This window comes from Helicoverpa zea, chromosome 11 (assembly GCF_022581195.2).
Source record: "Helicoverpa zea isolate HzStark_Cry1AcR chromosome 11, ilHelZeax1.1, whole genome shotgun sequence".
In the NCBI taxonomy this organism is placed as follows: Eukaryota; Metazoa; Arthropoda; class Insecta; order Lepidoptera; family Noctuidae; genus Helicoverpa; species Helicoverpa zea.
The window spans coordinates 6,481,855-6,553,943 of NC_061462.1; the positions used below are offsets into that span (position 1 = coordinate 6,481,855).

Below are 72,089 nucleotides of genomic sequence, written 5' to 3' on the forward strand. Positions count from 1 at the left end.
GGACCAGTAGATCCTGAGATTAGCGCGTTCAAGCAAACAAACAAACAAACTCTTCAGCTTTATAATATTAGTATAGATTTAATTTCTGCATTTACGATCAATGATCCACAAAATCTGTAAATTTTGTTATAATATTTATTTTGATTTAAGGCCAATATCTAAGTGAGTCCTGTGATTAAGTAGGTAGTCATGTTGTAGCACATTCATTTTCTATGTGCATTGCATTATCATTTTCATTTGTGATTGTCAGGTTCCCCGATTCGATTGCATGCAATAATGTGGTAATAGCATTGCTCGCTCAAAAATTACTTTTCTACGTTGAAACGTGTGTCAATATGAGTCTATTTTCTAGATTGGAAAATCCACTGAATCACGAACTTGATGGAAATCGAACTAATAGTTTCAACGATTTGAATTTCAAATGAAATGTCGACCGTGAGAAAAATACTTGTGAGAAATCCAAGGTATTGTTATGGAAATAAAACCAATGAAGTAAACAACAACATTTTATTGAAAAGGGAAATAAAGTGTTAACGTTACGATAGTACAATAATTTTGGTAAAACTGAAACACAAAATGGATTTTCTATGTATACCTACATTAACGTAGACGTAATACAGTATTGTCTCTGATACATGAAATAATGTAAAAATTATACCCGTAAGAATCCTGTTCACGCACACAAGGCGTGATTCATAGCTGGCGCACCAGGGCCCGACAGAGGGCGTCGCGTCACCGAGGCGGGGGGGACGGCTGCCAGCAGCAGCGGCCCGCACCGCGCCGCCGCACTCCATCACCGGACACAGCCGACGACGCGCGCGCATACTTAACTTATCTTAGTTTTCCAACATTTTGTACTGTCCAGTGAACCATTATACATATTAAGTGTTACAGTCCACTTTTCATTTAGTACCTTTAGTTAGGTCCCCTACATTTTGGTCACTTCGGCCTTCTACAATTTAAATCCGCGTAACGTATTTCTACGAACAAAGAAATCGTTCGCGCGGTGACAGTACGAGGCGACGTTGGTGGACTTTGATACGAGCGACGAGTCTTCAAAAGCGCCGTGTCACTACAAGCGGCATTCGAGAGAAGAGAAGTTTGGAGTTGGAGTCGTCTAAATACGTAGAACGAGGAGAGGACGTCTACAAGTTCCCGAAGTCTTCACGTCGACGGTGGTCAAGTCTCGACTTAGTTGGTCGAACACGCCGGGTCATCTACGTGCTTCGTGGGAATCAACACAGTTCGCCTTGTGGATAAAGATAAGCATATTTGTGTATCGTTCCAAATTCCTTTCTTTATAATTTCCGTTAAAAATTCAAATTCAAAAATTTCCGTTGCAACCGTTTTCAGTTCAGTTTCAAATTTGAGCAAACAAGTGATTATTTAGAAGTCTATTGGCATTAACGTGCTGTATGGAATACATTTCTTATCGGTTTACCGTTGAAGTTTTTTGCTAATGAGCTAACGGTCACGAGTCACGCGCCTATTCATATTGAAACATCTGGTTGCTACATTAGTCATCACTTGTGCATTTGCTTATCGCCTTATCTGTTATTCTATCGCATTATTTCATAACATCTTTTGTACTTTTTATTTCAAACCACCTTCTTATAATGGCTAATGAAGATTTGTTAATAAGAAAACGCAGTGCTATTAAAGCTAAGCTTACGAATTTTTGCAATCATGTTAATGTGCTTATGAGTTGCGATTCATTATCCAGTTTGCAGCGTATTGAGCTAGAGGGTCGCCTTCGTAAATTTGATGCTTTATACGATGACTTTGATAATTTGCAGTTGGAGATCGAGGTGCTCTCGGATAAGCCAGACGAGGCGTACGGGGAACGTGCCAAGTTTGAGGAGCGGTACCACGCGGTGGCAGCTCAGGCGCGCAGCCTGCTTATCAGCGCTGATGCCGGCGTTGACGGCGGGTCTGTAGCGGGCTCAGCGGATAAAAACACAGGTGCATCGTTCCGTCATAATTTTGTACGCTTACCTAAAATTAATTTGCCTACTTTCGATGGTAGTTATCAATGTTGGCTCGAGTATAGAGATACATATCTGTCACTTATTCACAGTAGTAGTGCTATCGATGATATTAGCAAATTTCATTATTTGCGCGCTTCGCTTACGGGAGATGCTCAGCAAGTGATAAAAAATATAGATTTTAAGAGCGAGCATTATCAATTAGCGTGGAATCTATTATGTGAGCGATATGATAATAGCAGGCTTCTAGTTAAAAACCATGTGCAAACTTTGTTTAATACTCCGGCAATTCTTAAAGAATCTTGTGTAGCCTTACGTCAATTTGTTGATAATATCAATAAGCAAATTAGAGCTTTAAAATCACTGAACGAGCCCACTGACCAGTGGAGTACACTGGTGGTGATTATGATGAGTAGCAGACTGGATAAGGTCACTAACAGAGACTGGGAAGAGTATAGCAATACCTTACCCAAAGGACATTGTTCCGGCTCCATACATGTTCTGCCTAAGAACCGTTCGAATGGAAAGTGACTTCTATAAACTCTTAAAATTATATGGAATCCTATGAAATAAGTTTTCACGAACGGACACTTCAGGAAACTAAAATAATTACGAAAAAAGTTAATATTTTGAGGTTATAAATAAAAAATAACCAAGCTTGCGTGAAATATCAGAGTAGTATTATCAAACTACACTATACAAAAAATCAACAATACTATGTACAGCTCTATATGTTCTCTTCTAGATCTAGGAAAAGACTACTCTACTAGATACTAGGAAAAGAGATAGTAAATAGTCAAGTTTAAGATAATTCTTTGACAATGATCATTTTATAAAGTTGCATTTTCTGTCTGTCCCTTTGAATGCTTTAGATCTTTAAAACTACGCAATGGATTTGGGTGCGATTTTTTTTAATAGATAGAGTAGGTCAAGAGGAAGGTTTACACCAAGGTTTTACATTGCCACCGTGCGAAGACGGGGCGTGTGACTAGTTTTCATAAATGCTTAGAATTTTTATGAAAAACAACTACCTACCTAAACGCTTTTGCTTTCAACGTTACGTTTCTTAATATATAGTGAATCCACTTTGGATTTGTGATAAAACGCATAAGTTTCCAAAATGGAAGAGTTCCATTCACCACAATTCATAAAATATCGATATTATTACGATGGAGAATTATTTATTTAAATGATTGTTACTACTTTTATATTAGACAGTTACCTAGCTATCTACATGCCATAAGGCGGGAATCGAACCCGCGGTCTATTACCAAGAAGGCACAGACCATACTAAAAATGTCATTACCACACAAAATAATTTAACAGTTAAAGTAAGGTTTACCAATAACAGTGAAAGAGGTTTTCGAGGATGTGCAATAAAAACAATATTTATATTCAATTAAAGGTTTTTAATCATCAATATTTCTCAATAATATATCTAAGAACTGAGCTTTGGTATCTCGCCCAGCTTAAATACCAGATAATAGTCATTATGTGGGCACAACAGCCCACTGTTCTACGCCCAACGATACAATTGCAACAGTATGCCTGATGGTAGGAGCTTCTTACAAAGTACACAATTGCGTCCAACAGTGCATTGCATCTTATTATGCTCGACTGCTTCAGACCAACACGTCGTACATATAAGGTCATGAGCTTCAACCTGTAATAATAAATACAAAAAATCATTAGTAAATATCAAGTAACTTGCAATTGTGGCAATTGATTTGAAAACCGAGAAATTGTGTGCTTATGAAAACATAAGTAGGTAGTAACATTCTTATCAAAATTAGAAAAACACTTTCGTAGACCACTTACCATACGGGGAACAGTCCATTGTTGTATGCAACGAAGTATATCTTCGTTTTCTAATACCAAAGAACCTCCAGCAGATCCACAATTTATACAATATACTATATTCTGCATCCATTGTTGTAATTATAATATAATTAAATTCGATCACAGACAGAGCAATATCCGAAAATGCTAGTAAAATCCAGTTCTTTACACAAAGCCGAGTCTACCAAGTACGCAATCTAATCGGAGTCCGTAATCAAGCCAAAGTTGTTAGAATAAAACCATGAAACGCATAGAAAATCACAAAAGAAACGATAGTCGCAAAGCAATCAAACCAATCAAACTGACTTCTAGCAAACTGACTGAAGTACACCAGTGTTGCCAATTACGAAAACTATAATCCTACTCGAATGCCAAGCTAGAAATTCGCGATTCGCTCAAAACCATCTTAAAACATTATACAGAATACTAGCTTTTTTCTAGCTAGTCAGTTTAGGTATTTAAATGAATAAAGTGTTACCAACTAATTTTAATAACCGACTTCGGAAAGTAGGTTCTCAATTCGATCCGTATTTACCGAAATCCCGAAAACTTCCGAAACTGGCAGCACTGGCTGACGGAAACATTTTATAAGGCATCAATAATTGTGACCCTACTTTTTATTTGGAATTTATTTATTTGAAGTGTCCGTGGAATACTAAAATATGTTTCAAACAATATAAAAATAAATAAAAATTATAGTATAATTTATATTCACATCGGTTCTTAGGCCAAAATTGAACAATGTCCTTTCCAACATTGTCAGAATTTTGTTCGTTTGTTAGTAAAAGGGCTGATTTATTAGAGACAGTAGAACATAGCAAATCAACAAATAAGGAAGATGGTAGTACAAACAGTTACACAGTAAATACTAATAATTCTAAAAAAAACTATAATATAACAAAACCTAAACCTAATACTAATAAGGAATTTAATAATTGTCCGTTGTGCAAAAATAATCATTTCATGTTTGTGTGTGATGATTTTCGTAAGTTGTCAGTAGAAAACCGTTTAGCAAAGGTGAAGGAGCTTAATGTGTGCTTTAATTGTTTACGTCCAGGGCATTCAAGTAAACGTTGATTCATAGCTGGCGCACCAGGGCCCGACAGAGGGCGTCGCGTCACCGAGGCGGGGGGGACGGCTGCCAGCAGCAGCGGCCCGCACCGCGCCGCCGCACTCCATCACCGGACACAGCCGACGACGCGCGCGCATACTTAACTTATCTTAGTTTTCCAACATTTTGTACTGTCCAGTGAACCATTATACATATTAAGTGTTACAGTCCACTTTTCATTTAGTACCTTTAGTTAGGTCCCCTACAAATCCTATAAAAAAATGATCGGGTTTTTCATTAAAATCAGAAGTAATTCACCATAAAGGAATATTCCTTAACTGCTCATGTAACATTGCTTTAAAATTTGTAATTGTTTCATAACATTTTATATTTATCAAGTAGGTTAAAGTTATTCTATTATAAAATGACCTTATCAGAAATGAGGTTTCATGAATGACCCTGACTGTTTCTAAGTTTATTTGAAGATTCATAATCTGCTGCTTTAATTTTGAAAAAACAATTCTGAGTAGTTAGTAGTTCTTACTAAAAAAATACATACATATATGGAAAAATACATTTTTTGCAACAATCAACTGATGAATAAAATGCAACTCATTAATTCAACCAAAAATAGATACAATTTAAATTCTCTTATATGAATAAAGCACTAATGTATAAAAACAAAGATCTATCAAAAAGATGAACAATTAAACACGTTTTTAATCAACATGATCTACAAATTAAACAAAAAGAAACCGTTTTGCTCAAAGGTTAATGAGTTTCCAGACAACGTGATTAATTTCGACGTATTGATTACAGCCCTAATCAGAAGATCCAATATTAAAATTTTGAAAAACTTTATAATCATTATTTTTAATTAAAGTTTATTATAAAAACTAGCATTCACTCGTAAAACTTTTTACGAGATCATTTTGTTTCAATTCACATTACAATTAAAGCCACGTATTCACTGGGAAACAATGTTTCAGATACACAGTTTCTGAAACATCATGTAGATGTTTACAGCAACAATGTTTCGGAAATTCTGCCGTGCACATCATCCACAGAAACAAAATTATATGTTTCTGAAACAAAATTATTTGTTTCAGAAACACGTATATATTGTTTCAGAAACAGTGTTTATAAACAATTGTTTCTCAGTGAATACGTGGCTTTAGAATCAATTGATTTCGTGTAGAAAAACTTAGGCTACTATTTACACTTATCACTTGTCCTATTATAACTTATCATCACACATATGAAAGTGTCTCTCATCGGGTTCACCTCTCGGATTCATTCGCACTGCATTGCCATTCGTTATCAGTTCTGTAGCATTCGAGTGATCTGTCGACAAAAGAAAATCGATTAACACACATCGTAGTTCACGAATTCACGAACAATCAAATCGGACAATCGAATCGGTTTGTGTCACCAATCGTTTGTTTGGAAATCGAATCGCTCGGGAGCCACTTTACGATTTGAACTTATCGATTATTTGCTAAATAGAAAAAGAAATCTAGAGTCAAAATTCGAAAGGCAATAATTTTCTAAAGTTCTATCTTCGTATTTGTTAAGACTAATTAAATTATGAAAGCTCTCACCAAAGAGCTTTCGAAAACTTTCTTTGGTAGTTTGTGATTATTATAATTTATGGCCGACGCGATAAGTTAAATAAAATATATTTAAAATTAATTAATAGCTTTTCATTTGAAAGCCCTAGAGAAGTAGAATTTATTACAATACATCGAAAATTTAAATTCAAAACCTAGCCCTAGTAGTCTTTAGCCTACTTTTTTGCTTTTGTCAACGACTCATAATAAAAAACGTGCTACCATTAATGTTTTTAGAGATTTAATTGAAAATGGTTTGATTGAAAAAAACCTGTCTACAGCATGATTTAATAATGATTGAGGCTACACTCCGACCATAATAATTGAATGCTAAGGCTAAACATACTTACTGTGCGCAAACAAATTATAGGCATAAACACTAAACAAGCAACACCCGGCTTGTTTGGTACCAAATAGACTTGCAAATTAGGATTACCGGTTATGTGAGTGTACATTTCTATGAGTACAAACAAGGGTTAGGATTAAGCTCAACCCTTTAACGGTAAATGTCTAGTCTAGCCTTAAGTTAGGTATCCAACCTCTATACTAAACATTATGGTAAAACATTTAAAAAGGCATGTTGCAGGAACGATGTACAAAGGTTTTATTCTTTTCTTATTCAAATTTGGAATAGGTACCTACATAAAAACCAATTTGTTAGGCATAATGAAGGTGAGGCTTGAGTATCCGAAATATTTCTAACAATATAGGATTACAGGGCACTTTCCGTTCAGAGGTTTAGATTAATAAGTACTAGGAATCGATACCTCTTTGGGCTATAGGATTAGATTTGAGCCCTGGTTTTGGAGGAGAATAAGTGCTTACTTTCTATTTTTTTTTTTTTCAATGTAACATGATTCAGAGGCATCTTGGTTTAATTTGTGGAAGCTTATTTGAAAGAAATCTTTTATTTTCAAAGCTGTAGTTATATGTAATAGGTAATCTGTGAAACATACTTTGATGTAAGTAAACTGATAATTATATTTTTAATTTACACTAATTCAACTAATTTCATTAGTAAAAAAAAAACCTTAAAAAAAAAGACATTTTAATTTTGATTTCTAGTGCTGCACATCTGGCACTCGAATATTATAAAAGTTTCAGAAAAAATATAGCTACCTTTACTAAGTTTCGTTGTCACTGAAATCATAAGTTATGTCCAACCTTGACCCTCACATTTGTAACGTTATTCCCAACTAACAACATAGTTACTCCAAGTTGTTAATAAACCGTGTCACAACTTAGGTATATATATTTACGTGACCCTGCCTCTACCTGTTTTTATGCGTCAACAAGGAATGTCCATTATTTCTTTACTTAATACTTCGACTGTTTACATGTATGCTTGCAAGTAATGATGGTTCAATGTTAGTGTTGTTATAAGGTTATATCATGTGGGTAAGCCTGTGACCCCCGGAAGGGCATGTAAATAAAATCATATATTTGCTTATAGTATAGAAGGTAACATAGGTGTTCATGTTCATGTTGCATGTGAGACTAACAAAATATAAAAGCACAAAATATATGAAGCTGTAAGTAAAACATAATTTTGATCTAGAACAAAGTGTTTCGTTCATAACATCTCAAAGCATTTGAGAAATTACTTCCAGCTGGCGTCTTGGAAAACTATTTTATTACAAGCAAAAAGTACATATAACTAAAGAGAAATACGCTCCAACTGTATACTTATATTGGTTTGTGTGACAACTGTCAATGTGTTTGGCAAATTGCCCTTTGAACAATTAGAAAATGGGGTCGAATTATGACCACAATATCTGTTTGCAAACTTTAAGTCGGCCGATAGTGTGTTTGGGTACATACATCATTTTGGAGATGGATATCTAGATGATTTGGTTGGGCACAATTATCGGTTATACAGCCAGTATCACACAGACTAAAAAGCTTGATTGTGAAACTTCACAATACATTATTGGGCCTGCCATAGGCTGAAAGTTTAATATGCAGTGGCGTTATTCTGTGTTATACTTGAATGCTGCATTGACTTACAAAAAATACACAGTTTTTTCTCTTTTTTTGCCAAGGTTCCTTTACAAAAACAAAACATAAGACCATTGCACACCAAACGGCCTGTTGCTGATGAAATTTTGTAGTAAATTTTGAGAGCGTAATCTAAATGGAACATCTTTTTTCGCCTTATTGCACTGGGTATTTTTTACAGCCGTGCATTTGTGAGTGAAAGCGCTTGTTTCGGGTACTTAGTATAAAATATTTACGGCTTACCATGCTGCGGCGTAGAGCGCGAAGTGTTGCTCCGTCTTTTTGAATGTCATGCTCGGCTAAAAGACGATATGTCTCGATAGTTTCTTTGGCTTACTGCAACAAATACGTAGTTTAAAATATTTACCTTTGAGTATAAGATCTAACTGATCGGTTTTAAGTAAAACCATCTATGCAACAACGAACATCGTAACTCATCAAAATGAATAGTAAATTGTTCCATCATATTTTGAATACGTGGTCAAAACACAATTCTAATTCTGATTAGAATTGTGTTGTGCTTGATCTGTCAAGCCAATATCAATTTCATCGTAGCATAAATTATTCTATTGAGGGCTTGACAAAAGACGACAGAGGGACAGAATATGTTCGTTCATCAATAATATCATTCTTCGATTAAAACTCAATAAGTTTCTACAGGACAGACCTTTGCCAAGAAACCATTGTACCTACATTCAGCGAACATCGCATTTAATGAATTTCATCATCTAACCCGATCCCTATATTGAACGGACATCGTCAAATCTAGTTTTAGGCCGTCAATCATCATGCTGTAGATCGTTGAAAATATATTAGGGCCAGTCCATCAGGCCAGTTTGACGATTGATCGTCACATGTTTATGACTTCACTTTTCAGTTCAAGGGAAGCTCATGGAGAACAAAATGACTAGCGGAGGTGCCATAACGGAAAATCGCCTAAGTAGCGCGTCAAAATGCGGGTGAGCGGGGGACGAGAAACATTACTAGGTATTGTCGGTCTTATACGTCTTCTTTGGACCCGACCATTTTCCGTAATACCAAAATTCGCTGACAGATGTCACAAAGATACCGAACGCCTCGTTAGTTCACTCGTAACTGATCGTATTGGTCATGCCCTCTCATGCCTCGCTCATCTTTCCTTACTCCATGGGAAAGCCTCATGGTTTTCCGTTACAATTTTACATCCGGAGTAATAAAGTAAATGGAACACATAACACCCACCTGCAGGGGTGAAAATATATTCACTGAAATTATATGTCTGTGAACGAACATCGCTCGATAAAAGTTAGCAGCCAATTGTAACATGTTTCAAATAATAATTATTAACATTTCCATCGTGAATTTAGCTCGAATATATTAAGGATATACTAATTCTTTCACAATCGTTGCCAAATGGTTAATACATACCTAATTGAATTTTGTACAAAACACAAAAGGAATGTCAAAATAAATACTCGAATTTGCTTCTAAAAACTTTGGTTGTCATAATTTCATGGAAGATGGATGATATCTCTTGGTTACGCAACATCATTATTTTTACAAGCTATTGTAGCTATATTGTAGGCTTTGTAATAACATTATACGACGTTCGTTATAAGCGTAGTTTATGATACAAAGTTACTAACGTTAATAATAAAAAAGTTTGTGTTTTTATTAGCTTCTTTAAAAATGACATTATTAACGTATCTTGGTGATGATGTCATCAGTGAAATAAACAACGTCTTATCCCAATTCAATTAAAGATTTCACGGAATCTCAGAAGGTTACTGCATGAAATACCTTCTCACTTTTTCACTGATCAGCTGACAAGTGGCCTACGTACCCATAGCTTTTCTATGAGAATATACTAATTGTTTATGCATTCATATTTTTTAATTTAATATAGGTACCCATTTAAAAACATGCATATTTTGCATAATTATTAAAAACAAACAGTGTGTTTAAATTAGCACTGACATTTATTTAACGCTACCAAAAACCCACGCCATTTTTTGTTTTTGAATAACAAAGAGAAAAATTCTTTGAAATTAAAGAATCACGTTAACAACAAAACATTCTGATAGCACACAGAGGTGTCCTAGCGTAATTTATAAAACCTAGCTAGCCTTAAGTGTTACATATTACTAAGCTTTGCTTAAGGATTAGCTTAACAGCGTTGGCTAAATGGAACAAAACATGAGCCCTAGATCGTGCTTATGTTTCCCTTATGTATATTAGAGATACATTTTACATGACATTAATCTAAATATTATTAAGCATTCTGAGAAGATGGTTGTTCAATACGTGATAATTTTGACATACATATACAGGGTTATTTTTCATTCACCATCCAAATTTAAAAATCGAGGACTTTTAATTAATTTATTTTCATATGTGAAACATTATAATCAAATAATAACAAAAACAAAAAAAAACATCCAAAAGAAAATATCCGAAAATAAACAGAATGTAGAGACACGCAGCAAGGTTATTGACCTCGCTCGCTCGCTGCGATTGATGTAGGTACCTACGCGGTCTTACTTAAAAGGGTTGATTCCAATTTTCCCTTCATACTTTACGGGCTTAGGACCGACATAATAAAATAATGAATGTGAAATCACTGGTTTTTATTATGGCGTATTTAAAAAATTGGAATCAACTAGCTATTTACAATAATTCAACTTACCAAATAAACTCGATTAACCTACAAATTACGTGTACTTCAGTAATTGTTCAAAATGGAGTCCGTTTCTCTCAATACACAAACGTGCACGTTTTTCTAAACTATTTTTTAATAAGTTTAAAGTATCTGTTTGATTTTTAATTTCATTAAATGCATTTATTATTTTACTACGGAGGTCCTCAACACTTTGTGCTTCTTCAACGTAAACACGTCTTTTAACTTCACCCCATAAAAAAAAATCAAGTGGCGTTAAATCTGGTGACCTGGCAGGCCATAGGACAGGCCCTCCGCGACCAATCCATCTATCGCCATACTTATTATTTAAAAACTCACGCACTGCACTTGTGTAATGAGGTGGTGCACCGTCATGCTGATAATAATGATTGTTGTAGTATGAAAGTGGCACCTCGTCTATTAAGTCTTCAATAACACCACGTAACATGTTTAAATAATTAGTACCCGTCAAGCGTCCTTCAATAAAAATCGGTCCCACGATAACATTACCGATAATACCTGCCCAAACATTCGCACTAAAACGCACTTGATGGTAGTTATTTCTAATAACGTGGGGGTTGCTTAACGCCCAATAATGTTCGTTTCGGCTGTTATAAATTCCGATTCGCGTAAATAATGCTTCATCAGTCCACAAAATGTTACAATTAATGTTTCTTAACAGCCATTCACAAAACACGATTCTAGCGGGTCCATCGTTATCGTGAAGAGATTGCACTGGTTGGTAATGGTATGGGTGATAACCAGATGAATTCAGCAGCTTCCACACGTAATACTGACTGACACCGAAGCGCCGAGCAGCGTCGTTAGTGCTAGCGCAGGGGTCACGTTCGAAAAACTCGAGTACAGAATTTTCGACTGCTGGTGTTATTTCGTTGTGACCGCCACGACTTGTTGCATGGGCTGGTGTGATAAACTGCCCATAATCTAACAACCTTTGGTTTGCGGCTAAAATTGTTTGTCTATTAGGCACTCGCGAATTAATACCTCGTCTTTGTAAACGCGGTAAACTTTCTGCACTGTACATTCTTTGCGCACCATTTAAACTTTCGCCACTTAAAATGTAGCACCTGACCATTTCAAAATACTCTGCATTAGAATAAAAAGTCGCCATGTCGTGCGATGATAACCGACCGGAATTCGGAATCGAAAATGCAGCGAGAGCGACAAAAATATGGCACACGTTCGCACGTAACTAGGTCACGGTCAACTAAACAAAAAGTCACCGGCGCTTGGCCGACCGGGGGCTGTGCGGGGTGCGGGGTATGAGGGAGGGGGGCGTAGTGCCGGTAGTACGATGTCGGGCGTAGTGCATGCTGTTTTTTGTGTGCGTTTCCCGAATCTTGAGGCAAGCGCGCCATGTTCAACAACCGAACTGTGTGTATTCCACACGTTGTGATTTTAGTAGCGGACAATGATGAAAATCATCTAATATTTTTTATATTTTTTTATTTGATTAATTGATTAGGTTACCGATTCTAAATCATTTCTGAAAATTTGGATGGTGGTTGAAAATTAACCCTGTATGTATATAAGCTTGATATTGTCTATAATGCATTGTAAGTGTAAGGGAATGGTTTAAAATACTAATAAAAAAATACAATTATCTAAAAATTTACGTTAGCATATTTGCACTGACATAAGGGTATATTGGGTCCCACGTTTATTTTTTTAGCAATTTATTGTTAAATAAATACCTGACTATGTTTGCTTTACTAAAAAACCCACTGCTATTGGCAACTAAATGCGATTTTTAATAGAACCTTTACTTTGTTGACGGCAAATAAAAATAGTATTACAAATAGCATAATTGTTACTGAATGGATTTTTCATCAGCATTCCAAAATTCCACCCATGAAAAATCCATTTGCAACAGGGTAACAACATCAGAATTAACTTTTAATCTGTCGAGCTCGGAGGATTTGTGAAATCCCTAAAGCGATAGAATTGCTCAAGCTCTCAATTCATCAGAAACATGTGAATTTGAGTGTTATACCTACCTAATCTTTATTAACGTAGGTGTATATTCACGTATTCCTGTACCTAATCGTTATAAAGTATTTTGGCTTCAACACGGCTTAAAAATATAAAAGTAAGATATCACCATATTTATTCCCAATGAGCTTCTTATTATGCGATACTTATCTTTTCATCCATTGTACTAAAAATAAACTGAATTTAACATTGGAAAAAAACATGGTGTCTTTAATAACATCTTTTTAAAAAGCAATCCTTTGTGTTTACAAAAGTTATCCCGAACGCAACCGCTGTCATTTGCAGCGAGGAAAAAAACAAAGCACTGTCAACTAGAAAACAAAGCAAATCCCACGCAAACAACATGCATATGAAAAGTGATATTAAAGTTATAAGGAGATTTGTTCAATTTCAAGTTCAAGATTATTATGACAACTCAATGCTTTCTTTGAAATGAGAAGCTTCAAATCCACTCGTGCGTTTAAATCCATTTTGATGGCAAGAAACTAATTATGCCGTTTGGCATAACTACCTCTATACATTAAGAGCACCGTGGTCTTATGTCCTTGACGTAACCGGGAAAGCGTTGCGAAAATTAATTCCCCTCTCTGATTGTTTTCCACGAGATATTATCTCGATGGAAATGGCTGGATTATTTTAATTACAGGAAATATGCTTACCAGAGAAAGATTTGTTCATTTCTAATTTCTTCAAGTCGGTTGATGTTGCTGTTTTTGGGGTCCAACACCAACATAACACCATTCGAAAGTATATCCGAAACCTGCAAAAAGTAGGTTTTAAGTGATTGTCCATGTTAGCGTTTTAAAGGAAAGTGTAAGGGAAATCTATATGAATAGTTTTATATTGCGATAAATTAAGACAGTATTATGATTTAATAAAGTAGGTAAGCAGAAGATAAATAAATAACATTAAGTAGGTTGGTACTCCACTTAAAAGATGACAAGATTTGAAGCCTAAATAAAAAATGTATTAAGTTCATAATTTTGTTAGCATAATAAATGGTTTCATTTGTAATGAACTGTTTATATTAGATCTAATTGTGTTCACTAAATTCAAATAAAAGTCCTAAGAAGGTGACTCTGCCCGCTTATAAAACCCAGACTAATAAAATACATATTTGATTAGAAACTTGTTGGTTAGATCGTTGAACTTTGGAAAACATTAAAACCGTTTTTAGTATACCTTCATAGGTACCCATTCTTTATTAGGTAAACCCACTTCAAACAGTCTTGATCTTTAAGTTACCTATGACTTCTAAAATATGAAAATAATAGGAACGCTAGCCTTGTGCCTTCTAATTTATTTCTATACTAGCTTTTGCCCGCGACTTCGTTCGCGTGGAATAGTGACTTGCGGCAGATTTATGGTTTGACCAATAGATGGCGGTATATGTCCGGAATAAATTTTATTTTTATTTTTGTATTTCTTTGTAATAAAAACTATCCTATGCCCTTTCTCAAGTTCCAGACTATGTCTGTACCAAATTTCACATAAATCAGTCCATTAGTTTAGGCGTGAAGAAAAGACAGACAGACAGAAAGACAGAAAGACAGACAGACAGAAAGACAGACAGACAGAGTTACTTTCACATTTATAATATTAGTTAGGATGAATTCTCATTTTCACAAAGATTTTCTTCAAACATTGCGATATTGCGACAGAGATGTTTGGAGGCATTCCAAAGACCATGTTTATAGAACAGAAGCACGATTTCAACACATTTATCAACATCTCATAACACAGTTTATGCGAACTTTTGTGGTTTATGGCGCAAAGAATGCCTTTATTGTTCAAGTTATTTTCGTTTGAGTATAAGGTAAACAAAAGACAATCGTAAGGGAGTTTAATGTTGTCTCTCAAGTGTTGGCGTTTAGTTTTACACCACTCAAGGGTGCTCTTCACGTCTTATATAACTCTTCCGTACTTCCGTCCTTTTTTTTTGTTTTCCATACATGTTTACGTGTTTTTATAAATAAATAAGCATAGAACCGCATGCCAATATAAATTTCAGCATAATTGCAGATGATAAAAATTCCTCGAACTGCCAATTTAATCCATATCGTGTGAACGCGTAACCTATTCAATTAATATTGTCCACGTTTTGGTAGGCAACGAATACATTCAACACTATGTCAATGTATTGGGTACCGAAAAAAAGTAGTGTAAATAAAAAGTGAATTATTCCAACAAGTTATACTCGTAATTGAAAATACAATACGTAAATAATTAAGAGTAGTAAATACAACAAAACTTGTGTAAAAAGTAAAAACATAATATAAATATCAGCTTTCATTTATTGGTCTACATCATTTATTAATTTATTCTAATACATAAATAAAAAAAAGAAAAATGCAGAAAGATTTTATATTTATTTAAAATCTGCAAGCTTATCACTGGCTTTTTAGTCAGTTTTTATTTTGCCAAAAATCGACGTATAAAAACAATATTAGTACAGAAAAAAGGTCAAACGTCAAACATTAATCATCTAACAGCCAGTTTCTTCATCCAAAGTAAAAGCCAAAGTAAAAGTCAAAGTAATGTCTAAAGTAAAAGTAACAGTCAAAATCATTTTTTCTATTAGTTTTGCTGTCACTTTAGCCTTGAAAAAACGAATTTGACCGTTACTTTTACTTTAGACATTACTTTGACTTTTACTTTTGATGAAGAAACTGACCGTAAGTGAGATAATTTATTTGTAGACATTCCAACAAAGACTTTGCGAACTAGGTCGTATAGTTTTGGATCCAACTTTGCTAACTTGCCAAAACTTACATGTTCTGAACTATGACAAATAACTTGTAGGTTTCATCTTAATTAATTGCTAACAAATATTGTACGCGAAATATGAGATAAAGTTGGTTTAGTAACTATTTACGCTCACACTATAAACTTTTGATCGGCCTATAAGTAGTTGGTTTGCGCACATTAATCTGTATGAAGATGAATTGAAGTACATACGTACCAACTAAAAACTTTGATCGAATACATGATTTTCTAAAAATTCTTTTTTTTTTACCACCGGCCAACAGTTGGCCGACTGTTTAGTCTAGAGTTTGCGCATAGGTTTTATAATCAGTCTGTATGTGGCACGGCTTTGTGAGTATGCATTTATAATGGAATCTGCACTCTAATATAAGTTTCGAGGAATCCATTATGTAGGTACTGACCAAATACATATATATATATATGTATTTGGTCAGCTAATTTAGCTCATTTGATTTTCTACCCGTGGACACTATTTACTGGTCATAACATTTTTGTCTGACCAACCGTCCATCGTTAGGTATACTTAAGGACATGAATCTTTATTATCATTGAAACAAAACGAGTAAACAAAGTTTTCCTTTATTGGCTATAATAAAGTTCCGCAAGATTAACTTGATAGGGTGCGTCCACATCTGGCGAATGTGCAGCTCGCGAGCCGTTTGCGACCTGCCCGCGAGCTGCGCGCGTGCATTTTGTTCGTGCGCCGCTTCTGCGCCGCCCGCGCGCAGTTCGCGCGCGACCTAAACGCCGTACACGATCAGCGCGCAGGCGGCGCGCGACGCGCTCTTTATTAAATAATAAACGGAACTGTAAGGGCGAGAACTGAGTGCGCGCAGATCGCGCGCCGCTCGCGCGCTCTATACGAGCCTTGCATGAGTTGCGCTAAAGAGGCGCACCAAGCTATTGCAGTGACTGCACGCGCGCAGCTCGCGGGCAGGTCGCAAACGACTCGCGAGCTGCGCATTCGCGGCACATTCGCCAGATGTGGACGCACCCTTACAATCGACGTTAACAAATTGGCTGATACTTACATAAAAGTATCTAAGAATACTAAACATTGTTGTATGGAATACTAAAGTTATGTAAGGACCTAGGAATAATATATGGAGTTTTATCAAGGATAGGTACCTACTTTAAGAGTTATTATATACCGACAATGAGAATGTGAACTGGACAATGTACTATTAATAGACATTCTTTCAAAATAAAACATGAATAAATGATAGCCTACATTTCTTTTCCCCAAATGCGAAATATGGTCCCTTCTATTAAGAACATAAAGACACGGCAAAAATAGCTACTTTACAGTTTTCAGGAGATAAAATGTCCGCACCTTTATAAACGAGCGTCATATTAAACCCTCTTTTATCTAATAGTGGGAAAACCACTCACATGCCCGAGTTTTATTGTTATTGCGATAAAAGTGGAAACCTCTGATAAAAATAGCCATTACAGATTTCAGAGGGTATTTTAACAGAGTAAAATAGAATGATATTCTAAAGGGTGATATTTTCAACACCACATCGATGACAGTATTTCATAATGAAACATTTGTACGGCACTACATATATAACGGAAGAGATATGAGATACAGAATAAATACAAGAAGAAAAAGCTTAAATAAATGGGGTCAGCGAAACCTTCATTAGATCATAAAAATTCTACGCAAAGACCCAGTTTTTGTTGCTCACTTAGAGACATAAAGAGAAAACCTAACAAAATTGCTACATTCGTACAACAAAATGGTCCAAAAGCGCCATTTTAGTCGACCGTACAAAGCCATTCATGCATAGAAAAATAACCTGTGCGTATTTCAGCCATTTCTTAGTACATAATGCCCGTATCTTTGCACAACCTTCTTTAATAGTGTTTGAATTGCAAATTGTAGGTATACAATTTTCATCACAGTTTTCACGTTATTTTCGAAACCGAAACTAAGATAGTTTTTGAAACTGAAAGTACCATAGCACCAAGTTCAATAAATAAGTATGTAAATAACAAAATAAACCCAAGACTAAAATTGAAATTGAAACTACATAATAAATGGTCACAATAGCTACCAAGTTTTACGACTATTCGAATGTCTGCATTCAAAAGAAGATCAATCAGTCCGTCATTCATTAGAGGGACCCTACAGCGCACAGATAAATCCGCCTAATTGCACGTAACAGGAATTAGTTCCTAAAGCTACATGAAACGTTTCTACGAAGTATTCAAGTTTCTTTTGGTAGTGTTTTGCTAGTTCAGGATACATTTTTAGATAGGAGTTTCAAAGGTATTTGCATCGTTCGTTATCGCCAAGGCTCGTTCGTTTAGTAAACCGTAGGTACTGCTCAGCTGAAGAACCTATATACATATATTACCTCTATAATGTATATATTTCAATATTCTTGTCAGATTATTTATATCACTTCAGACGTTAGTATGATAAAGCTCTGTATACAGATTATTGCAGTTTTCGTGTGTTTACACCAAAAATAACAAATATTTCTCCAAACAAATCTCTCAACTTGTTTTGTTGATCTATATAATGATGTGAGGTTTTTGATTTATGAGATGTCATGGGAGTTATAAGATATTGAACAAGTTAGGTGGCAAATAAACAATACTCAATAATTTAAGTGTATACCAACAAACACGTCATCCTTAAATTAAATAAGAAATTGCAGTTAAACCGCGTCAAACCGCCAGTTCCAAATAAGTATTACTATACGCATGACCCATCCTAGAATTGGTATGTTATCAAACGCTTGTAGTTATTTCCCCATGGACTATTGCCAAATGTTCCCCAAGAGAATTCGGACGTAACACGCGGTTACCCAATGACGGTATCAAATTCCATGTTAGAACAGAGCTTACCTACGTTATTTATTGAAAAAAATCCTCAACCGAAGGTCGGGAACGTTCTAGAAATTCTTTAACCGGAAAAACCAATAACCCTTTTACTTACGCACGAGGGGCAAACACGTGGTGACAGATTTCAAAAAGAATCGAATAAAAGAACAGATAAATTTTAAATTAAGAAGAAATACTTACTTATTACTCATCCAGTAATATATTAAAGGGTTGAACATGGAGTTGGCCATGGCCAGCCAATAGAAGAAGAGGTAGATATGTTGGGCGAATGGCGCGGACGCTAAAGACTGGTAGTGGTATGTTAATACGAAGTACGCGTGGTATGGCAGCCAGCAGAGCGCGAATACCATCACCACTAGGACGAACATCCTCACCACCTGTGGACAAAGATAATTTTTAAAATTCAATTGATTTTGCGATGACGCAAAATCAATAAGTATAAGTAGGTAATCGTTGCTTAAACTTAAAGGTACTAAATATTTGTGAATAAATGTACAACAATCTTCTTGTCACTCATTATATTTTCTACTCTTTATGATTACAGATAGCTCAAGGCCAGTTCCAACTTTGTAGGAAAGTAATAAGAAGATAGAAAATCCATTTCACACACCAGTTCACAAGACTCTTAATCCAGACTCATAGGAATCGTATAATAAAAGCAAGGGATCAGTATTTTTATTATGGACTTGGATCCCTGATGCACAGTGCTGATATCTTGCTACACACGAAAGTTTTTGGGTTCCTCATAGACTACGGAACAGGATTATTGTAATATAATATCAGTAAATGATTCGATGACCGGTTACTGTCCTAAATGTTAACTGAGCTGTTAACTGGGTAGCCGATTATGAATGTTTAATCGTCCCTTGTTATCTCAGATTCTAATGCTCGTTAAAGTTTTGAAATCTGTCCTAAAGAACGAGGAAAAAGTGCGAATTCCCAGCAAGATTTACAAAGCCCTAGTACAAATGGTAGACTTGACTCTTAACATATCGACTTTAAACTCAGCTATAAATCACAGACTTTCTTCGAATCGACGTAGGAAGTATCTGCGGTCGGACTGAAGTACTTTAAAATAACGATCTATATTTAGTATGCCTTAGACTTTAAGAGCCACTAGGATTCCAAGAACGGCTTTTGTCCGCAGACTCTAGAGGATTACAATAGAGCTTGGAGTAAAACGGAACTTCGTGTTAGGTACTTTCCTGACGTGTCTGCAAGTTCTAAGTTATATGTTGTGGTGAGAAGAAGTACGGAATAAAAATCTCGACTGTCAAGACCACTGCGTAGAACATAGTGTTTGCGAAGTTTCGGGAATAAAAGGTGAAGGGCAAATGGAAAACTCGGTAAATATTTTTGTGATTATTGAATCTCGCATGGAAAGATCGAGGGATCTTTGAGGTAAAATTCTATACGTTCTGAAGTGGAAAGATTGAACTGATGCCTGTTTACACTGACCCTGAAAGGTTATGTAAATATTTGGTCCTATGTGACTTCTATTAATTCAAAAGCTATTCGATAATTTTGCTTGCTCTTCGTAACTGGATGAATACGTAAGAGCGACGTCATTCGAATCTAAATAGTACAGAGATAGACAAGCCAATCTTGCTAACAATGTTTAATCTAAATTGAATTTCATCGCTCGCATTGTATAACACAAAAGGACATTGTTCAGAACTAAATGCTTTGTTAATACCGCATGATAAAATACATGATTTTTTGGACAAATATAATGTGCTGTCAGAACAAAAATTGAAGGGCATAATATATTCTGCAGATACCTACCATCAGCTGAAACTACTTTCAATGAAGCAAATTGCCAACAGAATTGAACTGTAGAAAACAAAAGTGGTCAATTTTTAAACCTGATCCAAAATATTTGTGGATTCTTGAATCTTAGTAAGAAGAGTCCAGTTCACACGTAATGTTACAATGCACCTCAATCAATCAAGGTACGTGAAGGTACCGTCTCCTCACAAGCTAAGTGCTGTGTCCCTAATATCCGGACTGACCTTACTCGCCCAAAGGACCCAGCATGACTGGTACGTAACATGGTCGATATTAGGAACTGGCTAAAACTTAGATGGGTGCGGATACTCCTGTCTGCGCAGTTGATTAATTGAGTATGGAACTTTGTAACTACATATACTGGCTAGACATCAATGTAGGAAATACCTGGTAGTTTTTAACTTTATGAAGGAACTAGGTATATTTTTTTTGTTGAAGCAACTTTGATGCTTTAAGAATGATCAACTCTAATTTTGAGCGAGTTTCTTCATTTTAATTCGTGTGCTTAACGAAAACAGTATTATATTTTTTTGGATAAAAAGTAATTCCTCGATAAATGAGATAAGAAGACTAGCTGTACTATAATGTGGTATTGTAAATACGTTTAGGAAACTTTTTTTCAATAATGTAAGTCAAATCGCCGATATATTTGTATAGGAGGATTTGTATTATTTCTGCCTCTTATTTAGCTTATGAATGGTGAGGGAAACGGGGACGTCAAGGGTTATTTGTCGTTGAGGTCGATACAGGAAATTAGGGGATATATTCTTGTTAGGAAGGGTATTCAACAAGCCAAATTTTTGGCACGAATATATTACGTCATCCTACGTATTCGGGTCAAGTATTTTACCCAAATTGATACAGTAAACAATAAACACAATAAAGGTATCAATGTTTATACATCTTCGAGAACATTTTTCTTGAACCTTTATTTTTATTAGGGCTTTCTTCACGGTATAATGTAAATCCGGGAAAAGTACTTTTCTATTTGCATAAAAAAGGAATGAGCGATATTTTTACAAAAGAGTTCCCTCAATATTATCCACCTATCTTAGAAATCTTGTTTATTACTCGTATCTACAGAAAGATTTATTCAGGCCTACAATATAACATTATTGCGTAAACAAGTACTTATTAATATTAATCAAATTAATAAGAGATCAGTACCATTACAAATGTTCTGTTACTCGTGGATACTAAAAATAGATTTCTAACTCTCAGAAACAGCCAGCTGTGTTTCTGCGTATCAATCAAGTCGAAGTTTACAATAAATAATGGCTACCTTCATTTGTTATGTAGGAGTTCTTATTCACTAAATACGGCTAGTTTACGCTACTAACAGTTGTTTGTAAGGGATCAAGCATTCAAACATACACGTGAATGGTTTTACATAGAGAAGTGATGGGTATACACAAATTGTTGCTGTTTATTTACGATTTACAAATAAAGACTATAGTAGTAGAGTAGAGGTTTTTTGTACCATATTTAGAAGTATTTCCGTCAAGAATAAAAACTTTTTGCGCCGATCCGAAAGAAAATCAGGAAAATGGCAAGAATATGACTCTTTTTTCTGTAACTTTTCTTCTAGATGCGAGTATTTAAGATAAGATCTTGTAACTGAATTAATTAGGTGTCACACAGTTTGAGACATCATTTTGAAACTAAAATCAAAATATATATTTGGCTTAAATCCATCGAGCTTGCGGCAGATTTTTCCAACTGAACTCACAAATGTGACAAACATGTTTGCCTGTGAAGATAAATATTGGTGTTTATATGAAAGTTCGTTTTGTAAAAGTAAATTGTTTTATGGTCGGTAGTCAACGTACAGGTATACAAATACAAACAGAATAAAAATCACATAAAGAGTGCATTTCTTTATATAATACTCGTTTCATTAGAAATGGACTCTTTTTAAATCTCGCATTTGTAATGATTGTGGCTCATAACATTAAAATACAAAAATACGTTTTTTTTTATGGAGTAGGTAGATAGATGCTGACTTTGTATTTTGTCTCAGATATTAGGTTATTTTGAAGGGTCACTAATCCGAACCTAATCCAAACACATTTATCTGCCGTTTAACCCTTTAAATTAAATGCTATAAGGGTTTTTAGGGATACACAAAATACGCCTACTAGATAAAGGTGACTTACTGCTCTAATTCGCTATGAAGGGCACATGAAGGCATAGGGAAATAAATATTTGAACAGGCCTTTTCAAATCCTCAAGTAAATTCACTCATTAGTTTATAACGTCATATATTCACAAAACTAACATTTCACCTTTATAATTTTACTTGCTAAAAGATCACATTGCGGTACTGAAAAGGTTCTACAACTCTTCTTTAATTATGTAAATATGTATAAGAAATTAAGTGAAAACAGGCTTTGGGTTGGCTGTTTTATTCCAAAAGGCTGAATCTCTAATTTAACTAAAATCTCTGATTTCACCAAAATGAAGCCAACTTTAGTGAACCTAGGTAAGTATCGTCTACTCTACAGAAAGATATATGAATAATACAGTAGAATGATTTTGTAGGTTTAACGTATGTATGGTAAACCCACAAAGTTTGATGTAAAAAGTCAACCCCTATTTAAAGGGTATTTAAATTATATGGGTCAGATTAAGATGAGCTACACGGCAGTAACAATAAAAATGTCATTGAACACGTTCTCAATAAAAATTACAGCAATATAACACCTGTGATAATAACACTTTCGTAAATCGATGGCTTAGCTCACTCCCAAAAGATTGAACATTAATATTATACCTATGTACAGCCGGAAGGTATTTTCGCTGATAGGTACTTAGTTACCTTCTCAACATGAGAGGAGGCCTGTGCCCAGCAATGGGACGATAAAAAATCTGATGATGATGATGAGGTACTTAGTTAATGACTAAATTATTTACTTTTGTAATACAATTATTATGATGGTGCAATTATTTGCACGAGCTTCATATAATAGTAGCTCGCTAAGGCTAAAAACAAATAAAATTTCAGCCATCGGAAAAACTGCGAAAATGTTTGTGAATTTCGAATATATAGAAAATAATAAAATAATTTTAAGGCACAACGTTTATTTAGTAAGCTTCTTCGAATATTTACGTCCCAGGTGTGCTGTGCGTGAGAAGAATAGAGATCATAAAAGTAATATTGATTTCACAATTTTTAGGACCACCGATAATCTAGACGCAGACGGTCTACGTGGACCCAGACGACCATATTTTTTCCACCAAGTCTATACTATTCAAGTTTATACAAAGTTTATACAAGAAATATACTGCGAATTTATTTTTAGTTATTCCATATAACCCAGTCAATGGTTATATGGTTATATGATATCGATTTCAGATATCACAATTACTATACAAACAGAAACAATCTTTGAAAAATACAAAACTTTGTGATAATACCACGTAAATACACACCACTTGCCTATATGGAGATCCATTGCTTAGTGCGAGTCATGATGGCAGGGATGGGAAAACATTCATAAAGCACGCTTTAACAACAGCTCTTGTCGACATCAGAAACAGACTCTTCAATTAATATATCTGTATGTCAAACTCACCTTTCTCTTAGCTCTGACGACCTGCATCTGATGATGAGTACATTCGCCGATAGCCCGCCCTCGAAGCGCCGCACTCATTCGTGCGTACGCCCAGACCATTACCGACATAGGGACTACATACGTCACAGCCAGGAACACCAAGTTATATCTGCAACAAATAAAGGATTTTAAACCTTAGAACGACGTATTTGGGTTTGTGTTTGCATGGATTGGTTTTGTTAATAAATTCTTTCATTTATGAAATATTGCTATTTATTATAAAATGTTGTTGACAAATCTTCATATTTTTAAACTGATTTACTGAAATACGTCTTCATCAAAATTAAGCCTTAGTTTTTTTCTTATAAATGAAAACTTTTACTAGATTTTTTCGTGAGCTCCAAAAGACTTTTTAAAACTACACAAAATGTTTTGACTTTAACTCCACTCATTTCTATGAAACTTGAACTTTGTAAATAGTAATCTTCTTAATTAAGTTAACACAGACTTTATTTTAGATTAGCGACGTGTAAATTCGAATTACAACAAACTGAATTCAATTTGTTTGCTAACAACTTAAAATTTTAAATTATTTTTCAAGACTTAAATGACACGTCCTACACAAAGTGTAAGTCAAATACCTAATGGGCTGCGGGTTTTTCGAAAGAGATACCGCAGCCCTGGTACATAAAAGGCCTGTGACGGAACACGACGTTTTTTAGTCAGCAAGAGTCTGACACTCCCTCACCGCTGCTAACCCACAGCGGGAGGGGTCATTTGATGATTTTTGACGTCGTTAAAAAAAAATCATTTAGTACTTAATTAAAAGAACCTTAAGTTAAGAACACTAAACTATAAATTAGATTGTATTGCTGTCTGAGTTGTCCTACTATAGGTATATTTAATTCAATCAATATTTATCCTACAATATGTTCACTAGCCTCGGATTTAAAAGGTCTCTTTATTTGCGACAAGAGAATCATTCTTCCCTTGCAGGTACCTTGACTTTTCTTAAGACGTATTATCATAGCCTAGGAACCCTAATAAGATGTATTTATTGTTGGGAAAATAGGCTAAGGTAGTAAACTTATCTGACCTGACCTTCAAGGGATTTATACCTACATATTAGGTTTGTCCCCATTCCCAGTATTGTGGTTTCAGATATATTTTTAAGGCTTATAGAAATATGTAATTAGATTCTGACAGTAGGTTTCATTTTAATCTCATTCTAGCGTAGAATAATATTTGAAGACGATTGAAAAACAAAAGAGCGTGTAATTTCTAGAACAATCTTATTCTTTGTCCCCAACGAATGTCGTACTTATTAAGAAGGTGAGCCAATTAATTAACACGAGCCTAAATGGCTTACCACACCTTTTCTTAAATTAAAATTAAGTGGCATCTGCTTTAATTTTAACTCAATTTATCAAGTAATACAAAAAAGTTTCTTTAATAAAATCTCGTAGTAAATTGATACGAATAATATCAGAAGTTACCTTTATCAATCAAAAGAAGTTTTTTAAGAAAGTCTACAATATCATCTATGTATATTGTTTTTTAGATAGTTTGATAGTTTGATTAATACTTACACATAATCAGTTTTTGAGGACGGGTAACTGCCGTCGGGCCATTTAATGAAACATATTTCTCTGTCACCATTAACATACCTGCAACAAACAAAACTCGTATGAGAAGAATATTTCATTTTTCAACATTTTTTTTTTTGCTGAGTAAAATTGAATACCTACCATTGAAATATAACACCGATTTCTCTATTTTAAGCGGTAAGCGTACAGTAAATGCCAGGATTTGTACAAAATATTATTATGTTGACATCACATAAAACGAGAACTTTATCCACTACCTAAATACAAATTCAAGCTAATTTCATGGACTGAACAATAAACGTCCTCCGAATACGTATAAAAAAGTAATAAAATCTAGGGTGATAAAATGTTACATCTCATGAATGACACTAACTTTACAGCCAGGTTTCGTTTACAATCAAAACTTCAAGCTTTGGCACAAAAGTCAAGTAAAACTCGTTGTTTTACTACCTTTTATTATTCAACTTTCACCATTTTCCGCCATTATATAATGGTTACAAATTGCACCAATGAATAGGAATTGTTTGCAATTTTCTGCATTTAATTGTAGTTCACCAATTTTGCTTTGTTGCTCCCAATTAGAGTGACTTTCAATAGTTTACACTGAAAAGCGAAATAATAAAATTTCTTCGTCGCCAAAAATAAATTGATAGTTAACGACTAGGCAGCAGACGTTGCAATATATTTTACACTCCCGATAACGAGTTTGATGACATGGGGGCACAGACTGCTGTTACAAAGCCAAAAACTTTTGTTCTAAGAATTTTATCAAAGCAAAAATTTCAAACTAGGAACGTTATGGTTCATTGATCTTAAAAAAGAAGAAGGAAAGTTATTCAACCTGTAAAATAAAAAGTAAAAGTTCTCCAAAAAGTTTTTCAAGGAAAATAAGTTCATAATTATTTCTTTGTGATAGAATTTGGCGGTGTGTCGATAATTTGTATTTTGATATCCTTACTCCTACTTTCTGTCAGACGTAAGTAACGTGAGAGGAAACCAATTCAAAATCAATTCAGGCAATGTTTATTGATAAAAGTTTTAATAAGGAATAAGTTTTAACTCTGATTTATTGAATACAAAGGGAAGGGTAAGAAACTTTATATGAGGGCTTTCTTCAGACGCCATTAAAAGATTTTATTGTTACGATGTTTTAGCTTTTAAACCGTTTAATTTTATTTATAGTTTGTTTTGTACTGCTAGGTATGTAGTAGGGGTCAAAGGGGGCAGTCATTTTTTATTATTATATGTAGCAAGCTCATTAACGTTCATAGCTACATTATATGTATCTTGTAGAGTCTACAAAAACTACTGTCTACAATGTAGACAGTTTTCATAATGTGCTTACGACACATAGATTTATGGGCAGTAGTTGCAACAATAAATAAATGAATTTTGTCAATTTGCTAATAAACATTAAAAAAACTTTCATGTTTCTTTCTTTGAAAAAAAAAACAACAATATTCATTGAACATTGTCAGCTAACTAAAAGATACTTTTTTAAACAATTTATCAAGCAATTTAGCAATAATGCTTAACAAATTGTTCTCAATTGAATACTTATAGCAAAATAATTTAATTTGAATACTGAGTACCCACTTTCCACAGCTAATGAGTGATTCAGACTTTTAGATAAGATGCAGAACTTTAACAATTTACATCTGTATTTATTTGAACGATGTTTTAAAATGATCTACATTTGTAAACAAACGAGACTGTTAACTAGTTTGAATTTACAAAAATGAGAGCTTTTAACATACCTACGAGTAACTCGTGGATTATATCGGGTGTGTCGTAATTACGTAATCACATTAAATCCTATCACATATATTTTATGATATTCTATGGCAAATTGTTAAAAAAAATAACCTAATCCATTCAGTGGTTTGGCCACATTAGTCATTTACTTTGAAAATTTTATTTTTACATATTTTTTTGTTTTTTGTGCTAATCGACTTATATTCACCAGTATATTAACGTATTTAATTCAATGTGATTAGGTACAACACACCCGATACATAACCTAATCATAATTTTACCAGCAATGCATAAACAATATGCGATCGAAAACACAGATTCGAACTTTTCAGAAATTGGGTGAGATTAGATCCACAGGTACAGCTCAACTATAAACATCGAATAAATATGTCAAAAAAAGCTGTAACGGTACTAACAAAATATTCAATTACTGTAGCTGTACTGAACTACATTCTAATAGTTCCGTTTGTAAGGAGTTTTGTTATGTTAAGCAATACGAAACTTTTCTCGGTACAAACTTGGTCTGTTGTACAATTTCCGCGGAAAACGAAAATTCAATTGGAAACTCTAAAACATTATTTCGTTTGGCAACTTTAAATGAAACAAACATTTGTTTAATCTTTTAATAATAATACCATTGATGTTGACGAAAATTCCAAAAATCTCTCCTATTTGATTAGACTTTCGTAATTTACTTTGTTTCTTATTACAAGTTATGTTATTTCAATGTAAAAATCACTTGTACCCAGAACTGGAGTTATTTAAGTGGTGTGTGTACCCACATTCATCATCCTCCGAGCCTTTTTCCCAAACTATGTTGGGGTCGGCTTCCAGTCTAACCGGATTCAGCTGAGTACCAGTGCTTTACAAGAAGCGACTGCCTATCTGACCTCCTCAACCCAGTTACCCGGGCAACCCGATACCCCTTGGTTAGACTGGTGTCAGACTTACTGGCTTCTGACTACCCGTAACGACTGCCAAGGATGTTCAATGACAGCCGGGACCTACAGTTTAACGTGCCATCCGAAACACAATCATTGGTGTCTAAGATATACTTAGAAAGTACATACAAACTTAGAAAAGTTGCATTGGTACTTGCCTGACCTGGAATCGAACACGCGCCCTCATACTCGAGAGGTTGGTTCTTTGCCCACTAGGCCACCACGACTTCGTACCCACATTCAAATAACATTAATTAAAATTTACTTTTGTGAGTAACATAGCAAACTAGTTTTGTACAAATAAAATGCAAAATAACTTCTATTTCAAAGGGTTTAAGCGTTTTCGTATGCCATATCTACAAAGAGCCATCGCTCAAAGCACTAGTTAGAACATCGAAGCATTTTTAATTTTGTTGCATACGTCAAATACCAGTTTACTCATCAAAAAGTCGTAACTTTTTTTGTATCGATAGGTCAAGTGAACTTTACTTCTATTGAGGAGAACAAAAGATTTTTTGAGTTTTGATTGGCTCCAAAATTTAGGCTCCTGCAATTTGAGCGTTATTTACAGTGTCAACTGACGTAATCCAATTGGTTTGCGCGATGCAGGCAGATCCGACCCAGTGGACGGTGTAACTAGGTACTTGACTACCAGCTGTGATCGGCACTTTCTGCTCAACAACGCTTTGAATGGTGCCACGCAATTAGCCCTGGCCTTTTGGCACAAGTTTGTTAATAGTGTAAACACAGAATGAGTCTTTCAGTATACACTGGCCATTTTTCGGGGGTTACGTACCCAAAGGGTAAAACGGGACCCTATTGTTTTCGCTCCTCTGTCCGGCCGCCCGTCCGTCCGTCCGTCCATCTGTCACCAGTCTGTATCTCATGAACCGTGATAGTTAGAGAGTTGGAATTTTCACAGATGATTTATTTCTGTTGCCGCTATAACAACAAATACTGAAAACTAGAATACAATAAATATTTAGGGGGGCTCCCATACATCAAACGTGATTTTTTGTCCGTTTTAATAAATAATGGTGCGGAACCCTTCGTGCGCGAGTCCGACGTACTTGGCCGGTTTTTACGTCGACGACGGTCTCATAGTCAACAAATAAAAAAAACTTAGACTTTGCTTTCAGATTGGCAGATAGAGGCAGTCATCGAGTTGGTCGAGATTTGAGAGAAAATATGAAGAAGAAAAAGACAAACAGACAAGAAGACAAACAAGTTTTTAAAGTGATAAAGTTTAGTTACAATTTGAGAAGGTTCTAGCAAGGTCGATTACGCGGTACAAATGCTGTAGGATTAGAGTAAACTAGGCTAAAATTCGTAAATAAATCGTAACTGTGGAATACAACAGTGGCAGTTAACTGGACCCTCGAGAATACCCGACGACCGACAGCGACGGACAAAATTATATTTAAGACTTCTAGACTACACGTAGCTTTGAAAGACTCTAAAATTATTTAGTCCTTCTGGTACATAGAATATCAGTTCACTTCTTCTAGAGAATAACTGAGACCCATAAAATGAAAAAAAGCATTAGTCCGTCAACTGCATTTCAATTGCAATTAGCAATTTAGCCAGTCTATGAGATCCAAGATGGAGATGGTCCCAAATTGTGGCCATCCCAATTAAATAGGAGACGGTTTTCAGTCTGAACAGATGCACTGACTACCATTATTTTACATGGAGTGACTGTCCATCTAACTTAAACACCCCTTGATAAGACTTTCTTGCTTCTGACTACTCATAACGTTGACTGACGAGTTACAAAATAAATTATATCTTTAGAGCAAAGACTATAGAATTAAGTAAGCGACTTTCATAAACACGAAGTTGATACAATAACAAAATTATTTAGCGAAGTAAACAGCCCATTATTAACAAAATAACTGTAAGTTTATCTTTAATGTTGTAATGTAATAAATAAACTTCGAAGAACTTTACTAAAATCTAAGTTTATAGACATCCATTTAAGAGGTAAATGAAAAGACCATTCCATTTGAAATATAAATAATTTATTTATTTACGTTAAAACCCTTCCTTTATTTATTTTTGTACAAAATTGTTTTACGTGAAGAGGACTCGTACTTTTAGGTAAATAATTATTTTGTTTTATGGTGCGGCCTTATTGCAACAAACAATCGATTTCAGTACGACTTCAGACGCTCTTTAAAAATTAAGTGATCCCTTTTAATCATCAAAAAATTTTAGTCTCAAAACATCTAGTGTGGGTTGGTAGAAACTATACTATATACTAACGAGAAAGCGTTTTCTTAATACTCGGAAATCGTTCCCTGTGTACCAAATATCCATGCGTATTAAATATCTTTGGAATTCGGCGTATAGAACTTATACAACCCATGTTTTAGCCCGAGGCGAGGTCAAAATACTCAATTTATATTTATTGCCTCCCACGGTTCCCATAATTTTGAAAAGGTCGTCAGCATGTAAAAAAGTTCCAATATAAACCTTCGGCAGAAAATAATAAACTAGGGACGTCATATTAGTTGGTATTTTCCGGTACCAGCATACTTAGGTACATATACTAAGTGATTTATATAAAATAAATTAATAGGTACATATTTTGCTTCTACGGATATTTGGTTGAAAACTCAACCCAAAAATACTGTGATGAAAAATAATATAATGCATATCTATGTACTGAAAATAAAGCTTGGAAATACTTAAACAGCGCTTTAAAATTTTCCGACTTCCCACCCATTCAAACCGAACGGAAAATCCGCCAGTGCGAAAAGGTGTTAGGTTCAAATGAAACTTTTATTTATTTTTCAATACTTACTGTTTCTTATAAGTATCGGAGTATAGTAGACTGGGCAGCGCGAGCAATGCGCTGGCGCACCATACTGTGAAGAGCACCGCGCGCGCCACTCTGCGACTCAGTCTGTGCTGTAGAGGTTTCACTATCGCCACGTACCTGCACAGAAAAATAACATCTAATATTAACATGGTAAACAGGAAAAATATTTGCTTTTTTACCCTAAAGGCTCCAAAACCACAGAATCGATTTGAAAATTTCATTTACTTTTGGGAAGCTACACTGTCCCCTAGTGCTATAGAGTATATTTCGTTCGGGTGCGAAAAGAAGTTCCCCGGCACGCGGAGTCAAGCCACGGGAAACAGCTAGTATTTAGAAACGTATTAAGTCACTAATAGAGTAAAAAAATATACTGTTGGGAAGTTATGGTCACGTGACAAAATGAGTCTCTTATTTCATGACAATTAACGAGGCAGTTACAAAATGAGCATCAAAACTGCATTGTTCTCACGGAGCAAGTTGCTAAAATGGAATGGAGCAATTCAACTTTGACACAATGCTTAAAATTTGTGAAGCGTTGGGCTTGCACCGGTCTATTGCCCATTTAACAATTACCGCGGTTTGGCACCAAACTTCATTCATTGATATTTACAGCGTAATTCAAATTCTAGCTACTATTTCATAATTTACTTTTAAAAGTGTTTTTCTTAATAACATTTCAAGTTTTAATTAAAAAGTCGTGGTGGCCTAGTGGGCAAAGAACCAACCTCTCGAGTATGAGGGCGCGGGTTCGATTCCAGGTCAGGCAAGTACCAATGCAACTTTTCTAAGTTTGTATGTACTTTCTAAGTATATCTTAGACACCAATGATTGTGTTTCGGATGGCACGTTAAACTGTAGGTCCCGGCTGTCATTGAACATCCTTGGCAGTCGTTACGGGTAGTCAGAAGCCAGTAAGTCTGACACCAGTCTAACCAAGGGGTATCGGGTTGCCCGGGTAACTGGGTTGAGGAGGTCAGATAGGCAGTCGCTTCTTGTAAAGCACTGGTACTCAGCTGAATCCGGTTAGACTGGAAGCCGACCCCAACATCGTTTGGGAAAAAGGCTCGGAGGATATAATATTTCAAGTTTTAATTGAAAAATAAAGAATTCGCTTTAATATGACTAAGTCCTGGAAATGAAGAGGTTGTCACGTCGAACTCTGTTTCAAATTAAATAATCAACTTAATCCTGCTTTTCAAGAGGAAAACAAAAGCACTTTCTTGAGCTTTAAAATCGAATTATCTATTTATATCCTGCTCTACGAATACTTCAATATACTTCGAACAAATAGAAGTTGTTTGTCAGGATAATCAAATATTAAAAGTTTTCTAGGGCGACGATATTGGCTAAAGGCCAAAAAAGTTCGCATCCAAAAGTCCTTGACTATCCATTGGCCAGGAATATTCTTTGTTTGAACTAATTAGTAAAGAATTATGTTTCTGTGCCATTTCTTTGTCCTTGTTCTAAAAGTTTTAGACATTATTGTAATTCTCAAACCTATGACCATCTTGTATGAGAAAAATCCAGAATCCAAACGATTAATTACTATAATTTCTTCATCAAACAAAATGTTTTTCTGTCCAGATTGCGAACTTGAGGGTCGCTGACGGAACCTAATAACTCGCCATTTTTCCTCATGTACAGAACACGACGGAAAAAATCAGATTAGCCTGTCAAAAGAATAATGACATCGATTATATCGGGTCATCCTGATAGATCGATCTGTTGTCAGAGATAGATAAGGTCATTTAAGGAAGGAGGACAAAGTGAACAATGTAGGGAACATTAGGTCAGAAGGAATGACGTCATAATTGCTGATGAAAGGACTGGCTATTTTTAAAAAGGACAGACTTTCAAACAGGCTTTTAGGACAAGGTTTGACTATTATGAAGGTTGTCGCGTACATTACCTATTATTTATGCAAGTAGTGTCGACTGTCGGGCGGTGAAGGATTGGGTTATCTAAATTTTATTCGTCAGTACATATGTTGAAATAAGAACTTATTTTTAGTCATGACTTTTTGGTCATGAACAGGCCCGCCGTAAGCGGGCGTGCAAGGCGTGCACCGCACGCGGGCGGCACGTCCTAGGGGGCGGCAAATCGGGTGACTTATCACGTAATATTAAAAAAATACAATATCTTTTTACCAATTATTTGATTTCAATATTTCCGAACACAGCAATAGCCGCCCTCGCTTTGGTCGTCCCCTATCAATTTTGACGGGTTCACCCTTTGCATCCCCAAAAAAATTCGCGCTCGCTGCGCTCGCGCCTCCATGTCAGATATCGCAGTTAGTAGCGGTAGGGCGCGGTTGGGCGACGGCCCAGGGCGCCGGATATAAGGGGCACCGCAGGCGCCCCCACCAATCCTTGATCAGAATGTTACTCCTATTTTTGTTTTAAATTTCATCAAAGATTGCAACTTACAAGAACTGTATCCAAATGAATGGATAGCATCAGGGCCATCTTAACTTATGGTGCAGCGTATGCGAATAACCCGGGCGCCGCGGGCTCAGGGGCGCCGAAGCGAATTTGTGTTTAATTCCGCGTTAAATTTGAGAAATTCTCGAACAAACACTACTTTTATGTCCCAAAACTCAAAAATTTTCGCGATCGCTCCGCTCGCGGTTTCCTTACTTTACGCTTCAATTTTTTATCACATATAGCTACTTTTAATGTCCCAATACTCAAAAAAAATCACGCTCCCTTCGCTCGCGGCTTCTTCACTTCACAGTCGTTTTTTATTATATATTTTTAGGACTTTTATTGATCCAAAACACAAAAAATTTAGGGCTTGCTTCACATTAAAGTTGTTTTATTTTTAAACAAAATTTTAGTCTACCCTAGCAAAAAGGTAGCGTCGTTTTTGAGTTCTTTTATTAATAAGAAAGTAACTTCTAGTTTCCATATGAACTTTCTTATTTACGGTACTACTTTAAGTCCCAAAAATAGAATACATAGGCGCCAACACCAACAAAGAGTTATGTACGTTTGGGCAAAATTTTAAGTAATTTTTGTTTTGAGTTCTAAAATATAACAAAAAATTCGCGCTCGCTTCGCTCGCGCAATCAGAAGACATGTTCCGGTGTTTTTGCATTCACCAACCAGCAATAACTTATGTACGATTGGGCTACATTTTACGTAATTTTTGCTTCGACTTGTTAACTATAAAAAAATATATTCGCGCTCGCTTCGCTCGCGCAATCGGTAACTACACACACCTCTGTTTTTCGTATGGGTTTGAATTGCAGTTGAAGGGCGCCGTAGAAATCTCGCCCAGGGCGCTGGTAGAGTTAAAACCGGCACTGATCGCAATTTATCTTTGTTTAATTGTTGAGGCATTCTATTCCGAAAAATCATTTTTCGCGCACGTCCGTTATAGCTTTTTGTTCACTTTGGCTTTTTATGATATGTTTACTTCATGAAAACTCTAAGGAAAAAATCGCGCTCGCTTCGCTCGCGGCTTCATGTACATTAGCACTTCATTTCTGTGCATATCTTACTTTTTGACTTTGCTTTGTTAATTTACAGTGGTTTTTATTTGTTTTGTGTCCTTAGACTAAAAAAATTTCGCGCTCGCTTCGCTCGCGCTTCCTTACATATGAAATGTGTCTCATGCGTCGACTTTTTCAACGGGAAACCCACCAAAAACCATTAATAACATATTTTACTGAAATTAAACATTGCTATAGATATTTAATTTCGTTAGTTTAAGTTACCCATAATCTGTTCTAAGCACTTTGATATACATTATGTTGGTACCTACCCATTAATCACAATCTTTCAATACATAGGGGCCACTTGGGTAATTATTGCACTGTATTGATGCCCTAAGCAATTGCTTAGTCTGCTTATGGGCTAACCCAGGACTTCTTAGGTTACTCTAAGACTTAGAGCATTTCAAGTAAATAAAAAGTTATGTGTAATATGTTATGTACCTATTGCAATATTTATGTATCCAAAAGGAAGTGCGTTTTTTGCAATCAGAGCGGTGCATGTACATATTTTTTTCTGTTGGACAAGTAAAATGGATATGAATGGGCGGGGGGGTCCGGTCCCCCTGGACCCCACCCCTTATATATTTTTTGACAAAACCCAGTATAATATGTAGTCGTAGGGCGGCATAATCGGTTTTGCACGCGGGCGAACAAACAGCTAGCGGCGGGCCTGGTCATGAACAGCTGGTATCTACTAATAAATCGTGGTAGTGTATAATCGTTATGATTTATTCATTCAACAATTTTACTGATTGCGATATAGTGGTCGTTAACACAGCTGAGCGAATTAGAAAAATATACATATTTATAGCCGAAAGCTCATGAACATTTTGGGTGGCGATTAAATCTGAAATTTGTCGAGATTCTACTCCGCCTAATGAAGGTAATTGGTTTTAATGGTGGTATGTTTGTGATCGTTATTTTAACTTCAGTATTCTAATCGCTTATTTAAATAACCTAAAACAGTAAAGAATTTTGTATGTATGGTATAATCATAAATTGAGTCGCGAGTACTTCTTTCGTAGAGAATTACCCTTTAAACTTTTGGATAGTTCAACAATTTATTCACGAGGAAAGTTAAAACTAACCGAACTAAAATCTCCATACTCCGAACTACGGATATAACAATCCGGAAAACAGTTTGTAGTTTTAAGACAAACTTTTTGCAATTTTGCGGTATTCGATAAAATTATAAGGTACGTACATTTTGCAATAGTTATGTTTTTCTTTGAGTTTAACTGGGAACTAGCTTTGTTTGTTTATTGGTTGTTACGAGAATATAGGTCGACGAACTTTGCAGGAGCGTAGGACCGATGCAATTTATTGGTGCACTACAACGAGTATAAAATGGAAGAGAAGGTATGCTATAGAAGTAAGAATTTTGAAAAGATGGAAGATTTATTTACTACCCTTACCAAATTAAATTGTCGTGACAGCTAAGTACAGTTATTACCATTTAATATTAGCCTGATTTTAGTGAATTAAGTTTTAGACTATTAATGGGGTTATGATTCATTTTAGTCCCATTAGTTTGCGAACATGAACTATTTTATATTAGAAACTTGTACTACTTTACATTAGTAGGAATTGTGACAGTATTAAAAAAATACTATTAAATAACAAAAAGGTGGGTTTTGCTAATTCATTTGTTTAAAAGGCTTTTTATTGAGAGGCCTTCAGACTAGCTCATAAAACGTACCCCACAGGATCAAAATAATTTTCTACTAATTAGTTACATACAATAACTTAATAGTGGTTTTAGTACTTCAACATTTTAGGTTTCCTATGGGAACTAAATAATATAAAATAACAAACTAGCCTTGTTAATTGATGTCGTGAGTTCAAAGAAATATGTATAATATAATATTACTGATAAGTATATATTAAGGCAATATTCTCCGAGTGACTTGTATATAATGGATAATTTCAGTACTGAGCTGTAATGAAATTCTTCTAACATGTCGCTTTAATTGAAATTCTTGGTTTATTCAACGTATGTAATCAATTAATTAATAAGATCATTTTATTGTTTATACTAGTTTTACCACAGTTTTACTTGTAATATTTAAAAAAAACTATTAAAAGTTTTCGAAGCTGTAACAAGACTGAGCGCGACGGAGCGCTGGCCATACAGCTATTTTTGAAAATGACTACTCTCATACTCATTTCATGAGACCATAAACTGAATTTGAGAAAACCCTGACACTACAGCTCATTTAGTTGGTGAGTAAAAAGGAGCTATCTTCATTATTTTAAAACACTAAAACGTGTCCCAAGCATTTTGTGAAACCAAATTGTTTAAATAGAAGAATATCCAGTCTCGAAGGCAATTTCATATTTATCGTTTATCGTTATGAATGCAGGGCTGACACAGGAAGGAATCAATCAAGCCTATCAGTTGCCGAGGTCAGCTCAGTTCATCATTTACGTTGCTTCAGCGTGAATTATTCTGAATGGGTCAAGACCGAATATTGATTTATTTTGAACTAGTTTTATCGAGTATGGCGTGAACTACCTGCCTGAATAAATCACACAGTTTTCACCATAAAAATATGTTATATACTTACAAAGATTAGAAAAAAAACATTTCTAAGAAATAATTCCCATTTTGTAGCTCAAAAATCTCACAATTTATGATATTACAAATTTTATTAAAATAAATGAAGATCATTTAAAAAAATATGCTCTAAATTATACAAAAAGTGAAACATAAGAACCGTCAGACTTTGAACCACGTATCACGTTTTAAATTTAAATTGCTCAAGAATAAAATGGTTTTATTCAAAGATTAAATCTACAACGTTTTTATTTTAAAGATAAAAATTGAGACGAAACCGTAAACATATGTTTTCTGTAGAATATTAAAATTTTCAGGCCTTAAAATTCAACTACTGGATTGTCTTTTTGTGACTTGAACCATTCTTTACCTCTAACCAAAACAATTTTCGAACTGAGACTCATGAACGAAAATCAAATCTATTGGATCAATCTTTCACTTTCACATAATAGTGCAATATTCCACATTCTTTTATCGTATCAATCATCTTAGTAGATACTTCCAGAACGCTGCATCTCAAACTATCCAATATTGAACAGTTCACTCTATAAAACAGAAATACGTCGAAACATATGGACTTTCAAATGCAGAGATAGGAATTTGAAATCGGTTTTCGAATCCGTCTTTTACACAGACTTTTATTACCTTAATTTACAAGTCAATCGGGGTTGTCTTTGTACAATGAAAATATTACAATTTTCATTTGTGAGTCCATGATTGAAGAATACAAAGGGAAAGGATTAATGGTAATCGATTGCTGAAGTTATCTATGATAATTGTAGGTTAGAAAATGTATACACTGATGCACTTATTTCATGTAATAACTAGGTACACTCTCACATTAAAGCAATACGAGACCTTTTATCACAAAAAGAAAAACTTGATGCCTTATTCTCGAGTAGTTCAGATATTATTCGTAGGTAATCATTAAAATCTTTCGTGAACTTTGTCTAATTGCACTTTATATTTTCGTCAATTAAATGCTTTTAAAATAATGAATTTTCTGAAAACATTTACAAAGATGAAAACAGAATGTCTTTCGATTTATGTGATATCCACTGAACATTTGATACGCAAAATTCACCAAATTGTTATTGTAGTACCTAAATGGTCGGCCACTTATTCTCCACTTTACTTTTATGAGCTGCATATAAAACGCAATGTAGTGTTATTGCTCTTGCTATAAAAATACACTATTTTAAACTCCTAATTATACCACGTAATTTAAAATCGCGTTTTTTAAATTATTGAAAAAAGTTTACGTGAAAAACTGTATACGATTTCCAAAATTCATTAAAATATCTAACATATTATTTACTTTAATGAATTCTTTGTAGAATGCGTCTTAAAAACAACAAAAGAAAAAAATACCGTCTCGGGCGAACGTTCACAGCCGGCCAGTGATCAATTTTACCATTGCCAGCTTCAAAAACACTTTGATCAGTGAGACATTGCAAAAAGCTAACGTTTTTACAAAGCAAAGTATTCTTTAACATTCTTTTGAATAAAAATAAGTCTGAAATGCACGCAAGCATTATGCATCTTTGCCAAAAAAAATATTCCTTAACATCTGTATATTGAGTGAGCTACATGTAAGTAACAAATATCTTCTCGTCCGTCGTGTTCGGTCTACACAGATGAACTCATACAACGTATCTGCTTTCCACACGTGTTCATATATATTAAATACTTTGTTGTCAAGTCCTTAGCAGAGGCAATATTGTAAACTTAGTTGTATAGAGTAACTTCAAGGGATTCATAAGACCTTCCTACCTACAGAGATACTCCCAGTAAATATTATACAAGACGTGGTATTTGGAGTTATTTAGCTTAGTAAAAGGAAAGTTTACTGAGACATTTTCCTCAAATTAGAAGTAATTTTACTGAAAATTACTTTGCTGGTTATGATTATGAGATCAAATAACATTGAGCATAATTTTACATACGAAATTTCACATCAAGATATGTTGATATGGGAATCATTATAAGTGTTATATCACCTTTTAATTTACCTTAAAAACGTTATTTGTTAGAAGATGATATGAAAATCACTACGTATCGTATAACATCAAACTTGAGCGTTATAACTTTGTATGAGGTCTTCGAGGTTCTAAGTTTTAATCAACCCGCTAAGTTGTGCGGTTGCAATCTACCGCAAATCCCATTACAACGTCGATAACTAGTTTGCTTTGTTCATCAATATATTTATGACTCGGTAGCTTTCGCTAACGGTTTACCACTCCGGAAATGCGGATAAAAGTGACCTAGCCAATAAATAGGCTACCTACCGCTGTTAGATTTTTTTGCAATTTCTCTTCATAACGACTTTATTATTGAACGAATTTGAAAAGTTAATAGACAGTAGACAGTAAGTAGAGGTATAAGAAGTGATTTCAGAGAGAGCAAAGACAAGCAGATACAACTATAGTGAGCACTATGAAAAGTGCATGACGTACCCATAAGTTAAATCAGTTATTGGGAAAGACAGGGTCATTTATATCCATACAAAACAGGATCTGTCAATGAGATTACGATGTCAATTTGATACAAGTCAGTTATATTCGGCGCGTCATGCAAAGCTCGATTAATTCTATTCAAACAACAACGTTATAATCTAAATGGGCTTTTAATAGCTTTTGATGAGTGCAATACAAAGCAATGCTCTGTGAATTAGCTATTCATTGAGTTTCCACCAAAACAAATAAAATGTTTTGCTTCCAACAGGAAAAACAAAATGACTTAGTTGGCAACAGATATTTAATAACACTGCCGTCGAAAAATTTAGTTCTCAACTGTTATGTAGGTACTTTGTTAAGTAATACCTTACTTAAGTACATATCACCTTACTTTAGTACCTATATCTAGTAAAAAGTTACAACTGTAATCTTAGACTTATTACGTGTTAGGTACTAAGTTACCGATTATATAGTACAAGTAAAAGCAGACTGGCTTTTCATACCGTATTTTTTAACAACGTAACAGGGGAAGCTAAAGCAATCACTTAGGTAAGTGTTTCTATTAATGCTCTAGGAGTCTAGTTATTAATACAGTAATTATTCAATAAATAAATAATGACGCACCATCCTACATGAAAAATACAAAAAAGGAAAATACTGCACCTGATGCATGTAGGTACAATTCCAGCAATAAACTTGACAAGCTGTCAATGTAATGATGTTATAAACACAGGGTGGTGCCTCTAAACGCAAGCACGTAGCCAACACGTGTATCGCAATCACGCGACACCATTCTGTATAAACGTCATAAAAAAAAATATAAAGAGTATGTTTTGTTTTTATTGCAAGCTACCGACACGTGAAGTTTTGTTTTGAAAGTAAACTCTTCTTTCAAAGATTCCAGTGAATCGAAAATGTAGCTATAAAAACTTAGAACGTACCTACCTATCCTACTCCCGTCGAGTGCCTACTTAACTAAAGGTAAATGATCGTGATAGGAGTTTTACACATAACATATCCAACAAAGAAAATTTTGAACATATTTAATACCCAAAATGTATAAGAATATATAAATTGATTTGATTTGAAAGAACTGTTTAAAATACCAATCAATTAAGTAATACTGTATGTTTTCCGATTATAATAAAATAAAATAAGTTGTTACTTATTATTGTATTCACACTGATTCTTAGCCGTATTTTATTTTTAAATTGAGTTTTCAATAAAAAATCATATCAAGATTGTTTACAAGTATCTACTCTGAAGTATAAGTAGATAGTTGAAACCTAATAGGTATATTCTCGACTAGCTTCTGCCAGCGGTTTCACCCGCATCCCGTGGGAACTACTTCCCGTACCGGGATAAAAAGTAGCCTATAGCCTTCCTCGATAAATAGGCTGACACTAACACTAAAATAAATTTTCAAATCGGACCAGTAGTTCCTGAGATTAGCGCGTTCAAACAAACAAACAAACAAACTCTTCAGCTTTATAATATTAGTATAGATTCACTGGGATCATTGAAAGAAGAGTTTCCTTTCAAAACAAAACTCCACGTATCGGTAGCTTGCAATAAAAACAAAGCATGCTCTGTATATTTTTTTACTCTATTCTCTCTAAACCTGAAGCTTTAATAGTTCTGCGTACGCCAAAATAACAATTTTCCTTTCGGCTTTGATCCATTATCCAGATATTGCATTCCAGCTTACTCTGTTCTAAATAAATATTTCTCAACTGAGAACTTAATTTTATGCATTACCCACAATAATCGCGTTTGAGAGTGTTTGTCTTTAATTTTATTATTAAAAACAGTAATCTCTGAATACTCAATTCAAATGCCTCACTAGAAATATTTGTGCAATTAGTCAAACAATTGAATAAATGGAATTTATATTCATGCTTAAAAATATGGTGTGATCCTTGTTGGCAATAGGCGAACCTATCGATTAAATACTATCTACAAATATGTACATGAAAAAGTTCCAAATATATAAAAGTTATTTGAAAAAAAGTATACCAAGGACAGTCAATCCTGTGTGTATAGGATTTCGAGTGCCTATTACGACCTCATTGCTCAAACATTCGTGAAAAACTTATTTTCCTTGACTTGGGATACATCAATATGAATATCTAACGCGTGTTTAGGTTTCATACGCACGGATAAAAAGAGAACACAAAAGATGGTGTGAGCATTATTGAAAGTGATAATAGTTATATGAAAAGCTTCAACAATAAATATGTTATAAGCAAGTAAAGGCTTACACACAATTTGTTTCTGAAATTATATCTATCACTAACTATGATGTGTAAGATATTTTTATGCAACATTAGCGAGTTTCATATAAATTGTTTTGGACTCTACACGGGACGGAAGAAAGAAAAAATAGGGTTACACAAAAATTGCAGCGAATCTCATCGCTTAAACCTCTGTGCCAACTTGTAATAAACAGATCTATCTCAAAGTAATAGAGTTATGGAAAACTTGGCAAACGAACATACAAAATGGGGTTAATCCGCTGCAGTAGTTTCATCACAAAATAACACTTATCCATACAAAGTAAACGATTATTATCGAAGCAATCCTCGAACGAATCCTCTGTTTTTGACAAGTTATTAAAATAATTGCTTCTCGTTCATTGAAGCGAGAATGTTGAGCAATTTACAACCCTCGTTACGGTTTCTAGTCACCAAATTGAATAATTTCGCAAATTAACTGGTTGTATAATTTATATTCGTAAGCCCTTGAAGGTGAAAATTGATATAGGTTAAGGCTGTAGATCCTAATTAAAGTAAGAGTTGTTTCAAATTATAGTTCGGCCATTCAGAGAATGCGTTCCTGACACGTCGCGATTGAACTGACGACGTAACTTTGCAATGGCGTTGCAGTTACGATAAAAATATTTTTGCTGGTTGTTTACCGTTTTAACAATTGAGGAGCATTAAAACAACATTATTATATCAATAATCAATGAATGTTATTACGTCGTCAGTTCAATCGCGACGTGTCAGGAACGCATTCTCTGAATGGCCGAACTATAATCAGACACACTACACTTCTTACTATTTGCAGTTTAGTCTCACTCAAGTAATGAAGGCAACATAGGATGGATAAAGGCGCTTGCAAAAGATTTCACGTTCACGTTATGCTGATCTCCGAGCTCAACATTAAAAAAATATTTATAAAAAATAACTATCTTTTGGTCGCTCTCTTTTTGGAAATCATGCCGCAGGAAAGTAAGCTTCTTAAAAGGACAATTTCACCGCCAGTATGCAAGAGGCCTAAGGTTATTAATTTATTATTTACTTTTGGACGGCACACCGAGATGAGTTCATTCACAAAATTCGCACTGACTGAAAAGTAAGTTCGACGTGCCATCTTCAACTTTTCTCTTTCACTAAGTAGTCAGCAAAGTTAGTGTAAATAAGGAAGTTATTAGGACATAAAATACGAAGGAAGTGTCTTGTTAGCGAAATTTGTCTCCGGCTGTTTTAGAAGTAAAATAAGGGATAGCTGGACCAAGTTTACGATCCTGAAGGTGGCGTGTTTGAATGAGACATTACTGGAATTGGGTATCCGTAATAAAACAATACGGGTCGTTTTACTAAGAACAGTCGTCACGTCTAATCAATTTGCAGTGTAGATGTAATTTACTAACTATTTTGTAGGTAAACACTGGTACTCAGCTACATCCGGTTAGACTGGAAGCCGACCCTAACATAGTTGGGAAAAAGTCTCGGCGGATGTATGATTTTGTAGGTACAGAAAAGAAGTGTAAATTAATTGGTAAGCCTACTTTCAAGAGTAGTAAAACCAAATAACAGCCAAAAAAAATTTTCAGGGCGCTTCAAATTAGCGGACTTTGTCTCACATAAGTATACATACAGCTTTACTACGTTCTGAGCACCTAAAAGTCTGTCGCGCAGTATTAGTCGTGATCTTTCGAACCGATAGGTGTCAAATGTTGTTGGAAAATCTGCGTGTTATCGTGAAAAATACGCTAACTTGAAAGCGCTCTCAGAGAATCTCTGTTAAAATTACATAATAGGTTAGAACTTATTTAACATTTTTGTACTTCAGTTATTACGGAAGTCAAAATTGTTAGGAATATCTAAACAAATTTATATACTTTACTTTATAGTGTACCTAGATAAAATCACAATATAATTGTTTAGTTCGGAATTCAAAGCATATACAATAACAGCTCAGGTAGAGTAAAATTGGAAAAAATCGGTCCTAGATTTCCCATACAAAGAGGAGTAAGACAGGGCGACCCGATGTCCCCGACACTGTTCATCGCTATCTTGGAGCATGTAATAAGGAAGCTTGACTGGAAAAACTGCGGCCTATATATCGGGGAAAAGTACTTGTGCCATCTCCGTTTCGCGGACGATATAGTTCTTCTCTCTGAATCAAGTACCCAACTACAATACATGCTACAGACACTAAATGAACACAGCAAACAAATCGGCTTAGAGATGAATCTAACTAAAATGATGTTAATGACAAACAGTAGAGCGAAGCCCACAATCTTAGTTGACAACAAAACGTTAAATTATACAGATAAATATGTATATTTACTTGGGTAAACAAATCAGCTTTAATAAAAGAAACAACGACCAAGAGGTAGAAAGACGGACACAACTCACCTGGAATAAATATTGGAGCCTGAAAGAAATATTTAAAAGCAATATGGCGATACAAATTAAAACTAAGGTCATGACGTCTTGCCTCCTACCATGTTTAACGTACGCCTGTCAAACCTGGAGATTCACATGCAATATAAGACACAAAATATCTACATGTCAACGAGGCATGGAGCGCAGTATGCTCAACATAAGAAAAATACAAAAAATAAGACATACTGAAATCAGACAAACTACAAAAGCTACTGACGCTCTAAACCAGTCTCTAAAACTCAAATGGAAGTGGGCGGGACATGTAGCGCGACTTCAAGACCAGAGGTGGACAAGGAGAGTAACGTCATGGACCGGCCTTCTGGGCAAGCGCTGCAGAGGAAGGCCGCTTACGAGATGGCAGGACGAGATCGTTAGGACGGCTGGCCATGACTGGATACAGAAAGCCCTGAATAGGGAGCAATGGAAATCGTTGGAGGAGGCCTTCACCCGAGGAGGGGTTCTGGATAACAATACAAATACTGAAGAAAGCACTTAAAATTACTTTAAATATATCTAAATTCATTAAAACAAGAAACGAATTAAGTTAAGTTTAGTTAAAAAAAAAAAAAAAAAAAACAAATGTTATTTAAGTTTTCTTTTTCCATGAAATATAAGGCTTTTTATTTTATATTTTAGTTCGGAATTCTCTCTTAAGCAAAATCATATCTTCCCTATTGCAGCCTAATACAATTACTGGATATCAGCCAATCTGATACGGCTCACCGTTGTCAACTAACCCAAAACTAATTTCAAGTTATACCAGCATAACATCGATCCTACCTAATTTCCGTATCTAAACTATGAGATAAACTTTCTTGAAACCTAACCCTAGGTAAAGTCTAATCAACTTCAAACTAAACAAAGTTCTAGTCTCAACAGTCACAGCTTGTTTTATGTTTCTAGAACAAAACCTTTCAAATATGAGAGTCTGTCTTATTAATGTTAAGTATTTTTTAAGTAATAACGATGTTTGAAGTTATAAATACCAATCTTTTATAAGAATAGACTTAGAAATAATCATGTTAAGAGTGGAGTTTTTTTTTTATAGAAAATCAAACATTCGGCTGACTAAAAAATTGTAGTGTACGGGTGCTCTAACGGTACATACATGGCATAATCACATGCGCTCAAAAACAATAGCTTTTATTTTTTACAGTCTTCTAACAAAACACTAAGAAGAAAGTAGCACAAGTATTTTTAGGACTGTTTTCGCGACTTCCTGAAAATGAAGTGCTGAATACTTAATACCTGAATTTTTTATCGTCACGGTGACTTCAGAGGTCACGAACTTACAACAACAACACCGAAGGGAGACATTGTTTGTAAACACATTGTGCCAAGTGACGAGATTTCCGAGAAATAAACTAACAGATAAATAGCGAAAAGTAAGTAGAAGTCAATAAAGGTTTCTTTTCATAGATAAAGTTATTACTTAACGTTTCAGACCTATTGTTGTTTCGTCTAATCCCAGCGTCTATTATACTTGTCGGAGACTGTCAATAGTACGGACACTAAACGTCACGCAAGCGCGCCCTCTGGTGGCGTTTCCGGTGAAACAACATTTTGGCGCGCTTGGCAGAGTGGTGGCGGTCAGCGTGGCGTCCGCGGAGCTCAGTCTTGGTTCAGTCTTGATCGAGTCTTGGTCGAGGCTTCGTCGAGTCTTCGTGGAGTTGTCGCGTTACTGCCTTTCGTTACATCGTGTAGTGTACCTAGTGTTATTGCCTAGTGTTGTAGTACCGTTGTAGATCCATATTGTAAAGTGTGTAGTGTCTTTTGAAATTAAAGTGTAAAGGTTCTTCTAACCTAACAGACAGACATGTGTTGCTGGGGAGTTTGTTCCGCCACTTCTTCTCCCCAGCCAAAACACATAGGAAGTGGCGAAGGGCGGGCGTTTTGGGGGCTGTCTTTTGTTCTGACTAATTTGAATAAACGTTTGAGTTTTTAGTTTGTTTGAGTTTTGAGTTTCTTTGAGTTATCTCTTTGCTTGATTACCCTAACTGATGTCGGACGATAGTGCCATCCTGATGACGCCTCCGACATCAGAAGTGGGATGTAATCCGAATGCCCACAGGGTCACGTGTTCAAAATGTGAACGTGTTCAAAGATTGTAGTGGTGAAAATTGCAACGCCTGATACGATACTGCTATCACATTGAATCGATCTAAGTAAGCACTAGGAAGAATCCTAGGTGGTTATTCGGTGGAATGGTTATTTGGGTGTGCCTGTCAGACGCCGGATAGAGGTTGTCTTGAAGGGCAAGTCGACTATCAGACTCCGGATAGAGGATGTCTTGAGTCGCAGATATCAGACGCCAGATAGAGGTTGTCTTGAAATGGTGACTATCAGACTCCGGATAGAGGATGTCTTGAGTCGTAGATGTCGGACGCCGGATAGAGGTTGTCTTGAAATGGTGACTATCAGACTCCGGATAGAGGATGTCTTGAGTCATCGCTATCAGACGCCGGAGGGAGGTTGTCTTGAAGGAAATTGTTGAACTGAGCTTAGTTTTGGACTTTTGTTAGTAAGGTTTGCTATGTGAATTTTGCTAGTGTGTATTTAACAACGTAAGTGGACTTTGAATCATTTAGATTTAAAAAAAAATGGAACGTTGATAATTTCTAATGGAGGTTGTAGTAGAAGATTTATTAAGAATTTCAGCGAAGGTAGAAGTATGGTAACCACGGTTATGGTAATGGTATCGTTTTCCATTGTTACATGTCAAGCTAGTTATTGAGGGTATGCTAGAAAATTAACTGAATCTGTCCTTTTTCATGTTTCAATAATGAAGGTGGTTATTGTGCAATCTGGCGACAAAATTACTGCGGAGCATCAAAGTTGCCTGCCAGGAGCCCAACGTGTCATCGTGAGGTCCGAGTGTTGGTGCTCGTGCATCTACGTGGCTTCACGTCCGCAAAAGCCTCGCTGTACTGCGCGCTATAGCGATGTGCGCATCGTCACGCACGTTGAGTGGAAACCCGGTGAGACCGATAAATTTTTGGTTTATTTTTGTGTTTATTTGTCATATGACATTTATAAACTTGAGAGGTAGTTTGTCTCGCTGATTATTGTCGGTTATGAACCGCCTGGGTTCGAATGTGATAATGTTCTGACATACTGTTCACGTGACCTTCATGAATTGCATTGTTGGGAAAATCGTCAATCAGTGAAATTAGATTTATGCCATGACAGCAATATTGTCATCGTTGTTATGAAAATGTTGTGATAAAATTAACCGATTTCCGATTTCTTTTGCATGTGATAATCCCGTGAGCCTCTCCTGCTTCGAGTGAAAGGAGTCTAGTCTGCTAGTTCGTCGCTGTGGCGTCCGCGAGCGCGACGCCTGGATTCTACTGCGCGCCGGATTTCAGCATGAACATACACAAGGCACTATGCACAGAGATGTTAAGAGACGCCTGAATGATAAACATGGTGAGATCAATCCAATTTTATTGTGGCTTGTCATTGTACATTGTACTGTTTAACTGACTCGTTGGCCTAGTGGTCGCAAGCGTGACTGCTATACACGAGGTCTTGGGTTCGATTCCCGGGTCGGGACGAAATCGCTTTGAGTTTTAGAAACTTTCACAAAGCAGCCCTTAGTCTGGATGTTGGTGATTGATTCACTCGTGCATCGGAGAGCACGTAAATGTGTGTATGCTTGTGTGTTGCGCTTCAATCACAGGGTTGATTGACTGTTAAGTTGGAAGTCACAGAGATGACTGCCGTTGAACACTTGTCACAGGGATGACTGAAATGTGTATCTTACGTTTGGTCACAGGGATGACTTGGTTTCTGTTTGTCAATTAAAATTAACTCAAATTAGAATATTTCAGTTTTGCGTCATTTGATTGAATTGTGCATCAGACTATAGATTTTGGTAAGGTGTTACATTCACCTACTCTGTAATTTCGTTGTGTTAAGCTGTACCTATGATGGGTATCGGGGTGACTTGGAAGAGACCCGTTGGCCTGTGTGACGGCATCGGGGTGACCAGGAAGAGACCTGTGTGAATCTGTGGTACAGTTGGTGTCATGTCACTGTGGTTGTGGTTGTGGTCCCTAGGAGGCCAGGATGGGCTGAGAGCTCGGCTAAGGGACACGACGGTTATGTGAAGCCTATCAAGTAGAAGGCGTAGATGTGAATGACAACCGTAGCTGTAATGATTTTGTAATTTACAAGTTGAGTCTGACTAGCAATTCGATCTTTCTTTGATTTCGTGCTTAGCATTTAATGTATCTAGTTTCTTCATTTGAATAGTGATTGCTATTCTTTAAATCTGTAACATGTGTGTAGGTCTTACTATCTTACATAACGAGAAGGTTTGTTGCTGACCCATATGTTGTCAATATTTATCGGTTGCCTAAGCACTTTTTATTTCTAGCTTTACAGATATAATCTAAGGTGAACCGAGCCTGGAGAACAGGACGAGGTCTACTAGTCAAGCGGCGGGCGAGGTGCGCTGCAGTTGCTGTTTGGAGCGTCATCCTCCCCCGGATTTGTCGTGGAGGCCGTATGAGTTGCGACAGGCCAGGACATCGCATGTCATCACACAAGGTGAAAGCATTCTATTTCATTGAAAATGTTTAAATTGACCAGACAAACTTCACGATAACCAATTAAATGTTGTAACTTTGAATTATTGAGCTGGTCCATAGTCGTGACTGATTTTGAGGAATAATTTGTGACTTGTATTCTGTCACTTGTGTTTTAGATTATTAATTATCAATGCTTTCTTATTATTCTTTATTGTACACAAAATAAAATTTGATTCTAATTAAAAATCAATTCGCACTTGATAGGCCGGAAAATCAAAGTATCACTGATGAAATTGAGATGGAACGAAGTAGTTATGATATTGAGGAGTGTTTGAGTTTGCATGATGATCGGACCGTACCAGAGGCTGTCGTGTAGCCGTAGCTCAGTAGAAATCGGCGTCTGCTCAGTGAGTAGTCCGTGAGTACGCGGTAAGCAGTCAGCTCTGGCGGAGGTCGGGTTTCAGTGGAAACCAATGAGTCCAGGGTAGACTCGGCGTTCCTATGTGAGGTTCGCAGTAAAGAGTAAAGAGTAACTGGAGGTTACTGGGCTAAGTGTAGCCATGGTCACATGTAGAGCTTAAATGTTTTGTTTTAATTTATCAGTTTAGAGTTTATTGTCTCTTGTAAGAGGCAGTGATCGGTTTTACTTTGAGTTTCCTAATTTTGATTCTGAATTATTGTAATGAAACGATTATTTTCTTTCTTTTCATTGATCATTTCCCAATTAAATGTAGAGTTTGATTTGTTGCTTGTGAGAGTTTAGTACTCGGTTGCTCTGGGTATAGCTTTTGAGAACTAGTTGTCACCTAGATTTTTTTGTTAAAGACCTAATTGAGGCCATTTGAAGTTTGTTTCATTTCCTTGAGAGAAGTAAGAGCGTAAAACAAAGATCGAGAGTTACTGTTGTGGTCAGGAGTGGCCGAGGCTGTACTGTGCATACTGTGTTGTGTTTGTGTTGTTGCAGATTAACCCACGAGGACGTGGGTCTACGCAGGATGGCCGTGTCGGAGACTGTCAATAGTACGGACACTAAACGTCACGCAAGCGCGCCCTCTGGTGGCGTTTCCGGTGAAACAACATTTTGGCGCGCTTGGCAGAGTGGTGGCGGTCAGCGTGGCGTCCGCGGAGCTCAGTCTTGGTTCAGTCTTGATCGAGTCTTGGTCGAGGCTTCGTCGAGTCTTCGTGGAGTTGTCGCGTTACTGCCTTTCGTTACGTGTAGTGTACCTAGTGTTATTGCCTAGTGTTGTAGTACCGTTGTAGATCCATATTGTAAAGTGTGTAGTGTCTTTTGAAATTAAAGTGTAAAGGTTCTTCTAACCTAACAGACAGACATGTGTTGCTGGGGAGTTTGTTCCGCCACTTCTTCTCCCCAGCCAAAACACATAGGAAGTGGCGAAGGGCGGGCGTTTTGGGGGCTGTCTTTTGTTCTGACTAATTTGAATAAACGTTTGAGTTTTTAGTTTGTTTGAGTTTTGAGTTTCTTTGAGTTATCTCTTTGCTTGATTACCCTAACTGATGTCGGACGATAGTGCCATCCTGATGACGCCTCCGACATACTTATTTCAGGAAATAACCTACCTTTACACCAATTAGATACATTACGGTAATACAGTCATATTAATATCGAAATTCGGTTAAAATGTCACCAGCACATATGTTGCACAAATATATCCCTTCATATTTCACCTGACCGAAATGACTACTGGTTTTGCTATTAATAAGTCTAGCTCAAATTCATAATGTAGGCGAATTGATTACACTGAAATATTCACGTGCAGATATTAATCCTTATTTGATAACGAGGTAGTAAATATAGTTGGAATTACGCTTACGACTAATTACGCATTCACAGGAATATTAATTTCATAAATCCAAAACTTATAAGGTACCCAAAAAAATCCTGAAATGAATTTATCAAATCAGTGACAATATGTACATACTTTGTACCGCTTAAGCTTGGGTTTCCTAGGAAAGCGGTGCCGTCATATAGCGGCCGTCTTATTACGGACCCAAATAGACGATCGTCTTTACGGTGATTACATGTGGAAAGTTCCACGGCCGTTTTAACATACCGTCATGAACTTTTTGTTAGTTGTATCATACTTATAACCTGTTTTATTTAATATTTCTCAAATTTCACAACACCAATTCTGTTTTAGTTGACTTTTCTATAATCTTTACTTTTTATGTTAGATATTGCCTTCGTGTTTCGAACGAAATCTATTAAAATTTCGTCGTCCTCGCTGCTCCAAGAGTTGTAACAAATTTTTGCCGTTGTTCCGAAAAAAAAACACAAATACGTATTAAAAAAGCTTCACCGCTTTCAATAAAGCGTTCACCAAACTATCTGACACCGTCAAGACGGCCGTCATGCAAATGGCGGCACCGCTTTTTGAAGTTACGGCGTCAGTTACCGCTCTCTAGGAAACCGCCCCATTTTGTTTACATAGACAACGTTCTGGTGATGTCTTTCACCGCTGTATTACGGTCGCTATATGACGGCACCGCTTTCCTAGGAAACCAAAGCTTTAGCTTCAACATAAATTTGCCGAATACTCAAAATTTATAAAGATTGGGAATGAATGAAAATCATGTATTGAATAATTATAAAATATTAATTTTGATTAAAAAAAAATAAGTATAAAATATTAAATAACCCTGACTTACCTATCAACAGTAATAGCCACTAATGTAAACACGCCAGCAGACACAGTAAGGTTTGCGGTAAAGTTGCTGGCAGTACAGGTCACGGCCCCGAATGGCCAGTCCGCTGTCACCAGGAATATGAAATTCGGAGCCCCATTCAATGTTGCCATCAACAAGTCCGCGACCGCAAGGTTCACGAGAAAACAGTTTGTAACTGTCCTCATGCGACGGTGAGCTGCAAAGAAAAGATAGAAGAGATGTTTAAATATAATTATCATTATCGTCATCAACAGCTTATTATTTATTTATGGACTAGGACTACTAAAGGACTTAACCCCTTAGGCGTTCTCTACCAGTCTACCTTATGGTGGCGAAGAGAGAGAATTGCAATCAAGCATATTGTCGTCCCACCTCTGGGCACAGGCCTCCTTTCATACTGAGAAGGTATGATATCACCACGCTTTCTCAATGATGGGTTGATCAAAGCTCACAAATATAGGAAATCTTGTTATCCCAAGTAGAGCAATAACTACGTTCTTGGGTTTTCCATGAAATATGTAATTAATTAAAATCACCAGGCATAATGTGAATTAAAATAAAAGGTTTTCAACGTTCATAAATAAAAGTCATTTGTAAAACGGCTGGAGGTATCTTTAGGACCACAAACAATAAATTTTTTATTGTCTGTCTCGCACAGCTTAATAAAAGAACAAAATTATTTGGATAACAAAACGACAACGAAAATGACTAAGTGTTAATTAAGCCTAAGAATAAATTATGTAAATTTTTCATTACGCAATAGCATTCCCTAGTAATGGCTGGCCCATTTACCTACAAACACCCACTGCTCAAATCGACGCAACGGATCAACTTCTATCTGGAATCAAATTTCGACGCATGCCATGCCTGCCAAATGTTAGAGTTCACTGAAATAGCGAAGTTTGTTCCATCAGTACCGGAAATAAACGATTCGAGATTACGGTACTATGCACATGATGACTTCTTCATGCTACATTGACAATTACGGCGGCATAATTGGCAAGCTATACATATAAAATATTCATTTTCATTTAGTAGGTATTGCCATGAATTCTAAGTAAACATTGAAGCTAATAGCAATGTTAGCAAAATGGAATACAGTCATGTAAAATGGATACCCATTGATAGTCGTTTCTAATAATATGACAGTTAGGTGGCCTATGCACGCGTTGAAGAATTTGTGCTCGATTTTAAGCCCTACTAACATTGTTACAGGGATACAGGTGCAAAACGTAGGCGAAAAGGCAAATACAGCGACACAAAACGCATTTCTCACGCGCATTTTCCTATTTGATAGATACCCACGCTGATTTTTCAGTTGTAGGCGACATAGATTTCACATTCTATGCAACGTGAAGAATATTTGTAAGAGTTGAGCGCTTAGAATTTTTAGTTCTCACTTGTAGTCTGTTAACACTATAGTTTTAACAGGTGATTTTACAGCTTTGAATTATTTTAAAAGTTGATAAGATGAACAGCAAATTCTATTTTAAAATCAAAGTTTCAGGGCCACCTATATACAGATAGGTCGAGTTTTACAAACGATTTGGTTTTTATTAGCGTGAAAAAAACGAAAAGAGTTTTTTTGATGGCAGTTCCCCATTGACACTCAAACATACACGTATTTTAGTGTATCTTTTTACATCCATGCACTCTATGAAATAGCAGATGGATATTAAATCATACATAACTGTAATTAATTACACGAACCTGGACCATTTCGTAGGCGCCCATGTATTATTCACTACCGTTCCCAGAACTAGCTCAAATCAATGGACATGAATGGTCTCTGTTCTTGGTACGCCAATACATATTGTCTGCTTGTCATAGATACAGTTTCAAATTGATTCGTATTGACATGTATTTAATTAATTTTAGGGCTTTAGGCTTTAATTATATCTTGGTGTGTTCCAATCTAAGTAGCCTTCGGTCTGTGGAGCGTATCACGTATACTAATATGTCACAGAATTTGCACACTAGCGGGTTTTCCGCTCCGTTTTTCCACGCGACACCTCTCCTTTCGTACGGAGGTGGCGAGGCACGTATTTAAACGTCATTTTTTTATCGGCTATTGTCAATTGTTTGTTCGGTTTTCCCGCTTAATGAATCCGCCATTTTGAAAAGGCAGCTACTCATCTTTTATGTGTCTAACGATACGTATTGGCAAAAACATGCAGGTCGTAATTTGTATGCAGGCTAAACCTGTTTACTGACTTTCAACGCAGCTACGTACATCGTGTGACGCACTATTTGCTATACGCGTGAGGTAAAATCACGTAGATGTAAAAGTCACCCTGGTTCATACACGATGACCTACGCATCACTGAACAGGGGTGTGCCGCTTACGACCTTATCCCATTGAAGGTAGTACCGAAGCGTAAATATGAAGTTAAATAAACCTAATGGAGTATAGCTTTATAAAGTAGAAACGTTTCCTTTTGTTTCTTCGATATTACATTTGGGTTTGTCATTATTTGAGTGTAATTTTGCAACCATATTTCGTTTCCCGTGGTTATCTCATGGGAAACATATGTGGAACACGTTCAGCCACAAAAACCTTAGCTGGAGGGTCACCATGATAGCTTTATGATATCCCGGGTAAAGCAAAACCCACATAGCTAAGGCAGTCACGTAACACAAACGAGTTTCCTGCATTTTATGTTGTCGACGTTCAATTGTCTCCCTCGAAATACGGATTTTCGAGTTTATTTGTACAGTAACTGTGATGGCGGAGTATTGAATATTAAAATTTTTACGCTATCCTGCAGTTAGGAAGAAATAATTAAAAATCTGTCAGGTGAGAAAAAAAAATTAAAAACACATTTTTTGAACACAAAACTAACTGTAGGCACGTACGTAGTTTGAAAAAAGAAGTATTAAGTTTTGTTTGATTTACTATTCCTCAGAATTGTCAGTAGCAAAATAAAATAAAGATAGTTTCTGTGAAATTACTTTTAATATTAAGACAAAAACTGAATTTCATCCATCAGACGTAAAAATAATAATTATCATACAATGACAAAAACGATTTCATTAAATAAATTCATATTCCAGCTAACAGCTCTTTAAGAATACTTCAATATTTCTAAGTAGCGCACTTTATTCTCGGTAAAACCTTTTCATACTCAGACAAATACAAGGAAAGGATTTGTAGTAAACATTTAGGCCCTTCACATACGAGGATACGCAAATCCTCGATACACGAAAATTTCCATAAGCGACTGCGGTACAAATTCATAGAGTTTCGTACACAGTCACGCGTCGCCTATATTTTGTTTTGAATTGACATGACCAAGACCGGTGGGTATCGGAAAAGTAGCCTTGTTTACGAAAGGCCTTACAACCAAAAAAAATCTAAATAAGACCCGTATCTCTCGCAAATCCAATTTTCTTTTTGACGAATGGGAAGTAATGTAAGTACCTTAATGTGATTTTAACGATATGCATTATACAATTGAAGAATTTGCACAATATTATTATTGCTTTAACAATAGGAGAGATCGTTACTTTTTACATCTTAGAATATAGAAATAATGATTACTGGTGTCATATTATTTAAGTTCACTGCGTTTGAAGGGAAATAAAAGAGATACTAAAGAATACCTATGCCACTGGCAATGTACTTTCCCGATTGACAAAGGTCACTATTTTATTGTGGTATTCTTGCAATCGAAAACGATGAATCCCATATTCACTCCTAGTGAAGGACTTTTCGGAACAGGTTTAGCAGTTCCGACGATTAATTTTATCATTGAAACTCAAAAACTGACTTCCACGTAGATACTGCGTCAATCTTTTCTTACAATTAAGGGATTGTTCACACCAAACGTATTGTCCGCCGCTGACTGTGAGTATACTCACTGTCTGCCCCAGTATGAACGTCGACTCAATCTGCAGTACGCGTACTCACCAAGCCGACAATAAGCTATAGCGTACGATGCGCTACATGTGTGAACAAAAGAATAGGCTCGTGTAGGTTCACACTAGATGCGTACGCTGAGCGGCTGACTATTCTACACATAAAAGAGCTCAGTATTTGAATCCCCAATCTTCATACATAACAGATGCTATGTCTTCCCAAGCGCATCTTCGTAAGTTTCTATCACTAAATTCTTCTGAATTCGCATTCCAAATACATTCTCTAGAATGTACTTCTGCAATAAACTTTTCGGTGTCGAACATCGCGAGGTGTCACGTGTCACGTCTGTCCTCATTGAAGTTTGTTTCTCGAGTGTATTGCGGCCGATGCGCGCGGCGGTGCGGGCGCGGCGGAGCGGCGCTATTCGGCAACTGCGTCCGCGTAGCCAATCCGCGTCCGCCGTGCATAGTCGCGTAGTAAAATAATCGGCCACTGAGAGTCAGCGACAACAGGCGACGTAATAGCGTATAGTCGGTCCGGTGTGAACGACAATTTCAATATATATGGAAAAGCAATAAACTGCGTAACGCGCGCTCACAGTCAGCGGCCGACAATACGTTTGGTCTGAACGATGCCTAAGTATTGCGTGAATCCACAAACTTCCTTTCAATTGACAAATTTCCTTGCATGAATCACAAATAACATTAGAAGGACGGGATAGTGATCCTTCATTATAAACCAGTGCACTGTCAATGTTATTAATTAACACGAAGTAAGAGGAACGTTAAGTTTTGCCGCTCGGTTGCTTCGACGCTTCTTACACGAGTAATTAAAGTTACTTTGTCACTAATATTAAAACCCGCGCCGAGCCGTTTTGAGAGGCTTTTCTTAATAATGGTTTAGTTTAATAATAGAGATGAAATATTAATAAGTGGAGATCATGAACTATCTTTTAAGATGGCAATTATTTTCGCTAAAAATGTAATCTCTTACGCTGAAAAAAAAGCTGGGGAGATGCTTTGTTTTATATTGGATACTTAGTTTAATTTCAGATAATAAAAAATAAATAAAAAAATAAAATAAAAATTTATTTAATAAAACATAGATCACGTGAATTTGTAATTTAAATGTCTCAGATGTTGAGGTAAAACAAACTGTCTTAATAATAACATTCGGATAAACTAAGTTAATCTAGGCTAATATCTACATACAGGCAATAATAAAATAAAAACAGTTCTAATTCTAAACATAGGGACCACCCGAACTAGGTTTATTTAAACCTGTGTTTCAGGCCATCAAGGCTCAGAAGTATTGTCGGATATAATTTTAACAACATAAACATATTACATAATTATTTAATTATTAGACTAAGCAAGGGCAAAGTTTCCTTAATTATAACATTCTAATTATACATAATTTACTAAGATCAGCAATTTATTTTAACACTTCTAGCAATTTTTCCGTGTCTGAGTAATTGAGGGACTGTAAATATTCTGTTAGTACTATATTACACTTATTTAAATTAACACTATAAACATTTAGCAATCTGTTAAGTTTGTTATACAAATAAGGCCCTAGAAATAAATAAAACCTGTTAGTGAAAGCATGTTTAGTCCGAGAGTTAGTGCAAACTAAATCCTTTCTTCTTTTGCCAGAAGGTACAGGCTTGAAACCAAGTTCTACATGCTGGAGTAGTACTACATTCAAAATAAATAGCTGCTTCATTTACCTATAAATTATATTTCCTATCTTTTATATCTGCAAGTTTACAACTAAATAGGTAAAACAAAATATGTATAACATAATATGGTCAGTAACATTGGCCAAATTAAAATCCACAAGTATCTACACATTGGAGGGATAAAAAACATATGACAAATAAAAACGTACAAAAGATCAACCGCGCATTCAGTGATTTATGATGCAATTATAAAAATATTCATAACGGTTTTAAATATAGTCAATTTACACCAATATTGCAGAAGGTCATCAATTTACTTTATTGTCCACCCACTTGAAATTGGATTTGCGTAGGTAGAATAGTAAAAAAATACACGAACAATTGAGTATTGAGGTTTATTCCTGTATCATATTATAGTAGTTGATGAAAAGATAGAGGACAATTTGTTACTGCAATTCATTGGCTGGATTTCATACGAAATAGTTAAGTGCTTTATTATATTATGTATTAAATACTGATAGGAACATGAAATGCAAAAGCATTTACAATTAAAACACGCGTGAATACTAATTACATTTCATTTAGTCTAACATGAAAAAAATAAAAAATAGTCAAATAAGCTTATGAGAGCTCTTTCCAAAAGAAGAGTTCCTTTTTTTTAAAGAGTGTCTGTGGAGTTTCTTGCCGGAGACCTACATTTTGGAACCGCGTAACTAGCTTTACGTTTCTTAGGCACTTATAATAGGTCTATATGAAATAAAAACCTTTGACTTTGAAATATCCTTTACAACAAATTACTTACCTAAAACAATCCATATGACCAGTGTATTGCCTAATACAGCTAGCAGTAACATGATGGCGAAGACCATGAACCACGCAAGCTGGCCCCACCATGGCGGGCTGAACGGCCGCTCACCAAGGCCCATGCAGTTTCCAAGGGTAATCCTGTAAAGAATATAACATTTTAGTACTTTATTATAGTATAAATAATAGGAGCTGATGACTCATCTAGAAAATCGTTATTATATTTTTTTGCGAGAAATTGAAAATATTTTAATCTGGTATTAAAGATGGAGCTTTAATTTGAATCAATTGTAGTTACCACCTGATTACGTAAATCTATACATATAATAAATCTGTAGAAAAGTAATTTTTGTACATTGAAGAAATCGACAAAAAAAATAGCCAGCATTTTAAAGGATAACTAACAGAACCCAATTCCATCATTTTTGTCATTTTTGTCTGTTTGTCTGTTTATCTGTTTGTTAGTTCGGGATTCACGTAAAATCTACGAATTAAATGCAGACAATGCTTATGTACAAAAAATCTACGTAACTTGGGGTATTACTTAGTTTTTGTTTCATCGAAATTGATTCACTCTATCAAAAGATATGATTAATTTTGTGAATTCAAGATGTAAAATATTACGACACGCAATCTATTTGTCAAAACTCTACATTTGAATGTTGTACTTATATTAGTTGATCGGCCTATTATTAATCTTTACACAGAAAATCACACCTTTATAAGTAACTTCGGAAGAAAAAAAAAAATGAAAATTTTGTTTAGCCAGGGTTAAAGTAGCTCCATCTGTGGTAAATAAAATACAAAAACACATCAAATTTGTCAAAGGAGCGAGGTGGTAAATGACAATATTACCATACATTCTTTATAGAGGATTATTATTTCAACAGATGGAGTTGTGTATTTTCCGTAATTCACCATATTTTAACACGTAGTGTAATTTTTCGATAGACATTTCAATAGTGTTTGTCAGTTTGCCGTGCCACATCAAAATCCAACTATAATTATTACCTTGATGAAAAGAAAGTTAATAGTTCTCAGCCAAATTTAAAACGGTGCCATCTAAATTATTGTTTGAACATTATGTCAAAAATGATGACTTTAGTGGAACAATTAATTATCATTTAAAGTTACAGATGGAGTTCATGTGAGGATTTTTTCATAAACATAGTTAAGCTTATCTTCCACTAATGTGGTGGCCTTAAAACAAATTACTTTGAGTGAGTAGTATTAAGTAGACCTTAATTATTTTTTCTGATGCAAAATATGTAAACTTTTTTTTTTATCGACGTAAAATCATCAAATGACCCCTCCCGCTGTGGGTTAGCAGCGGTGAGGGAGTGTCAGACTCTTACTGACTAAAATCGTCGTGTTCCGTCATAGGCCTTTTATGTACCAGGGCCGCGGTATCTCTTTCGAACAACCCGCAGCCCCGGCAAAAAAAAAAAAAAAAAAAATATGTAAACTTAATCCTAGAAGAAATGAGGATCTATCTCTCGCAAGCGCTGCTAAGCGTGAGGTAGGTAATGTAGGATTCTGTAGCTTTAAAAACAAGCCCAGATACAAAGAGCAGATAAGAAATGGGAGCTTTCTCTATTTAATACCATACACACGTAAAATGCTTTATGCGTCTGAAAACGTACAAATTACGCGCCGCATACCAGAGACATGCTTACTTTCAACTTCTGATCGCAAATACACTGTTCACGATTACGAACAGTCTCAGTAAGACCCGAGCCAAGTCTAAAAAAACACCTTTTTTATAAAACTACGTTTGATGTAATTTAATCACAAAGACAGAATTGTTCTCTGTTGCAAATCCTATCCACCTATATCCTATCCTAATCCAGAATGCATTGCAGGTGTGCATTGCACAAAAACCAATGGTATCCTATTCGAGAAGTCAAAAGAGTTGACCTGCCAACGTCAGCTTCTGCGCTAAGCAAGTGTTCTTAATAGAACCATCAGAATTACATTCATCGTTGAATGAGGTGAATAAATTTTCAGAAACCACAATAACAGTAGGAGCCAAAGCGTATTATCGCTTCATAGAGCTCTGATTGGCCCCAGGTGACCAAGTCAGGTCTGATTTGTTCGTTCATCAGATCTTTGAAAGTGTTTCGGTGGATACTTACTGACGTCCTGTTTACGTGTGACACAAAATATAGTATATAAACGTCCTCCGCAAGAGCGAAATTTTCCCGGTGTGCGGTAGTGACGCACAGTATACAACACTTATGTTTCTTTTGATTTGCTGGCTCCACCAAGAAATGATAAATTGCTGCATTCTGAAAATCTTGGCAAAACTGCAGGTTTCAAGTACGAACACATGAAGTGGACTCTCACAGATACGTACATTTTGCCTATTCGTGAACTAATGCAAACATTTCGGTGGAGTCCCGGCTTAGGCCACCACATTAGGCGTGCGCGATCCTCGGGCGGGTGAGTCGCGCGGGCGCCGCGCGTGCGTCGCGAGCGCGTTGCGTGAGCGTCGCGTTTTGCTGCCCTGCGGCATTTGCAGCGCGCTCGCGGCGCGCACGCGCCGCTCTCCTTGACGTTTAACTGCTAAGGCGTTTAGCGGGCGGCGGGGATAGCGGGCGATGGGGTATGAACGCAACTCGAGCGCTGCGTGCTCGCCGCGAGCGCGTCGCTTGCACTCTTCACACATGCCGCAGGGAAGCAAAACGCGACGTTCACACAGCGCGCTCGCGACGCCCGCGCTACTCACACGCCCGAGGATCGCGCACGCCTAATGTGGGGTCAGCCTTACCATAGTGAGTAAGTGAAACTATCCTACCCTATGCGCCTGCTGATGATGATGACTCATTTTATCATCCATCCAGCTATTCCCCAACTATGTTGTTGTTGGCTTCCAGTCATCGAATCTGTTTGAGTACCAATATTTTGCTTGGAGCTAACTACCTATTTACCTATCTTCAATCCAGTCAACTACATAAGACGATATCCATGGTAAGACTGACAGACTTTCTGGCTTCTGATTAGTCGCAGCAGCTGCAGAAAATGTACAAATGACAGCTTTGTCAAACTCAAAGCATATAGACATAGATTATAGCTGTTTAGTGAAAATTACTTACGCACCATACGTAATAATTTTTCAAATTGGCTGACTAGATCCAGAGATATTCACAACGTCACAAACTTTACTTCTTTTGTTTAGATAAATGGTCACATCCATAACACAACCTTGATCAATGAATCTATGCGACTGCTAAGTGCTAATCCTAATTATACTGTCACGTGAAAGAATGCACCTACGGGATAAGTAGTATTTTGACTATTCTATATTGCCCACGCAGACGAAGTTGCGGGCAACAGCTAGTTCTAATCATATTAAGATTACAGAAAATATGTTGGATAGGTATGTGATTTTTCTTTTGTTCTAGCTATAAATTTAACCTTCCCACTCAGAGACATTTAATGATTACTTAAGTCACTCCTTAGTGACGGAATGTCATACAAATCCTTCACTAAGGAATGGCTTAAGTAACCATTAAATGTCTCTGAGTGGGGAGGTAAGTGTATTTGATGTTACTTCATTATTTACTCAATAAATTATCATCAAACTATACAAGGTGTTGATTTGCATTTGTGCCATAGTTCAGGAGGAGGACATACAATACGTAAATAATCGATTGGAATTACAGTAGATGGGAAATAACTAATATGCACTGCTTTTTTTGTCATTGTAATGTCGTGGTATTTCCGAAGTAATCCAATTTTATGAATGAAATTTATGAGTGATCGTTGCGTATGCTTTATGTTTGCGTTTGTGTGAGGGTGCAGCACGGTTTTAACGCCAGTAACATACGCGCCAAGTTTCAATAAGGCTAGATTACATTTACGGAATTCCGAAAAAAAAAATTAAAGAAAAAAAATTACGTACCAATTTTTTTATTGATTTGGATCGAGAATCATTAGCATAATTACCTCCTTGAATATGGCACGGATGCAAATCAACAGCTTGTATTTACATTGCTAATATATGTACGCTAAAGTATTATATTATTCGTGTCCAATTAAAAATATTAATTATGATGAATATCCAGTTCGAAACAATCGCTACATAAAGGATGTGTATCCAGGTACATACATATAGAAACTGCCCGAATTGAAATAATTAAAATAGATTGATCATTTGTCAGAATGTCGGGTTTTCAGCGTTAATACTAAATGATTATTAAAGTAACGTGTACAAATCGTGTAATCACGTTAAATTTTCATGCAAATACGTTGTTTATTTGTTTCATTACGAGGGCAAGCTTATCGATAACTTTAATTTATCAAAATCAGCGTTATAAAAACAGAATATCATTCATAGATATATAATTTTTATATATTGATTATGTAACGGTAGTGTGTTTAAGATGCAACTTTAATTTCAGACGCCTAGATGATTTGTTAGGTTAACTCTACCTGCCCTGGTCATTAGGTATTTATTTTTCACGCCCCATTAGGCAGTAGCAGTTAAAAGACCATCAAATTAGAACAAACGTAGTGTACCTATGTCATTTTCTACACTTAGCTAAAATAACAACACTACATTAAGTATATGGTATTGCTTAATAGTTTAAAAGCACGCATAGACCGCGTTTTTGTTTAGGTGACAAACAGCAACATGTGGTATGGTATTTTAAATGAATGATTCACAACACGAACAACAACAAAATTCTTCTATATAATGAGAAATATTAATTTTATAACTTAAGTCCCAATTATCTACCAAAAAGTGGCTGAGCAATTCATTAAGTTGATTTCCTTCTTCGTATTATCATTATTTTCAGGTCCTCTGTTGCCACTTTGTGATATGCCTTCCAGTCAACCTCGATGTAACAGCTTTTGCAAGAAGCGTATAAAATATTTTGTGTGAGAAATAAACGGAAGATTTTATATCGTCGTCAATATCTACGGAGGTCCAAGTATCCACCATTTGGTGGCTGAGCTCACGTCAACACAAGATAATATATCTACATATATAGGCTTAGCTTAGAGTTGTTTTGCAATAAGATTTAATATTGTGTCGGAATTTGTAACAAGCTTTATGATGTCCTCCTAACCTATGATCGGTTAGGAGGACATCATAAAGCTTATTACATCGTAACAGAAGCCACGGTCTCGTTACAGAAGATCAGCCAACTTCGCAGGACATACTGTAGTGCACAACCATTTGCGCAGACACAGATGAACTTACTATACTTGCACTCCCATAATCCGATGGGAAAGCAATCCGATACGGCCAGAGAAAGATCAGGTGCATCGGAGAGCACGGAAATATCGGTGTATCAATCACCAACTTCCAGGCACCGGGCTGCTTTGTGAAAGTTTCTAAAACCCACAAAGTACTTAATTTCAGGCCAGACCGGGAATCGAAACCGAGACCTCGTGCACAGAAGCGGCCCTTGCGACATCTAGACCAACGAGATAGTTAAAAGGTCCATGTATCCTATTTGGTGGTAAGATAATGTATCTATATGGGCTTAGCGTAACTCAAGCCCTTGCAGAATTTATTGTGAGAGGGTTTTTTTGCAATAAGATTTATTTTTCTGTCGGAATCTGTAATAAGCTTTATATTAAAAGTACAATAATGTTTTCTGCAAGTATTTTGTATTCCATTTCATAAAAAGATAGTTATCATTGCAGTCTCCTGTGACTGTAGCATATTAGAATTCTTGCGAATGTCTGGGTCGGCAGATATGTCATATTAAGTTATATTAATATCTGTTTTTTTTTTTATGTAAGTATTAAAAAACAAATCGAAATAGAACCTTGTATGTCACTGAGAGTGCAGACCTACTTTAAGATTAGAAACCTATCCTAAATTAGACATAGTACTTGGTACAACAGTAACGGTGACTATGTACACAGAAATGCGCTCTAAACAAAATCAAATTAATTTAAAATACTTGAATAATCAAACGAAATCTTCAAGTTCGAAACACCATTAAAAACATTTCAAAGTTTCACAGTTTCGTTCGAATAAATTAAACAAAAGCCTTACAAAAATACGTTGACATTTCATAATTGTATTTTGAACATTTTACAGGTGAGGCCCGGATGAAGTTTGATATCAGTGAAGTTAGGATTAACCAGATTAAACTGGATACTAACCTATTTAAACATTAAGCTAATGATCCTTTGGGGATCGCAACAATTTGGATAAAATGCTTAATTTATTAGGTAGATAAGAGCTTGTGGCTAAGTCAATGCCACGAAGATCGATCGATCATAATGTTAATTAACGCTTGGCGCGGTTGGTTTGTGGATGGGTGACCATCTTGTCATAAAAGCACGACGAACTGTAGGTCCCGGTTATCATTTGAACATTTTTGGCAGTCGTCACGGGTAATCCGAAACCAGAAAATCTGATAACCAGTCGTAGTAAGGGGTCCTGGTTAACTGGATTGAGGAGGTAAGATAAGCAGTTGCTCCTTGTAAAACTCGGCTGCATCCAGATAGACTGACCGATAGATAGACCGACCCCTTTTTTTTTTTTAGCTACGTTAAAAATCATCAAATGACCCCCCCCCTCCCGCTGTGGGTTAGCAGCGGTGAGGGAGTGTCAGACTCTTACTGACTAAAAACCGCCGTGTTCCGTCGTAGGCCTTTTATTTACCAGGGCCGCGGAATCTCTTTCGAACAACCCGCAGCCCCGGCAGGGCCTGGCCCTACTGGGCCCCGCTGGGGTTGACAGAGGGACGATGAGCCACCCGAACTCACCGCCCACAGACCCACGCCTACGGTGGCCGGGAGTCATCTCGCGACACCCGGCGCCCGTGGTGTCTACCTGGTCCAGCACGGCGGCCGGGATGAGAGGTGCGAACTCTCTGGCGTTCCGCCTCCTCCTTCTCGAGCATGACTGCTTCGCAGAAGGAGGCTACGGCATCCCATTCCCTCTCGCCCCGGACCATGGCCTGGATCAGGGCCGGACTCGAGAGGTCGCCGCCACCTAAAGCCTCGACGAGGACCCGGGGGTGCCCTTCCCACGCAGACCGACCCCAACATAATTTGGCTGAGGCTAAGTAGATGATGACTCAATTTACTAGGTAAACAAATGTTTGCTTATCAAACCTAATTAAGTGAGCCATTGGTTGATATTCCGATGAATTGAAAGCCTTTTTTGTATGAATGATGACATCGAATCAATCGAATGCTGATCTAACCTTTATAAGCCCAACTGTGTCAAGTGGCGTATTGTGATTTTGTTCTACCGTTTTAGTGAACTTAGGGACTTTCCATTGAAAATAAAAACAATGTAAGTATTCTGGTTATCGTGAAATAGATATTATGACGTAATTTTTTTACATAATATTAAAAAGCTATCTACAAATGACATTATAATGCATGACTTTAGGTATTTATCTGCTTATATCTCTAATGCCAATGAATTACTAAGTAGAAAACTTTAATTTAGGGAAAACTTTAGTTTTCACTCAGAGTTAAGTTTCCTTTACAAGGCACTAGTTATTTCGTTCTCAAAAATAAAAGGAATACTTATTACATGTAGTGTTACCGACTAATAAAACTTCCCCTTCAGTGCAAAATGTATTGGATTAAACGTCCTATCGTAAATTTCTGTCAGCAAGCTTCCGTTGAGAAGGAAATAGCACTGTTCAGTAGTGTTCAGCTTTCATTACTTACGACTGAATAGATTGCCTTGTCTTTTAAGAACTTTTATTTTTTCTAAAATCTAGTGTTCAGTTTTCTAAAGTAAGTTCGTACTTATTCGTCTTTTTGTTGAACTACGAAAACTACTTTTCTGAAACTGAAAAATACGAGTTTCATACAATAGGTGGAAATAGTTCGCAAGAAATCGACAGGCATTTTCTGTTATGTATCCACTCAAGCGTCCGAGGTGATAACAGTCACCAAAAAAATTCTTGCCTTAAGCGTCCATGGTGACTACAGTATCCGAACGACATCGTTCGGTTTAAACGTGTACAGCGCTATAGCCAGGTGGTATTAATATAGTTGATTGATACTAGATGGCGCGTTATTAAATTTGTCATCCGTGAGTTGTGATTTTTTCTGTGCAATGGCAACATTAAATTTATAAAAAAATATATTGAAGTGACAGTTCGTCGTTTTTGACAAGTGACTTTTTTGTGTGTGGAGCTCTTGACAAAAATGTGGTAAGTTTCTTGTTTTATACCTTATTTAGATTGTTAGAAATTTCCTTTTCGAAATATGTATTATTACGACAATTTCAAAACGTTTACATAGTATAATTTAGGTGGAAAAGTTATACGATCACTACACGATCATCGTTTGATACTTTTCTATTGTTTACAGTGTATTCTAATCGGTTATTTTTGTTAAATAAATGCAAAATATACGAGAATCGTTCACTATTAGCACGTTAATGGCCATTTACAAACGAAATACATTGAGATGGGGTCTATAATGATTAAAATGTTAAGACGTTATTCATGATTTTAGTGTTGGTGAGCCGACTCCCCTTGGACTGATCTACTTACAACGTAAATAATGGTTTGTTCACACGGAGCGTTTTATGATCAATTTGGGAATGTTTTGTGGCTTTTGGCTTTGTTTATGTATCTACTTATAGGTGACGGCATGTTTATTTAGTTTTCGTTTTTCAATATCAAAGAATGAAAAATACCTAAAATTACAGTTTTACAGTGTATTTATTTTACTGTAATACCAATAACCGCTTTCTTTTTTTCTATTTAACATAATAAAAAATTATATGTAATAAAATTATATAAAAGTAAACATGTTTGCTCTATACACATACCGAACAGTAATATGCGTGTTTCATTAAAACAACGTCGTCGTGTGAACACGCTATTAGCCGGGCGGCCATCTTGTCACATTTTTACGTCGCCCGAGGCCCAGTGACCGCTTGAGAAACACTTAACTTTGTTTATTTTTTCATGACAGAAAACTAATTACTTATATCTGAGGGCACGGCAGTGCCCCAGCCAAGACTCGAGCAAAGCGGGCACGGCCGTACCATCTTTTCTCGAAGCGTTTCGCGGCTATTTCAGCCCCCTGTATCTTCCATGTGAACAAAGTTAGGAGTTTAGGTTTTCGATGACCATGAGTAAGTATTAGAAAAAGCTCAGTCTCAAAATTACAAGACATTTGAATAAATGGTTTACGAGTTATGAGCGATCAAAGTTACACCATTTTGTCACTGACTCACTCACTGACCGATCATCAAAAGTCTAAGGTACTTCTAGCAAACTTAGAACCTTCAAATTTGGCACCAAGATAGGTTATTAGCTACATATAAAGGGAAAATTATAAAAACCTTAAAACTTAATAAAAAAAATAGGAAACAAATTTATATTTGCGGTTTTTCAAGAACATTGTGTATGAATTTTGACTGCATTGATAACTTTGTTATTTATTTATGTACAAAATGTTACTATTTGTTTTGTTGTTACGTAGTGGTATATTGTTATTATGTATTAAATATACAACATATGAATAAAAAAGCTAGGTTTAAATGAAATGAATAATGATAGAATCTTTCATATTAATGCAATGCGATAAACACTGCATGCTCGCTCGATAGATGGCGTTGTCCTGGTCTAAATCGCGCTATGGTTTCGTTACTTAGCTTAGTACAAGTAGTACTTAAAAAAAAATCAAATAATTTCATGTGATAGCGTCATCTACCTCTGAAATAAATCTCTTTTATTCTAAAAGATATTCGATTAAAAAATTCGACAATTTCGAAATTTTTTAGGTTAAAAAAAATATTGTTTACGTGCTACTTTAGGTGTACATATTTAGTTTGTTATATATTTAGTTCGTTGCATGTAAGTTAATTTAATTTGTTATATACTTAGAGAAGAAAGAGACCTACAAAAAATAAATTAGATCCCACCAAAAACATTAAATGTAAAAAAAAGCCAATCCTCTACGCAATTCCTCCACCGTAAAAAGTTTTGAGATCGCATAGAAGCCAAGTCCTGTTCTACTTTATTTGTAATAATAAATCAATATTTTGTGACTATATCAATAGTTTTGTTCACATTACAATAATACTGTCTTGGCCATGAGCACAAGTTAAAAGTCGCTCCTTGTAATAATATGTAAATACCATTGAATTGATAAATTCTATATGGACATGATTTTACGATTGGACTGATTATGGACTGATTGGAATTTGAGATCACCATGGACTAAACATGCGCCATAGTACATGTGCAGTTCATTGATGTTGGATGATACTGACTGTCGGTCATTTAGTAACAATTGAATAAACTAAAAGTATTTAATTCTGTGATATTAATCTTCATGTTTGACTTTCACCTCTCCAAGATATGCTGTATTATATTTGTAGTTTATTGTGGTCATGGCCAAGTCAATATTATTGTAAAGTGAACGAAACTATTGATATAGTCACAAAATATTGATTTATTATTACAAATAAAGTAGAACAGGACTTGGCTTCTATGCGATCTCAAAACTTTTTACGGTGGAGGAATTGCGTAGAGGATTGGCTTTTTTTTACATTTAATGTTTTTGGTGGGATTAAGATATTGGTATCATTTTAAAGAGTATATCCTGTACTAATATAATAAAAAAACATTGTTACCAGTAATCACTATATTTTTCTTATAAAACTCGGAATAAAAAAAAATTACGATATTTTTTTTGATATCCTCAACTTTATACTTTATTATCATCCTATAATATTAATTAAAGTAATTTACTTTTAATCAAATTAAATTTTACGTTCTTTTAGCTTTCCGTGAGTATTTTTTATTCGAATCTAGCTATTGTAGTTTTTCAGTAGTAATCGTTTTTGTTGAGAGAGTCTCGCTTGGTCGTAAAAAAGCAATTGACATTTCATGCGCGGACAGGTGGGCCGAGAATCACTGCGCGGCTTGGACGCTTGAGTGGGTATGAAGATAAACTGTCTACAAAATATCAGAAGCAGTCTTTTCTCAAGAAACTATACAGCTCAGAGAGGATCCGGATCTTTTCGAGTTATTAATGTGCAAATATATATTATTAGGTGAATTTTCATTCGCTTGTATAAAACGTAAGAAGTTGTAACAACATGAAAATAGTTTTATGATTCCACCCTCGTATTTTATACCTACACAAAATAGGATCATTTCCGCAAATGCACAACGTATGTATATAAACAACATAAAATGTAGGCTTTTAACATAATCAGGCATCTGTGCCCAACACATGTTTGATCAAGTTAAAAGCTTGTTAAAGGTCGATTCGTTTCGAACAAGTTAACACTCTTGTTTATGCTGCATTGGCCTACGTTACATAAAGAAGGGTACTCTTTACAAGGTGCAAAGTTATAGTCGGCCAATAGTTTATTTGGGCTCATTAATCAGTATGAAGATAAATGGTAGTAAGCCCATTACAAAGATAAGGTACTCAGACTTAGGACTCAGACTGACTGTAAACATTTATTGAAATCTTTGAAGTACATCCATGATTTTTACAATATGATTAATAGGACGTGGGAAGCCCAAAGAAGTCAAAAAACTTTCTACCACATTGGCAATTAGAAATACTCGTAGGAGCCCAGACGAACCCTTACATGCATTCATGGAGGTGGATATCTCCACCTGCAAACTTATAAATATAAAAGGGAAATAAATTGAGAATTCTGTCTAACCCTTGACTTTGTATGTAACAGAATAGGACAGACTACACGATACACTCCTGCATTAGAAAGTATCTAACACATGAATTCTCGGAACTCGACACTAGCGCACTCGATTTTCCTTTCAACAATTTTTCTAGGAGTAACTTCTGCAAACTTTCCTCTACAAAATTGGTTGTAGGTTGGAAGTCTGTATAAAATAAAAATAGCCCTTAGTCGCCACGGATCACTAGAAAACCAACAGGGATGGTATTTCAATAATATATTTATTCTGTATTTGTCGACGGGACGTGACAATCCCGGGGGTAGTGCAATATATGTCGGACATTGTTGAGCGTTCCATTGAGATTGAAAAGGGTTCTCATCTTGTTACATGGTCTATATGTATTTCCCTGCCTCACTATTTCTGTATGCAGAATGCGAGCATGGAGTTTGATACCATTGTCTATGTTTGTTATTGTTTCCTTCTTGTAATTAATTGATCCATTTGACAGTTTCAATTGTGTATAATAGTTTACAATGTGATATTGGTTATTCATAGTTCATTCTAATAATTTGAAATAACATGAGGTGAAAAATTCATGATTCTCCGATTAATTAAAACTAGAGTTCGGACTAGACTCTGCAAACTATGCATTTTCGATGATCGACTTAAAGTTGACAGATAAGTCTTTCAAATTAATTTTAAAGCAACACAAATTCGTTTATAATTACCAAATTTTGAAAATTTTGTGCCTAACCTTTACTATCAAAATAACATCTTTCTCATTCTTTCTTTCAGCTTCAATACTGAAGCGACTAAGTCATTCCCTCATATCGCTTAATTGGCCCACCTACTCACATCCCGTTCCATGATTGTTTTCGGAATCTAATCAAATGGAAACTCTATTAAATTGCATTTGAACCCTTGTTTACAACTATCTATTAATTGTTTGAGTAAACTGTTAGGTTTAGCCCTAACGAGTTAATAATTATTCCTAAGGCAAATCTCCAATAAGAGGTTTGGCTTTGTTAGCGAGCAATTTATATTTGACTAGCTTCCGCCAGCGGGTTCACCCTGAGGTGAACCCGAACTATCCATGCACTATAATAAAAACTAGCCTGTATATTATTCTGTTAGGTATATACTAGATTTTGCGTGAAAGAGTAAAACACAAACATACTAACATAAATTCGTCTATACATCATTACAATCCTTAGCTCAGAAAACCAAATTTGGATTCTGAACTTTCTTACGGAATAGTCCAACAGAAAAAAAAAACAAGATTGCCAGTCTACGATAACCATGAAATTGAACTAAGACATTATAGAACGTAGAATAATTGGTTTCTAAAGGCCACCAACAAAGACCAATCTTCCACTTTATTGGACATTTCGAAGATAGTCTAGCGATTCATTGTACTTTATTGTTATATTCGCCATTACGAAAAAAAAAGTTCGTTGACCTCTAGCAATTTCCCGAGATCTTGTTTGAATTTATTAGGTAACTATCGTCGAAGGATTTCTAAGAAAACTTGTCATTCATCGAAGAAATTTGTCTCACTCCAGACACTTGGGTTTTAGGTAAGGTTAAAAATAATACTTTATTTATATATCCCCCGCGTTCCAAGGGAACTACTTATAGCAGTCGGACAAGAAGAGCAATGCGTATGCGTATGTCCCTTCAGAGACTCTAAATATCTCGCACGTATTGAAAAAGTTGAGGTGTCCTTAAAAGTTTCAAAAGTAACTTTCACATTTAATCATGTAATTCGCTTTCAGGCTTGTAACAAACTTGTTCAGGGTCGTAACTTAAGATCTAAATGAATAAACAAATAAGTACTCGTTTAATGGATACCATTAATTAAAAGTTGACTTTTATTTATCTTCCTCCGATGGCGGAGGCGAGGTCTACAACACTTGAAAGTGAAGACAGAATTTTCCGTTTCAGAAGTTTGTTAAAACCTTTCAATATAGATATACAGAGTAAGAAATTATAATGAAACATGTGTCATGTGTCTGTTTATATCAACATTTACTTCATATAAGTAGGTTTCGTTCATTCCCAATCCACAGACATTCGTAGCATATCTTATTTCATATTATTTGGGTCTCAGAATTATCAATTACGAAAGTACGTTTATTACTAGATTTAATTCCCATCTAAGAATTTATCTCGTCTACCTACTAGTGTAAACTTCGCATCAGCTTATATAAATGAACATGTGTCTGCCACTACTCCGCAAACTAAATAGGGACATAGATACATAATCCAATCAACAAACGTTACAATCAGCCCTAGGTGCCGAACGTATCGTATCATTATTAACTAAATAGCTAAATGAAATAGCAATTTATTGCAATACCTAAAATACGGCGCATTTAGGAACCATAACTACTTGTATTTTATTTTTGCTATTTACTATTATATACCTATACCTAAAATTATCTGTGTATAGGTAATCTAGGTCACCTTAATCATATTATAAAAC

General features: G+C 35.8%; 1 protein-coding gene across 1 annotated transcript; it reads right to left on the reverse strand.

The window, feature by feature from the left end:
- Positions 1-6,065: 6,065 nt before the first annotated feature.
- Positions 6,066-58,127, reverse strand: LOC124634493 (tachykinin-like peptides receptor 86C). The gene is made up of 9 exons (XM_047170089.1): positions 57,991-58,127; positions 51,631-51,844; positions 31,226-31,360; positions 25,706-25,783; positions 24,138-24,285; positions 18,955-19,151; positions 13,812-13,912; positions 8,727-8,819; positions 6,066-6,219 (listed from the first exon to the last, which is right to left on the reverse strand). The coding sequence occupies exons 1-8, from the start codon at positions 58,112-58,114 to the stop codon at positions 8,773-8,775; spliced, it is 1,044 nt and encodes a 347-aa protein (XP_047026045.1). The 5' UTR covers positions 58,115-58,127; the 3' UTR covers positions 6,066-6,219; positions 8,727-8,772.
- Positions 58,128-72,089: the final 13,962 nt, after the last annotated feature.

What these genes read in the sequence shown, in the direction of transcription:
- LOC124634493 (XM_047170089.1), bottom strand. Translation starts at nt 58,114, where the DNA reads ATGGGCCTTGGTGAGCGGCCGTTCAGCCCGCCATGGTGGGGCCAGCTT. An exon ending in GTGGCTATTACTGTTGATAG is followed by an intron (nt 31,361 to 51,630) that starts GTAAGTCAGGGT and finishes TTTTCTGTGCAG; the next exon opens with GTACGTGGCGATAGTGAAAC. An exon ending in TCCTCAAAAACTGATTATGT is followed by an intron (nt 24,286 to 25,705) that starts GTAAGTATTAAT and finishes TATTTGTTGCAG; the next exon opens with ATATAACTTGGTGTTCCTGG.